The 71577-nt window shown below is 41.2% G+C and overlaps 1 protein-coding gene across 1 annotated transcript; it reads left to right on the top strand.

Moving 5' to 3' along the window:
* Positions 1 to 13613: 13613 nt before the first annotated feature.
* LOC124114478 (zinc metalloproteinase dpy-31-like) lies at positions 13614 to 25396 on the top strand. The gene is made up of 14 exons (XM_046475056.2): positions 13614 to 14203; positions 15669 to 15779; positions 16226 to 16454; positions 17376 to 17496; positions 18346 to 18412; positions 18552 to 18755; positions 19850 to 19973; positions 20342 to 20476; positions 21789 to 21901; positions 22101 to 22222; positions 22328 to 22446; positions 22975 to 23101; positions 24169 to 24263; positions 25225 to 25396. Exons 1-14 carry the CDS (start codon positions 13712 to 13714, stop codon positions 25254 to 25256), a joined length of 2091 nt encoding a protein of 696 aa, XP_046331012.2. The 5' UTR covers positions 13614 to 13711; the 3' UTR covers positions 25257 to 25396.
* The last annotated feature ends 46181 nt before the right edge of the window (positions 25397 to 71577 follow it).

The following is a 71577-nucleotide window of genomic DNA, read 5'->3' as shown; positions in this document are numbered from 1 at the left end:
AAGGTTTTATCGTGGATGAATTCTGTACATTTCGTCCTGAGAATCTTAGCTGCTTAAAGAGTTATGGTATTTTTAGGGAGATCAACCACATTTCCGTTTTCATAAAACATGACAATCCATTGAAGTTCTAATGTTCCGGATATCCTATGCTAGAATGAGCGTTTGACTGTTGAGGACATTGCACTCATTGTTAGATACGTCGTCTCCTGGCAGACTATAACAAGGGTGCGTCCGTGCAGTCCGTTGCCCGTTAAGGGCCGTGGCTAGCTGATGGGGCTCTTCGGGAGTGTTTCTGTCTTCTCTTACTAGTACATATAGGATTACCTTAGTACATGTCATATGTGGGTCTGTCAGTAGAGGATACTCCGAGTCCAACGTTAGGGTGGAAGTATTTCTTCATTAACCTTGACATTAGCGTCTTGGTAGATGAATCGGTCGTGTTCAGAATTTGTTCTAGTTTGGAATCGACATGGCAAATGAGATAATATATTTTCAATTTCCTAATTAAAAATAGTAATTGTTAGTGAACTGTTAGACGTTAAAGATTCTGGGTTAAGATTGGTTTTCAGCAACCCACGTCTGTCGAAAGAGGAGACTTGGTTGATGGATATCATCATATCCCAATTGCATAGAACAATTCTCATAATGTCTGGTTCTTACTCGATTATGTATAGATTGACAACAATCAAACATATTCCTAGCGATTTGAATAAGGTAGTGTGTGATGATTCTGACAAACTTGATTAAGGATTGTATTTGTTGACGTTCATCAGCTGATAAAGAAAGTGCTTCACGTGAGCAAATTCCATGATGCGCGTTTGGATTTCATGAAGCAATACACGGGAGTGTGGAGCTCAGTGATTTCATTTGGTAAGTCGAGCATTCTCTGTTATAGCTTCGATTGGACGCTTCATTGGACGCTTTTGTTGGAATACGCACAATCTAAAATTGTCATACGATGATGACGTTCCAATTTGAAATTTTTTGACATTGAGAAATTACCCCAAAAGTAGTTCTATATGTCTCCGCACGATTGACAACGTAATCACGTGACATATTGACGTTGATCGTGAAATGAACGACAGTCAGCTTGGTAGTGTTCACCTATGCGAGGTCACCCGCTACTGTCAATATCGGTGTACATTTTGCGCGCCATACTTCCAGTAAGAGGGGCGACAATTCACTTGCACTTACACTGACACTGATCGGGGTGAAATTATACAATGTCACTGCACCATTTCTGAGATATTATGTTGGTAAAGGAACATAGTTATTTTTTTATATTGTTTGTGTCACTCATTCACTCCACACAGACAAAGAGTATTCAGTCAGCAATCACTACGTGACTCACCTATGAGTAGCGTCAGTTTGTTTAAGTATCTTGCATGAAAACAAAGGTCACTGTACTTTCTCTGTCGCTGTATATCACATGTTTTCCATGTACACCCATCGCTGTTCGCATGTGGCTACAAAAAGGGAAGACCACTTCATGTTTCCATAGTAATGCTGAATATGTATATGGATATTTCAAAGACGCACAAGTTAGAGGAACACCACACACAGCAGCACACATAGTCATTGATAGGGTTTGCAGTGCAGTTTATATGCCTGTACCTTCAGTAAGGCGGTAGTTCAAATGTTCAGATATGGTCGGCTTCGATAAGTCAGATAACACAGTTACACCTCCAGGACGTGTGTCGATTCAGTGGAGGCTGATCTGATCATAACGGATTGATGCCATGCATGCACATGGTGTTCTATCTACCTTGCACAAGTCATTGACGAGTAGTATGACATGCATACATCAGAAAGTAGTATCGCTTACTTACAGAACCGCCTACGTGGTCTAGTTTATAGACCTTGGAAGATGGTACTTGGTGTTACCCTGCCTGGCGATTGACATCACGGCTCGGACTCAGTATAATGTGCCTGAATGTTGTATTCATGTTAAACTGCGGCATAGTATCTCACTCGGCTAGCATTCAAATCGGCATTAGTCCGGACTAGTACTAGCAAACACACAAACACACAAACACACACGCACAAACACACACGCACAGTCACACACACACACACACACACACACACACACACAGACAGTCTGTGCACTTGCAACATGGCAAACATACAGTTAGGAGAGAAGTTTATCCCATCTCATCGCGGCGAACGTATCCCATGTTTTTCAAGGATGCAAGTTCAAATCAACCAAACAGAGCCTGAATTAGGTTAAACACCGCCTTAAACAGTGTTCCAGTTATATCACGGCTTGTCAGTATGAAGAAGGGTGAAAGCCCGAAGTGATGCAGGTCTTAGACGTTTACCACTTTGGTAAAACCCAAACGCACGGGTGCTGACACATCTAGAAACATAATCAAGGCGAACCGGATTCGAAACAATAATCATGGATTTGCCCCAGGGACGCAACTCTGCACAGCGACTTACGTCGCCTTAGACGACCAATCAAAAAGGGTCATTCTGTCATGTGTGTGTTTCTAGAAGACGTGTCCTGCATTAGTGTCCACAACGAATAACATCTCTCATGTAGATAAAATAATTAAAAAAATAACATGGCAATTTAATGTTTTAGGTGCAGGTTACCATGGAAATCATAAAGAATTGGGCCGCAGCAACAACCACGTCTTTGTCATCCCTTTACCGAGAAGAGGTCAAACAATTTGCGAGATGGAAGGTGGACCGAGGGGACTAGAGCCATAGTATCGGCCATCATATCACTGACTACAGATCCAAAAAGAAAGTTTTTTCACAATGATCCACTACTAGATGACTCAGAACTGCAGACCAGATAGTGAGGATAAAACAGAGGATAGTGGTGATTTTCTGCTGATAAACGACGGTGGCAACGACCAAATAAAAGGATTCGCTGCAGACAACAACATTCGTCATCACTGCGACGCTAAGGTAATTCATAGCGATGGAACAGCAGGGGTGCCAATTATAATGTTCCTTCAAGTGTTCATCATTCACACATTTGTGGACAGAGAGATGTTCCGTCACGTATCTTCCCTCCTTCCCAACAAGAAGCATACTACGTACGACAGGATATTCCATTTACTTCCAGATGCTGTTACTGTGAGAGGATAACAGCTTTCGCTTCAAACCTTCCACGTATGAATCCAATTAAACCTGATATGCGCTTATTCATTTGGTAGTAAAAATATGTTAATATTGCAAATTGATAAACGTACTTTTTAATTAAGTATTGATGTTTTTATTTGCAGAAGGACTTTGAAGACGATGCCCAAAATGTTGCCATGACCATATTGCCGTGTGAGTGGGCGGGCTGCTTCTTCCACTTCACGCAGGGAATATGGAGAAGAGTGAGTGAGTGAGTATGGTTTTACGCCGCTTTTAGCAATATTCCAGCAATATCACGGCGGGGGACACCACAAATGGGCTTCACACATTGTACCCATGTCGGGAATCGAACGCGGGTCTTCGGCGTGACGAGCGAACGTTTTAACCACTAGGCTACCCGACCGCCCCTATGAAGAAGAGACGATGCCAGACGAACCCCGGCCGATGCAGAGCACTCGCGACTATGTGACCACAAATGGATTGTAGGGCGTCTGCAACTACATCAGTGGAAGCAAGTTGTATTTACTATTCAAGACTCCTGTCCAAAGTACATGTCACAATATATTTTATTGTTGATTTACAATGTATAAACTCTGATGTATACACACACAAAAACATTCTGTTGTGGACAACACTTTAGTCATGCTTGATGTATAATGAACATAAAATATACGGCAAATAAATATTTGTTATTTATAAATGTGTTTATGTTTATGAATCCATACGACCCCAAGCTAAAACAACTTCCGACTTTAATGCACGGAACGAAGCCGTGTCCATGAGTATGCATGCATTTCTTGTGTCTTGTGGGTGGAGCTACTAGATTCTACGTTGATATTAATCACTGATATTGCGTTCTGCAGCGCTCCAAAAGAGTTGAAGCTACTAGATTTTATGAACGTTACGACTAATTTTGTAATTTATTGCAGCGTTAAAAGTTCTCAAATACATGCTATTTATCTCAGAGAGGAGTTTATGTAGAATGAAACTTGAACTTTGTAATTTTAATAATATACTTGTGATCTCGTACTTGAGTTTCTAGCCTTGGTTTCATTAATACATATAAAGTGTACAGAATATAGTTGTGTTACTCTTGTGTAAAGTTCTAAACTATGGAATACTGTAAGGGACATTCTCGCGATCTCGACCTTTGGAAACGTGGTAAATATGCCCAAAACACGAGAATGTGAGATCGCGAGAACGCGAGTTTTGGTCAAACTCTCGCGTTCTCGTGTTTTGGGCATATTTACCACGTTTTCAAAGGTCGAGATCGCGAGATTGCGAGAATGTCCCTTACAGTATTCCATACCAAATCTTTATTTTATCTGGTGCCAGAAGACCACCTCCGTGTTCTAGTAGTAGAGCATCCGCCCGGAGAGCGGAAGGTCCGAGGTTCGATCCCCGGCCGCGTCATACGTTAAAAGATGGTACTTGTTGTTACCCTGTCAGGCGCTCGGCATTTAGGGACTAAAACAAGGACTGGTCGGCTCGGGGTCAGTATACTGTGTCTGAGTTGGATGTTACACACACACACACACACACACACACACACACACACACACACACACATGAGCATGCTCGTCGCTATATAAGTGCAATAATCTTGGACGCGACGTCACCTCATACAGTTAAAAATCACTGATCATCGACATAGAAGTCACTAACGTTCTCACTGATACGGCTGTATCCCTTTTGTATAACGCCTACACGGGCTTAGGTACGTAGTTTGTGTTAGCTTACACGTGTGTGTTATTCCCTCACATAATGAGACATGAAATACCGCAGCGTTCCCACATGCTTGTTTAGCTACTTCACCCTAAGACTATTGTTTGTGACCCGTGAAGATCCGGGTTAAAATAAGTCTTCAGCAAAACATGCTTGTCGTAAGAGGCGACTCATGGGATCAGGTACACAGGCTCGGTGACCAGGTTGAGGCATGTCACTGTATCTCATTTGCGCAGATCGATGAAATGAAATCCCCGAAAAATCCCCATGTACCGAAACGATAATGACTCATAACCGTTTAGAGTTTGTTGCTGTTTTACATGTTAAACAAACAAGCATTTGTATATGGCTCGTAACTGTACCGCTTGAATGCATTCTTATGGCATTTTTCACATTTCTTGAATGAAAAAGAGACAAGTCGCTGTTTATTGACAAATTGAATACAGAGCAGTTTCGTGAGATCATTTAGTTTTTATTAATATTGCTATATGTTAGAAATGTTACTAAATTTTGTAGATCACCTAACACTTTGTCTGGTTTTATGAAAACTGGAGTATTTTTTATGCTTTTTCGTTTCATTCAAAGTTTCAGGTCTTGCTTTACAGCTCAACTCGCCTAAAACTGACAATATAATTGTACATTTCATTCAAATCTTTCCAACAATCCCACGGGACGCTGCGCAACTTTATTTCATTGGTTGTTGACCTACAGTCTGGTTTTAGTGTTTATTAATTGTAATTTAAACAAAATTATTTTTGCTTGTCTATTTTCAGCCTTTAATTTAATGTGAGTGAGTTGGGTTTAACGCCGCTTTTAACAGTATTCCAGTTATATCACGGCGTGTCAGCTTAATGTGGGAGGAAAACCCGAAGTGATGCAGGTCTCAGGCGTTTACCACTTCGTTGAAACCCACGAGTACGGGTATGGTGCTGACAAACCTAGAAACATAATCGGGGCAAACCAGGATTAGAACCCCTTAATCATAGATTTCTTGCGTGTCCAAGGGACGCAACTCTGTACAGCGAATCGCGGCGCCTTAGACGACTAATGTAACGAGTTAGACGAACTTTACAGGTACCGTATCAATAGACCCTATATATCAGGTTGGGACAGTCCTGTATTTAGTGATGATTTAAAGAATAGATTTAATAGCAAGGGAGCATCCATTTGATTTGTAAGGGGGATGCCTTTTGAGTTAATCTATTTTTACCACAGTTTTTCCAACAAAATACTTATTTTCTTAACTCCATTAAACAATCTATTCTTTTTTATTAAGAACACGAAAATGTTGACGTGTGGGTATTTCCGATTATTGTACTTACATTTTGACCACAAGAAAATACAGTTATTAAAAATTAAATTTGATTTTGTGCCACCACTGTGAACAAACTATTTATTTTGGGCACAATTAATTTCTGAACAAACAATTTCATCACACACACACACTCTAGAAGTCAAATGGATGCTCCCTAAGTGAACAATAAATACATTCAATGAACGCGTGATTATTTCTCAGGGCACCAGTTTTGTAAGATTGAATCTCCCCAGATTATCAATGACAAATCCAGCAAATTGTTAAACCTCCAAAAATCCCGTGCGTTATGTTCCAAAGTCCTGTTTTGAAACATCTCAAACGATTATTTATTTTATGGGATAAGTTGGGGTCATTTGCAGTCCTCGCGTCAAACTTCCATATGTTAGTTGCAATCAGGCGAGAATTTCGTGCATAACGACATGAATATATTTAATGAAACATAACACATTATGTCACTGAGCTAACTGACGGTAGACGCGTCATGTATTTGACTTGCCAAGGTGACACATCTGAACATAAATATATATTATGTCAGTACAATATAAGGGTAACGCTATTTTTTCAGGGCATGATGATTTGTAGAGGCCTGCGGTCGTCCATTAACTGTCCAATGAAGGAGGGCAGTTGCAAAGGCCGAGGGCTTCTGCAAATATATAATGCCCTGAAAAATAGCGTTACCATTATTATAGCTAAAATAGAATTTGTTATCAAATAAAAAAAAACAACAACACCGGTTTTGAAACATTTAGTGCAATCAACACGAATTACACTTACCCACTTTTACATGTATGGAAACGTCATATAACAAACCAGATGACGTCACTATTGAACGTGACGTCACTATCCCTATCCCTATGACGTCACTTAGTTTTACACCGGCCTGGTCATTTCTGATAACATGCGGGCGGTTTAATGATAAATCTATCCACTTTAGCTATAATGTTACATATTGCATCAATGTGTTGACATTGTATGCACATTAACACATGTCATCATACATTCATTCATACATGCTTAGTTAGGCCAGAACACTAATTAGTATTGATATATTGATTTATCATATAATGGGTAGGTTTCTCGGCAGGATAAAGCCAACGGATAAAAACGATATCCGTTGGGGTCGTATGCGGATAGAGATGCAAATATCAAAGGTCAAGTAGGGACTACTTTCACTGTTTATAAACAAACATGGCGTCGCCCTTGTCATTCGGCGATCGAGTCAGAATTAACCATCGGGAATCTGGATAAACTGCAGAGATAATTTCTATCATTATCAAAAGAACAGTCTAATATACTAAAAATCGGTGTCTAACTGTGACGTAGCGAAGGCATTTTATAAGTTTTGGCAACTTTGGAGAAACAATTTTGCGAGGGCACGAGGCCTAGCCACGCGGGATCAGTAGCCATATCTGTGCTGGTAGACCTCTGCGGCTTGAAACCTTCTCCAAAAATTAAAATAGTTGGATTTGGCGGAAATATGTTTGAATTGTTACCTTGTTTCGTTTTGTCGCTGTGTGTACATCTGACTACACTGCTTAACGTTAAGACAGGACAGACCGACTGTCAACAACGTCTGACTGTGGCCGTGACGTCTCGTAGACTAGGTTTAGAGTAGCTTCCCTTTGACAAAGGGCAGTTACTCTAGCGGACAGACCGATGGATTGCCGCGAAAGGCAATTAATAACAATTGTTGTTTTGCGTATATGTTGCTTCGCCACTGTATAAGAAACAGATTTTAGTTGGAACTATATTGGCTACTGTCACTGTCCGACTGACACATCACTTACCCTGTGAGGTAATAATATTAATGCGCGCATTCCAGGAAAACTCGCAATGTTTCGGTAATGTTTATAAGAGAGGGAAAGCGATTTTGAAGCAAAGAATTAAAGAATGACATTATATGATAAAGAGGTTATCACGCTTGTGTGTTTGGGGATGGTAAATATCCTATTATAGGAATAAACACTATGTATTTAGCTCGCCAAGGCTCTCTAAATACAATTTTTATTCCTAACCCCGGACCTTCCGCTCTCCGGGCGGACCTTCCGCTCTCCGGGCGGACGCTCTACCATTAGACCACGGAGGCGGTCATGTAGAATGCAGACTATAGATGGTAGCATACATGGACCTCTGGTTTCACCTCCTATTCTAGCATATGTAGATTACAGACTACAGATGGTAGCACACATCGACCTCTGGTTTCACCTCCTATTCTAGCCTATGTAGATTACAGACAACAGATGGTAGCATACATGGACCTCTGGTTTCACCTCCTATTCTAGCATATGTAGATTACAGACAACAGATCGTAGCATACATGGACCTCTGGTTTCACCTCCTATTCTAGCATATGTAGATTACAGATTACAGATGGTAGCACACATCGACCTCTGGTTTCACCCCCTAATCTAGCCTATGTAGATTACAGACTACAGATGGTAGCATACATGGACCTCTGGTTTCACCTCCTATTCTAGCCTATGTAGATTACAGACAACAGATGGTAGCATACATGGACCTCTGGTTTCACCCCCTATTCTAGCCTATGTAGATTACAGACTACAGATGGTAGCATACACGGACCTCTGGTTTCGCAACCTATTCTAGCCTATGTAGATTACAGACTACAGATGGTAGCACACATCGACCTCTGGTTTCACCTCATATTCTAGCATATGTAGATTACAGACTACAGATGGTAGCATACATGGACCTCTGGTTTCACCTCCTATTCTAGCATATGTAGATTACAGATTACAGATGGTAGCACACATCGACCTCTGGTTTCACCCCCTATTCTAGCCTATGTAGATTACAGACTACCGATGGTAGCATACATGGACCTCTGGTTTCACCTCCTATTCTAGCCTATGTAGATTACAGACAACAGATGGTAGCATACATGGACCTCTGGTTTCACCCCCTATTCTAGCCTATTTAGATTACAGACTACAGATGGTAGCATACACGGACCTCTGGTTTCACCTCCTATTCTAGCCTATGTAGATTACAGACAACAGATGGTAGCATACATGGACCTCTGGTAGATTACATATCAAATTACCTGCCCCGTGAAGTACCGTATCCTTGGTAACATCGTTCTTTCTCTACTGTCACACAAGATGGCGCATCCACATCAATTATTGATCGGTGAAATTGTTTCTTTAAACTCATCGAATAATTGAATGTTATTACCTGAGAAAAAATATAACAATGTGATTTCAACCATCTCTCACGCAGAGAGTTTTTCCCAAAACATAATACAACCACTGTATCCATGCAACAGCAGCCACAAAGCTATCCGAGGGGTCTCTGTGCATCTGTGGAATGTTTCGAGTCACGTGATTAAACTGAAGCATATTATTATAAAACTTTAAATAAAAGTCCTTGTTACTGCTGCATTGGGTTTGGATAATCACACACGGAACAGGATAATTAAATGTGCCTTAGTCAAACCATAAACTACCAATATCTGTCGTGTTTTACGATGTTCAAAACGAACTTTGTCGCTTATCGTCAGAGTACAGGCAATAAGGTGGAACAGCCCATCTGGTAGCCCTGTTCGAGGATTTTCAATTTAGGCACCGCTTATTAAGGTTCCTCTTTAAACAAATCTATAATAAAACACAAGGTTGGTCTTAAATTCGGCGTGTTATACAAGTAATGAACATTGCTCTACCCTCGTGTGTACTGTATGTAGTGAAGAATATTTTTGCACTGAACTATTATAACACATAATGTCATATTCATCTCTATTTTTAACCTACGTTTGTAAGTATACATCATGACCTTCGTGTGAACGTTATGTGGCATGTTTCTGGTGGATAATGTCAAAAGGCGTCTTCATGCATATTTGAGGCCAACTAGTCTCTTAATACTGATCATAGTAACTATGTGATTATATAAGATTCTGATATTTGTTTGTGAGTTATAATTGTTATGGGGCGGTCGGGTAGCCTTGTGGTTAAAGAGTTCGCTCGTCACACCGAAGACCCGGGTTCGATTCCCGACGTGGTTCTCTATTGCTAAAAGCGGCGTAAAACCATACTCACTCACTCACTATAATTGTTATGATTTATTTGTATGTGAATGTTGCATACATTACCTCTGTGTATTCGACCGCCTCTAGTGGTAGAGCGTACGCCCGGAGAGCGGAAGGCCCGGGGTTCGATCCCCGGCCGCGTCATACCAAAAGACGTTAAAAAATGGCACTCAACAATATTCCAGCTATATGACGGCGGTCTGTAAAATGATTTGCATCATGAGCATCGATCAACGCAATTGGGATCGATGACATGTATCAACCAAGTCAGCGAGCCTAACACCCGATCCCGTTAGTCGCCTTTTACGACAAGCATAGTCCCTTTTACGGCAAGTATGGGTTGCTGAAGACCTATTCCACCCCGGAATCTTCACGGGTCTTATCCCATTTTGTCTTGATCTTTGAAGTGAGTTTGATTTAACGCTGCTTCGAACAGTGTTTGAGTTATATCACGATGTTGATCTTTTGGAAGAACTTAATCTGAATATCATTTCATTACGTTCATATCGGTACAGAAATTCGCAACAGATTAAACTTTGCTCCCCAACATATTCCCAGGAAAATTGCGCATGTGGAACGACGAATTCTTTCCACCCTGTGTCTCATAATAGGGTTCTGGGAAAGACACACGACTTGAGGGCAGTCACATGCCCTTAAAAGCTTGAGATCCTTTGTGTCTACCAAATGCTTTGACATAAATATTAAATTGTATCCGTCGTAAATGAGGGGCACACAGACATGTCTTTGTTTGCCTCCCCTATTCATGGTTTCTTGAGGAGAGCTATTGTTGTTTGCTACACATTGACATTTGAGCACAATCTTACTTCCTGTTTGAAATCTTTAATATCAGTGAGTAAGAAGTCCGTTTGTGACAACATTTGAGTAACGTCACGATTTATGAGAATGCAAGAGATGGAATGCCGAAGGTAAATCAGACGGAGTGGAACAGCTTTTCACTAAAGAAAATGATCAGATCAAATCCGGGAATAGAACCATCTACCAACGGATCCTTGCACCACAAAGGGACGCCTCTCTTCTTAGCATATTGCGGTGCCTTAGATCACATTGAGGAAGCACCAGGGATAATATATCTCCTTCCCAAGCTTGATGACGACATATCGCTTTGCAATTTCATCCGATTATGGGAAATTGGTGTTGGTGTTTCCCTTCCAGACAAACAATACTCAACCTCAGATGAAACATAAAACTGCTCTCTGGCCATACTACATTTATATATTTCCTCCATCTTCTTCCAATATTTAATTCATGTGATGAACATCTGAATCTAGAAAATGCAGTTCTATATTTGTACAAGAGTGGCTTCAAAAGATATGCTGCAGTTATAAAATGTGTTTTAAAAAATAAACTGAAGTACTGACATTTTGACAATAAGGCTAACAAAACAATATGTATAATGTTATCAGCACAATATCATAATAATATTGTTCATGGGAACAGAATAGTTTCAGTCGTTATTTGGTCATAGCATTCCCTTCCAGACAAACAATACTCAACCTCAGATGAAACATAAAACTTCTCTCTGGCCATACTACATTTATATATTTCCTCCATCTTCCAATATTTAATTCATGTGATGAACATCTGAATCTAGAAAATGCAGTTCTATATTTGTACAAGAGTGGTTTCAAAAGATACGCTGCAGTTATATAATGTGTTTTAAAAAATAAACCGAAGTACTGACATTTTGACAATAAAGCTGTAACAATATGTGTAATGTTATCAGCACAATATCATAGTAGTATTGTTCATGGGAACGCAATAGTTTCAGTCGTTATTTGGTCATAGCATTGAATGCTTAAGACGTGCATCTTGGAGAACAGGAGTCCTCTGTATGAGAAGTGTTTCATCATTACAAAGTGTTAGTGTTGTCCAATTTTGTTCGATTCTGATTGGCTGACGTCGAATCAAACTTGAATGTTGTTTTCTCGATGACAAAGGAAAAAGGAAAAAAATGTACCAAAACAGTCAAAAAATAGTCTGGGAACTCCCATGAATCGGACGCCCATAAATTACGAGAGACTCTGTCAATACTATCAATACATCAAATGAACAAAGGCCGTGTCTGTGGTCTAGTGGTAGCGCGTCCGCCCGGAGAGCGAAAGGTCGGGGATTTGATCCCGTCGGTGCCATACCAAAAGACGTTAAGAGATGGTACCCCTTATTATTATTCTTATATATATATATATATATATATATATATATATATATATATATATATATATATGGCGTCTTAGTGATGCACGGGGAATGACGTAATGAATGAATGAGTTGGGCATTCATTGTCGTGTTGTTCATTGCCTGCATGTATCACATACACAACGGAACATTTCGATCTAATTCTGAATGTTGTACAAATTGCAGTACCATCTGACTTTCATTATATGGGAATGATGTCCAATACCGTTTGGTGTCCATTTGTGTGAACTGTACACACTGTTCTTTGTTTCATATGGCGTCTTTTCTTTGCTACCTATATCATTGGTATAAATTTTATTTTGTATTTTAATTTCGTGACTCATATGCAAATAAGTATTTATTAGTATCATTTGTCTAATATTGCGTGTTGATGCCCTTTTTGCAGCGGATGTATCATGTTTTGACCTAAAGGCCTCCCGTAGAATACTGTGGTAATGTACTAGGATATAGGGATATATATCAGTGTACATACATGTATATGATTTAAAGCATAGTATACAGTTTTAATCCCCGGGAATAAGACTAGTATTCTTCTAAATTCAAGATACCCCAAATGTTTACTTCACAAGGTGTAACTGAAACATGGGTAGGTAACGTCACGACAAACCTCAATGTGACACATGTACCTATTAATAGGACCCGTGAAAATCCGGGTAGAATAGGTCTTCAGCAACCCATGCTCGCAGTAAAAGGCGAGTATAGACTATACACTTGTCGTAAAAGGCGACTAACGGGATCGGGTGGTCTGCCTCGCTGACTTGGTTGATACATGTCATCGTATCCCAATTGCGTAGATCGATGCTCGTGGTGTCAATCACTGGATTATCTGGTCCAGACTCGACTATTTACAGACCGCTGTAATATAGCTGGAATATGGTTGAGTGCGGCGTTAAACAACAAACAAAACAAAACCTATCAATAGAAAACAGGGAAGAACCCCGACCAGGAAGTACCGCATAACTCCCTTGTCATTCAAAATCATTTGAATGAATAATTCACCTGCTTACACCAAACATTCAGGTTTACGGCTCGCATACAAAATACTAAAGAAACCAATCCTAGTTAGTCATGTCACGAGTATTTATCGTGTCGTCTTTCATGGTTGGTGTCATGTTGCTCCGTATATATGGACAATTGGCTACCCATGAGAGTGTTTCATTACCACGCCTCTTTTGCAGTCGAGCGATCACTCTCCACCATTCAGATTAGTGAACATAAAACAGATGACCAAACCTTGTGGTGGTCTGATAGTATATAACTAATCATAAGGCATCTGATGTACAGATAGTGCCCCAGACGCATCTAGATCTGTAGCAATGGACGTGGCTCCTCTCAAACTCCTCTTCTTAGTTCTCCTTACTTATGTCCTCGCTAATGAAGAATCCAGGAGTTATGTACACAACAATGGTAGCAGCCATGCCCCTACAGGTGCCATAACAAACATGTCATCAATAGAAAGAACAGATTCTGACAATGAGACAGCTACCAATCCATCAGCAGTGAAACCTGCTTCTGAAGATGAGACGGACGCCAAGCTTCCAACAGAGAAACCTGCTTCTGAAGATGAGACGGACGCCAAGCTTCCAGCAGAGAAACCTGCTAGTGAAGATGAGGCAACAGTTATGCCGACAACGAGAACAAATGATGGAGCTCCGTTCGAGTCATCGACAATGAGTTCTGATGTGAGCAAACTACTCGGGAAAACTTTCAACTTCTCGACTCTTTTGGAAGCCACTGACAACGTTCAACTGACACTTGCCAACCAGACAATCAACCTGTCTGCATTCACTGTGGATGAAAAAAACGTGGTGAGTTTCAGTACTTGTAGAGAACAAGTGACGGTTTCGTCACTATGTGCAATCAATGTATCATCTTACAGCTATTGTAAAAATTACATAATGTGGAATAATGTCCACGTTGTCAATACAATAACTACTTTTGCATCTCATTTGAAATCAAAGGATCAAGGGGCGGTCGGGTAGCCAAGTCACGCCGAAGACCAGGGTTCGATTCCCGACATGGGTACAATATGTGAAGCCCATTTCTTGTGTCCTCCGCCGTGATATTGCTGGAATATTGCTTAAAGCGGCGTAAAGCCATACTCACTCACTCTCTCACTCAAAGGATCATACCCGTGAAGATTCCGGGATAGAATAGGTCTTCAGCAACCCATGCTTACCGTAAAAGGTGACGATGCTTGTCGTAAAAGGCGACTAACGGTAAAGGGTGGTCAGGCTTGCTGACTTTGTTGATGCATGTCATCGATCCCAATTGCGTGATATTAATAACTGGATTGTCTGGTCCAGACTCGACTATTTACAGACCGCTGTAATATAGCTGGAATATGGTTGAGTGCGGCGTTAAACAACAAACAAAACAAAACCTATCAATAGAAAACAGGGAAGAACCCCGACCAGGAAGTACCGCATAACTCCCTTGTCATTCAAAATCATTTGAATGAATAATTCACCTGCTTACACTTTACAGACCGCCGTCATATAGCTGGAATATTGCTGAGTGCGGCGTTACACAACAAACCAACAAACCAACTCTAAGGATCAAGGTAAGCTGTTGTTTTGGCGTCCACTGACATCGCGGCATGTGATCAGTGTGGGATGAAAACCGAGGTGATACAGACTATATGATCACAACATCTGACATCACGAGCATGTTGCGCTAACATGCCTGTGATTATCATCGGAGTGAGTTTCTTATTTGAACTCATGGCCCGCTGATAAAACAGAGGGAGCAACCCGTGCAGCTTGGTTAAGGATGTTCAGACAAATGTGGGGGCACGGGTTGCCCAGTCGTCTAAGACGCCGCGATCCGCTAGGCAGAGTTGTTTCCCTTGGGCACGCCAGAAACCTATGATTGTGGGTTCGAATCCCGGTTCGCCGCGATAATGTTTCTAGGTTTGTCAGCACCATACCCGTGCTCGTGGGTTTCATCGAAGTGGTAAACGTCTGAGACCTACATCTCTTCGGGCTTTCCTCCCACATTAAGCTGACATGCCGCGATATAAATGGAATACTGTTAAAAGCGGCGTTAACCCCAACTCACTGACTCAGACAAATGTCACCCAAAGCTCTATGACATTCAATGACTGCATGTGGAGCATAGACGTCCTACTTGTGCATCACAGAGCGATATGTTTAATTATATTTTTTATGATAGCTATCATACATAACCAAGTCTAGAGTGGGCACCAAACCCTATTAGTACAGCATCTAACCAAACAAATGGTGATTGTATATCATGTTGCAAATGTTTCAGATGTCACTTCAAAGCATATCGGGGGATGAAAGTCTGTCGGACACGATGTACGTTGCAGCTAAATTGGCAGGCATCGAAAAGCGGATTGCGGACAAACTCAATAAAACATTAGTAAGACAATACCTCCGCCTCCACTGCCTCATTTTACCATGAACACTTTTTCGAAGCTTTTTGTTTTGTTTTAATTAATATGCATCATACATGTCCGCATCCATATATAAGCAGCATCCTCTACATAGTTTAACATAGTTGACATCAAATGAAAAATACCATTTAATCATGTGCAGTATAGTTATGTCACATCGTCTACGACGTGAGATGATCGTATGAAGCTTTTTGCTGTAGTTTGCGGTGTTTCAGCTCCATGCAGAAAGTGTAAATGATGCAGAATATTAAAGCTATGCTGACAGATCAATTGACATGACTCTTGGCCACGATCAGAGGTTCATGACTACTATATGGATATATATATACTTCTGAATTCTCTCAAAGTATGGCAATTTGGAACGTAAAAGAATAATTCCAAACAATATTTTCACTTTCTTTTCCGTTTTAAGACAACTTTAGCCTTGGAGGACATCTTTGACGCTGAAGACGACATGGTACTTACTAGAGAGGATGTGGACGAAATGGTCAGGGAAATAAATCAAGATACGAGCACTCTTGACCTTTCACAAAGACATGACGAAAGCGAGTTCGACAGTACAAGACGCAAGCGGAAGGCCATGGAACACAGACAGTGGTCCACAAACATTCCCTACATAATCAGCGCAGATTTCAATACATGTAAATACTTCACCTCAATGAAAATATGACTACATGCGTCAATGTATTGGTCTTTGCTTTTTGTGAAATTATGAGTGTTAATAACAGTACAAAAGGTTCGACATAACCTTCAGCTAATGGTATTCAGTACTAATGTTAGATATTACTTTTTATCATTGGACCCGTGAGTGAGTGAGTTGGGTTTAACGCCGCTTTTAACAGTATTCCAGTTATATCACGGCGTGTCAGCTTAATGTGGGAGGAAAGCCCGAAGTGATGCAGGACTTAGACGTTTACCACTTCCGTGAAACCCACGAGCACGGGTATGGTGCTGACAAACCTAGAAACATAATCGGGGCGAACCGGGATTCGAACCCACAATCATAGGTTTCTGGCGTGCCCAAGGGACGCAACTCTGCACAGCGAATCGCGCCGCCTTAGACGACTGGGCCACCCGTGCCCCCTCATTGGACCCGTGAAGATCCGGGGTAGAATAGGTCTTCAGCAACCCATGCTTGCCCTAAAAGGTGACTATGCTTGTCGTAAGAGGCTATTAACGGGATCAAGTGGTCAGGCTCGCTGACTTTGTTGATGCATGTCATCGTGAACAAATTGCATGGATCGATGCTCATGACATCAATCACTGGATTGTCTGGTACAGATTATTTACAGACCGCGGTCATATAGCTGGAATAATGCTAAGTGCGGCGTTTAACTAGAAACAAACATACCAAATAAGCATACCATTGCTTTTGAGTTAGTTTTCACGCCGATTTTAGCAATATTCCAGTAATATCACGGCGGGGGACGCCAGAAATGGGCTTCACACATTGTTCCCACGTGCGGCATCGAAGCCGGTCCTTCACCTTTACCCACAAGGCCACCCCGTCCGTCATTGGTTTTGAGACGCACACCACACGAAATGCATAATTATATTTTCAGATGCATCTGGAAAGAAGGCCATTGAAGACGCCATTAGACACTGGGAGGAAGAGACGTGTTTAAATTTTGTGAAATTCAGCAGATATTATGGCCCTCATCTGATATTCAAGAAAAACAAAGGGTATGTTATGCGATGGGTTCCAAGCACCACCACAGCAATGTGGTGAGGGTTTTGTGTTTATAGTGACGTGTGTGTGTGTGTGTGTGTGTGTGTGTGTGTGTGTGTGCGAGCGCTTGTACTGATCCGGAATTATGCCGCATATATACCCCACTCAATTTATCCTGACTCTGAGTCGACCAATGCTTGTTTTATCCCTAGCGCCGGACATGGTAACATCTTTTAACGTATTTTGTATGACGCGGCATGGGATCAAACCACCTTCCTTCGCCCACGGCCAAATGCTCTTTCGACTAGACCACGGAGGCGGTTTCGCCACGGTTTCACGAGTACGGTTTCCATAGCAGTTGTTAATTGGGAACATCTTCTAAAAGGCATGGGGCGATCAGGTGGCCTAGTGGTTAAAGCGTTCCCCAGTCACGCCGAAGACCCAAGTTCGATTCCCGACATGGGTACAATGTGTGAAGCCCATTTCTGGTGTCCCCCGCCGTGATGTTGCTGGAATATTGCTAAACGCGGCGTAAAATCATACTCACTGACTCACTCTAAAAGGCAGCTCTCCCAGTAAACAATAGATTTTTAAATATATTTTATTTAACACTGTCTCTTTTTCATGCAGTCTCCGGATTTTACATTCCAAGATAGTAAATTTAATATTCTTGCATCTTTATAATTGTATTGTCAGAGGAAAGCCTAGTGCAGCGTAACCGCAAGTCTTGCACAATGTTCACGTTTCAGAACATATACTGTATTTGTAAATGTGCGTCAGCAGAATAACTCGGCACCCAGGGGGTTAATTAACTCTTTTACATACTTGCTGTACGTTCATCTAAAGAAATATTACCGTTTCAGTTGCAGTTCCTATATTGGCAAACGAGGAAGTGGTCAGACAATATCAATTGGAACTGGGTGCGACACAGTAGGTTTCGCGTCATCATAAATACTTTGTCGACTTCAAACATTTGTCATTCAATAATATTAAATGATGATCACGAATGTTTGCAATATAGCTGCCGTACTAGCTGATGTCAAAATATAACTATTTTCCCTTCAAACAGAAAGGTATTGCCGCCCACGAGATTGGTCACGCGTTGGGGTTCTGGCACGAGCAGGGGCGACCAGACCGAGATACGTATGTCAGAGTATACTATGATAACATCAAGTCAGGGAAAAGTCACAATTTCCGCAGAGAATCCTGGCGAAATGCTCGATCGATGGGAATACCATACGACTATTCGTCTGTTATGCACTATGGAACGAAGGTATGCATGTCCACGACGGATATATGTTGCATAATTATCCTGTGATATCTATGATCGCGTTGGCATCATACAGTATGGGAATGGTTGATTTAAAATTTTATCAGTATCCGATACTGTAGATGTCTCTTCTTAGTAAATGGATTTGTTTTTGTTTGTTTGTTTGTTGTTTAACGCTGCACTCAGCAATATTCCAGCTATATGACAGCTGTTTGTAAATAATCGAGTCTGGACCAGACAATCCCATGATTGACATCATGAGCATCGATCTAAGCTTTTGGGATACGATGACATGCATTAACCAAGTCAGCGAGTCTGACCATCCGATCCCGTTAGTTGCCTTTTACGACAAGCATCTGTAAAGTAAGAGTGACGTGGGGTGAAGTGAGTGAGGTTGAACATTGTTCAAATAGTCAATACCAATAGAATACTGCAGGTATTTCATGCTTGCCATGCTAGGCGCTCTCAAATCGGGATTCAAACCCTCAACTATTGGATTGTGGCAAGTGTACGCTGTGATTTGGGGTGCATTAACGACAGCCACCCTGATCCCCTAACTCAGTAAAATGTGTTTTTAAGCAATATGGAATAAATTTGCTGATGTGTGGCATTGTTTTCGTGAACACCTGGTGTCATCACTGATTTTCTGTGATCCGTTCATGTAATTGTCACTGCTTGCCTTTTGCGCCCAATGGAATCTGTCTAAATCAAGATCGATATTGGTTATTCCCTGACGTCGAAGTTGTTTGTTATAGTTGTAAGAACTTTATGCTTGAAACGACACGGAATCTGTCAGGTTACATTGAGATAACTCACTTCCTCAAAATAATCTGTTACCGAAAAAGCTGAAAAAAATCATTTGGTCTAAGGATTTATGCACAAAACAACACTGTTGGCTGGAAAAATAATCTGTTGTTGGAAAAAACATTCTTGGCGCCTCCCTTCAAAGAAAAAATTGTTTGTGTTGACAAGCATACGGAATAAATATTCTGTCTCGAACCATAATCACATTGACTATATAGAGGCCTGTTTTGTTTTGTTGGAAAACTAAAGACTTTAATTTACCAATTGCAATTTTTCATTATGTATTTATCTAGGCATTCAGCAAGAATGAGAGACCAACAATCACAGCCAAAGAAAGTGATATGGAAACGACTTTGGGTACCAGGAGCGGTCTATCTTTCTACGATGTCAAAATTGCGAATCTGATTTATTGCTCATGTATGTCCAACCGTCTTCGCACTCTACATTCGCCTTTGTTGAAACTATATTCTTTGCAGTTTCCCGAGTTTTTTTTGTTGCAGTGCAAGATTAAGAGTAAATATTGAATGTGACAAATGTCATTGTTCACTTTATTCGTGGACGCCCGGGTTAGAACAGATCCTGTATTAAATGATGGCGTTTGATGGTTTCATACGATCGGTAAGCGTGGGAGTTGAAACTAAAAATGATGGATATGGAATCTGTTTAAAAGCGTGGTAAATTGTGCATACACTGGCAAGGTGACATACCCTTGCGTTGTCGTATGTTATGCCTTCAAAATGTAATATAACACATATTTCGTATAAAGCCTGCCTTTACTTGAACAGCGGCTTGTCCAGGGGGTTTGTCATGGTCGGCGTGCAGACATGAAGGCTACAGAGATCCTAAGAACTGCAACCGATGCAAATGCCCGGATGGACTTAGTGGGACATGCTGCACATCTGTGAAACCAGGAAAGAGAGGTAACTCTTTACTATTCAGTTACAAACGTCTACATAACTGTTGTTGGTCTTTGAAATAAACTTTTGGAAATTAGGTCTCGCAAGCAAAATATAACCATACATCTTACTTTAAGATCGTGACATTCTTTAACAAAAATTTGCCTTTATAGTATATGTCAATGAAACCAAGCTTCGTGGGCCTTGTTAGAGCAAACTAAAACATGTCATGCATATATGCCTCATCACTTGGTTGTTGTCACTCCAGCTTGATAACGGTGTACATGCTTGCCGTAAAAGGCGACTGTGCATGTCGTAAGAAGCGACCAATGGTTTCGAGTGGCCAGGCTCGTTGACTTGGTTGATGCATGACATCGTATCCCAATTACGTGGATTGATCATGATGTCAATCACTGGATTGTCTGGTCCAGACTCGATTATTTACAGAACGCCGTCAAAAAGCTGGAATATTGCTGAGTGCGGCGTTAAACAGCAAACAAACAAAGAAATGATAAAGGTGTAAGAAACATCCCAATATGCAATATACAAGTTGTTCTCCATAAAGTTGTACGTTTTTCTTACTTATTTTGCCAATCAAACAGTTGAAATGTATTTAAGACTGTGACTTGGCTGATTTCATGTGATCGTTTCCCGGTGGCGAGGATCGTTCTGCATGGTTTCAGTCACTGGTGTGTCTGGTCTGGTCCATCTTCCAGAGGCAAGGGAGTTAATTGACTTTAAAAATCCAGTTTCCACCCTTGCCAAACTAAGCTAGATTTCCTGGGCTCGATCGTAGCGCGACCAGTGGTTATGTCCCTTTTATGCATCTCATATGGACCAATCAGATTCCACCTCTCGTATCACTTGCATTGCTTCTAACAAAATGGCAGGGCCCAGTCAAGACGATCTGATCGATAATTTAATATGCATATTGTGATAAAACGGGTCTTGCATCGCGAAGTGCATCCAATCACGTGAGCACCTTGAATAAAAACTTGAAAAGATTTGGAAAATATCTGTTGACAACGAGTCAACTGCAATCGACCAAAATCTGCGTGACAGTTTACGAACCGGATTTCGATTTCGTTGCATGACTGTGATTGGACTATGTATAGACTCGTTAGTCCAGCCAAAATCTAACTCCATAATACCAGCCTAGTTCGGCAAGGGTGGAAACTGGACTTTTATAGTCAGTTTACTTACTTGCCTCGGGTCGATAGGTCCGGTCTAGATGAGACAACATTCATTCGCTCACTAATAAATTCCGGGAACGCAATGTTTAAAATTATGACCTTTACATAAGGTCATACAATCATACAATACATTTCTGTTTCAGCTTCGTGTGGGAATAGAGATCGTTATGCATCTTCAGTATGGCAGACACTTAACTCTCCAAACTATGGAGTGTCAACGTATCCTGCTAATTCCGAATGCACGTGGCGAATAAAAGTAGGTGATATTTGTGAAGTATTATCATCATGTACTCATAAATGATTTGGAGCCGTGAAGATTCGGGTTCGAATAGGTCGTCAGCAACCCATGCTTGCCGTAAAAGGCGACTATGCATGTCGTAAAAGACGACTAACGGGATCGGATGGTCAGGTTCGCTGACTTGGTTGATGCCAATAACGATTTCATTCTATTTCAGGTATCGGGAAGTTCAAAGAGAATCATGATGAGGTTCAAGGGAAAGTTCTCCTTCTCCTGTGACAGCACCTGTAAGGAGTATGTGGAAGTGCGGCACACTGATGTGGCCAAAACAGGACCAAGGTTAGCGATTTCTACAAGGATGAATATACATAGACCCTATGAATGCTTTCCTTATGATATTCTGAAGAACGTTGCGATGAAATTTCACTTTTTGTTTCTTTACAGGTTCTGTTGTTACACAAGACCAACGCGGTATTTCCGGTCCCACGGAAGTGAAATGTTGATACTGATGCGGGCTGATACAGGATACAGGGGTGATGGCTTCGCTCTGGAATACAAGATTGGTATACTCATTCTACCTTTTGGATTCCCCCCCCCCCCCCCCCCCCCCCCCCCAGGACATAAAGTTATATAAACTGACGTCCAAAAGAAACTTTACCAGAGTTTGAAATCACTCTTGCTCAAAAACAACAAAACATACATGCATGAATTAAAGTGTATTGAGAAGATCAATAAAACAACATAATCAACATGACAATCATACCGCTACCGAGAATGAGGTCAGAGCCCCCCTCCACCCCCCACCCCCCCCCCATCCACCCCCCATCCCCCACCCCTTACGGGATCGGGTGGTCAGGCTCGCTGACTTGGTTCATACATGCGCTCGATCCCAATTGCGTGGATCGATGCTCATGATGTCAATCAGTGGATTGTCTGGTCCAGACTCGATTATCTTCAGACCGCCGTCATACAGCTGGAATATTGCTGAGTGCGGCGTTAAGCAACAAACAAACAAAACTCTCTCCTCTCTCTCCCCCTCTACCTATTTTCTTTCTGCCTTTATTTGGCCAATCAACGACTCTCTCTTTCAGAACCATGTGGCGGCTGTTCATCCTCCACAAGCACAACCGGTCCTGCATGTTTGGACTCACAGACATACACTTGTAGAGGCACCTACTCTACCAGCTGTGGATTCTGGGGATGGGGACGATGCACTCGGTAATTCACACCTTAAGCACATAGTTCACACCTTAAACACATAATTCACACCTTAAGCACATAGTTCACACCTTAAGCACATAGTTCAAATAGTAAGTAGAATCAGGGATGTGATCGAACGCATGCTGGCACCGATTAAACACGCACAACTGCTCAGCGAATCATGGCGTCTCAGATCAGTGATCCCTAGAACTTCAGATGATAGCAACATTACACCTCACTCATCCAACATAACTTCATTATCTTCTGTATCTTCACTCACGTCATCCTATTGTTGTCCATTGGGATGTTGTAATATTCCCGGGTTTTTTATTAATACAGTTATGACTGTAACATATGAATGTTTCTTGCTAGAAATTGATTTGTATTTCAACAAAATGTAAAGAAATGTTATGACAAATGTTTTCTGTATATTCCCAATGATCGAACACGTAACCTTCGTATCTGTAGCCTAGTGAGTGTACCACAAGCCTACAGAGGCGCTGATGAAACACAATGCTTTTAAGAATGTCTTTTTGAAGTTCCGTACGCCAGCAACATATATTTTACGCCCGTTCCTTAAGGTTCGTGGAAAGTGTTTTTGATAAATTAATGTTGTTTTAAGTTGTTTTTTCCGGTTTATAAGTTAGATAAAACACTTCTCCTGGTTTTTTTTAATATTTAAAACCCTTATCCGCGGATGCGGGTTTTCAATATCATAAAAAACCCTTGGACATGCTTTATCAAACACTGCGTAAATATTTGATAGAGCCGTGAAGATCCGGGATAGAATAGGTCTTCAGCAACCCATTCTTGCCGTAAAAGGCAACTACATGTATGCTTGTCGTAAAAGGCGACTAATGGGATCGGGTGGTCAGGCTCGCTGACTTGGTTGATGCAGGTCATCCATCCAACATTGCGAGGATCGATGCTCATGATATCAATCACTGGATTATTTGGACCAGACTCGATTATTTACAGACCGCCGTCATACAGCTGGAATCATGCTGAGTGGGGCGTTATACAACAAACTACAACTACAACAACATAATATATTCTCTTACGAAAACATATCCCTTGTGTTCCAGGTATAGACTGAATACATGCTACAGGCAGGTGAAAACATGTTGTTATGGATTCAGACTGAGCGGCAGCTGGTGTTACCGTAAGAATGCTAATGAGGGTATGTACAAGCATGACATAACAAGTGAACGCCGTTAATACGGGGTCACAACCTTCCGAACGATTACACATTACGTCATAAAAATGTTCCTTAATCTGGATTTGTCACTTGCGATGGTACTTTCCTGACTTGAGAGATCTCTCTGAGTCTAAATTCATTACGACCCATGAAGGTCCGGGATAGAATAGGTCTTCAGCAACCCATGCTTGCCATAAAAGGCGACTATGCTTGTCGTAAGAGGCGGCTAACGGGATCGGGTGGTCAGGCTCGCTGACTTGGTTGATGCATGTCATCGATCCCAACTACGTGGATCGGTGCTCATGATATTAATCACTGGATTGAGTGCGGAGTTAAAAAATAAACAAACCAAACCAATCAAAAAGCAAATTAAAGACTTTTCACACAGATCTTTAAATGCCCAAATTTTTGCATGATAAGTTTGTGTCTTGGCTTCTGGATCGATGTTCATGATATCAATCACTGGGTTGATTGATCCAGACTCGATTATTTACAGATCGCCGTCATATTGCTGGAATATTGCTAAGTGTGGCGTTAAACAACAACAAACAAACAAAACTAAATCCATTACTCTGTAAGTGAACCATAACATACCCAATATGAGTTGAATAAATGAGTTGAGTTTAACATGAATGAGTTGGGTTAAACGCCGCTTTGGCGAGTATTCCAGTTATATCATGGCGCCTTAGCTCAATGTGGGAGGAAGGTCCCAAGTGATGCAGGTCTCGAACGGTTGCCCCTTCTGTGAAGCCCACAAGCACGCATTGGTGCTGAAAAACCAACAAATTAGGACAGGTTTCTGGCGTGCAGGCCGAATTGCTGCGCCTCAGACTACTTGGTCACCCGTGTCCTCTCCTTAATTGTAGAAAAGGCTTCATGCCACCTTACTTTATAACTGTGGATTTGAACGGACATAATGTACTTATTTTTGTGTCTTTTTCAGGCCGATTGTTGACGTCTGACATCCTGAAGTGAAAAATGTATGACAAGGACAACCGAATATATCGAAACCGGTCATTTGTGTAATAAATTATTCAGGAACTGCCGACATTTACCATTATGTATAAGTTGGGAAAAATGCTGCAAAATTTGTAATAAATTGATTATCTGTAACATTTTACCGTTAACATTGTTCTTATTCTCGTATGAAGTTAGTATCCATGTCAAGTAATAATACAGAGTCAAGTCGCTCTAACAGGGTCCTGTCGGGATCTGTTGGTCCGGACTTCGAACCCCAGCGGGGTCACCCACTGTCCCGACCCATAATCCATCTGATACACCCAATGTTCCGACCCCTCCTCCATCTGATACACCCACTGTCCCGACCCCTCCTCCATCTGATACACCCAATGTTCCGACCCATCCTCCATCTGATACACCCACTGTCCCGACCCATACTCCATCTGATACACCCAATGTTCCGACCCATCCTCCGTCTGATACACCCACTGTCCCGACCCCTCCTCCATCCGATACACCCAATGTCCCGACCCCTCCTCCATCTGATACACCCACTGTCCCGACCCCTCCTCCATCTGATACACCCAATGTCCCGACCCCTACTCCATCTGATACACCCAATGTCCCGACCCCTCCTCCATCTGATACATCCACTGTCCCGACCCCTCCTCCATCTGATACACCCACTGTCCCGACCCCTCCTCCATCTGATACACCGAGTGTCCCGACCCCTCCTCTATCTGATACACCCTATGTCCCGACCCCTACTCCATCTGATACAGTCAATGTCCCGACCCCTCCTCCATCTGATACATCCACTGTCCCGACCCATACTCCATCTGATACACCCACTGTCCCGACCCCTCCTCCATCTGATACACCGAGTGTCCCGACCCCTCCTCCAGCTGATACACCCAATGTCCCGACCCCTCCTCCATCTGATACACAAACTGTCCCGACCCCTCCTCCATCTGATACACCCAATGTCCCGACCCCTCCTCCATCTGATACACCCACTGTCCCGACCCCTCCTCCATCTGATACACCCAATGTCCCGACTCCTCCTCCATCTGATACACCCAAAGTCCCGACCCCTCCTCCATCTGATACACCCAAAGTACCGAACCCTTCTCCATCTGATACATCCACTATACCGACCCCTCCTCCATCTGATACACCCAATGTCCCGACTCTCCTCCGTCTGATACACCCACTGTCCCGACTCTCCTCCATATGATACACCCGCTGTCCCGACCCTTCCTCCATCTGATACACCCAATGTCCCGACCCTTCCTCCATCTGATACACCCACTGTCCAGACCCTTCCTCCATTTGATACACCCACTGTCCCGACCCATACTCCATCTGATACACCCGCTGTCCCGACCCCTCCTCCATCTGATACACCCAATGTCCCGACCCCTCCTCCATCTGATACACCAATTGTCCCGACCCCTCCTCCATCTGATACACCGAGTGTCCCGACCCCTCCTCCATCTGATACACCCAATGTCCCGACCCCTCCTCCATCTGATACAACCACTGTCCCGACCCCTCCTCCATATGATACACCCACTGTCCCGACCCCTTCTCCATCTGATACACCCAATGTCCCGACCCCTCCTCTATCTGATACACCCAATGTCCCGACCCATCATCCATCTGGTACACCCAATGTCCCGACTCCTCCTCCATCTGATACACCCAATGTCCCGACCCCTCCTCTATCTGATACACCAACTGTCCCGACCCCTCCTACATCTGATACACCCACTGTCCCGACTCCTCCTCCATCTGATACACCCAATGTCCCGACTCCTCCTCCATCTGATACACCCAAAGTCCCGACCCCTCCTCCATCTGATACACCCGCTGTCCCGACCCCTCCTCCATCTGATACACCCACTGTCCCGACCCCTCCTCCATCTGATACATCCACTATCCCGACTCTCCTCCATCTGATACACCCAATGTCCCGACCCCTCCTCCATCTGATACACCCGCTGTCCCGACCCCTTCTCCATCTGATACATCCACTATCCCGACCCATACTCCATCTGATACACCCAATGTCCCGACTCCTCCTCCATCTGATACACCCAAAGTCCCGACCCCTCCTCCATCTCATACACCCGCTGTCCCGAACCCTTCTCCATCTGATACATCCACTATCCCGACCCCTCCTCCATCTGATACACCCAATGTCCCGACTCTCCTCCGTCTGATACACCCACTGTCCAGACCCTTCCTCCATTTGATACACCCAATGTCCCGACCCCTCCTCCATCTGATATACCCACTGTCTCGACCGGTACCCTCCTCCATCTGATACACCAACTGTCCCGACCCCTCCTCCATCTGATACACCCACTGTCCCGACCCCTCCTCCATATGATACACCAACTGTTCCGACCCCTCCTCCATCTGATACACCAAATGTCCCGACCCCTCCTCCATCTGATACACCCAATGTCCCGACCCCTCCTCCATCTGATACACAAACTGTCCCGACCCCTCCTCCATCTGATACATCCAATGTCCCGATCCCTCTTCCATCTAATACACCCACTGTCCCGACCCCTCCTCCATCTGATACACCCGCTTTCCCGACCCCTTCTCCATCTGATACACCCACTGTCCCGATTCCTCCTCCATCTGATACACCCACTGTCCCGACTCCTCCTCCATCTGATACACCCAATGTCCCGACCCATCCTCCATCTGATACACAAACTGTCCCGACCCCTCCTCCATCTGATACACCCAATGTCCCGACCCCTCCTCCATCTGATACACAAACTGTCCCGACCCCTCCTCCATCTGATACACCCGCTTTCCCGACCCCTCCTCCATCTGATACACCCACTGTCCCGACTCCTCCTCCATCTGATACACCCGCTGTCCCGACCCCTCCTCCATCTGATACACCCACTGTCCCGATCCCTCCTCCATCTGATACACCCAATGTCCCGACCCCTTCCCATCTGATACACCCACTGTCCCGACCCCTTCTCCATCTGATACACCCAATGTCCCGAACCCTACTCCATCTGATACACCCACTGTCCCGACCCCTCCTCCATCTTATACACCCACTGTCCCGACCCCTTCTCCATCTGATACACCCAATGTCCCGGCCAATCCGCCATCTGATACACCCACTGTCCCGACTCTCCTCCATCTGATACACTCAATGTCCCGACCCCTCCTCCTTCTGATACACCAACTGTCCCGACCCCTCCTACATCTGATACACCCAATGTCCCGACCCCTCCTCCTTCTCATACACCCACTGTCCCGACCCATCCTCCATCTGATACACACAATATCCCGACCCCTCCTCCATCTGATACACTCAATGTCCCGACCCCTCCTCCATCTGATACACGCACTGTCCCGACCCATCCTCCATATGATACACCCACTGTCCCGACCCATCCTCCATCTGATACACCCAATGTCCCGACTCCTCCTCCATGTGATACATCTTTACATCACATCAGCAATGTTGCAGCCATATAGTCATGACAATAATAATAAACACATTCACAAACATTTTCGACAAAGGACAGCAAAACAACAAGATTATCACATTGTTCTATTTAAAACAAGTATGTAAGCATGAAGTGATAAGATGACACAACAATGCAATATTAAAAAGGCCAGCATTGTTGGGGTGACCTTTTGTGAAAGCAGGAAAACAATGTATCATTCACCTGAGTGGAATACTCTGGGGGTTTTGATCTGAAAAGAATTTGAACCCTCAGTTTTTTCGGTTGAGTATTTACTCCGTTACATTGCTGAATGCTACATAAATACACCAACTGATTTGGAATCTCTCACTTAATCACCGCACCTTATCACTGTGACAAGTCTGTATCTGACTAGAAAAGCGGTTAGAAAACACCGATAAGAAACTGTCGAAGCTTAATGAAATAGAGAATGTTTCGACTATTAAAATGAATATTTCTGCTTCAGAAATTAAAGTTCAACCTTTGGAAGTTGTTGTTTTTTGTTTACCCCGCACTCAGCAATATTCCAGCTATATGACGGCGGTCTGTAACTAATCGAGTCTGGACCAGACAATCCAGTGATTGACACTATGAGCATCGATCCACGCAATTGGGATACGATAACATGCACCAGCCAAATCAGCGAGCCTGACCACGCGATCACGTAAGTCGCCTCTAATGGCAAGCATGGGTTGCAATTTTAAAAGCTCTGGTCAACATGTCATATGCTTTTCATGTAATTGTGAAAATGATCTATATGCAAAACAAATGTAAAGGAACAGAAAAAAATGATATATATGATCCCTTTAAAGAAATTACTCGTGTTATGTTCAATGATTTAAAAGATAGTAAGTCACTTAAACAAGATATAAGGGGAAATATTAGTAAGAGAATAAAGTTTTCTGTGGTTTAAACATGTCGGTGGTCGTAATTACTACCTGATATCGCGGGCAGTGAACAGAAGCTAAGCCAACAGGGACACGTAAGTGGCTTCTCTTAACGCGTGTATCCCCCAATAGTTTTTTTGCACAGGCAGAGGTGTTTTTTGGCTGCAATATCCATCTTTCTAATTAAACGATTCCATAATAAATTTACAAGCACACTCAATATGCATTTAAGGTAAGAGACTTCTTCAATATCACTATTATTTTAGCACGAATGTTGTGCTTGTATAAGACCGTTTTGGTTGCAAGCGATACATGCAAAAATAACCTCAAGACGGAGGACATACTCCTACCCGTTACTATGAACAACCGAATATTTCAGTGTGTTTATGTACATCATCATTATTTAACAGGCTTGTATACACTGTATTCCTACATTATTTGTGACTACATAAGGCCGCTGTGTGAAGTAGCGACGAGGCGTGTCTATTTTCATTCAGCAAACGCATTGAGACCGTGTATAAATCACGGAAGTCAAATCTCTTTGGACACCAAGCCTGTTTTTAGACGCAGTTTCTTTGGTAGTACGCCCACGTGGGATCAACACCCTGAGCCGTAGATTCAACGGAGAGGTAGGTGGCGTGTTGATCTCCGCTCCGACTAATTTGAAATTTGTTTGTGAGTGATTACCTAAAATCATCATCGTCGACAAGAATTGTGATTTTAAATCGACGATACAGGTCAGATATATACTGTGATCGTTGTGTTTGGTGTAAAAGTGGACTTTTATGGATATCACACAATCACAGGAGTTCATGGACTCGGTCATAGGTGAACAGAAGTAACGAGGCCAGGAAAAGACACATCACAACAGAGGGTAGTGAGGTATACGGAGACACAACATGTAAAAAGCAGAAAGGTGAGACGAGTAATTTTCCCGTGCCCGATCGTATTGCAACTGAAAACTTGAACTGTTCGCCATCGTGTTCGAAATCAATCAATGATGTGTTGGAGGCAATACAAACACTAAAGCTACGTGTTGATGAACGTTTTAATTCTATGGAGGGTAGGATAACTGCCAAACTGAAAACTAGTTTCGAGGAAGAGATCTCAAAGGTGAGAAAAGATTTTGAATCAGACATTGATGATGTGAATAGACATTTGACCCAGTTACGTGATGATCAGGCCGTGGAGAACGAGAAAGTTGAGAAAAGTATAGACAACCTGCGTAGCGCAGAGGCTTATGCAGACGCGGCGAGATCAGAAGCAATACATCTGAACATTGTTATTAAGAATCTTCCCGAATCTAGTAACGAAAATGTGGTGAATAAAGTTAACAGTCTCATTAAGGAAGGGCTGAGCCTTCGTAACATAAGCATTGTTAGTGCGGAGAGGAAACAGTCAACTAACCGAAGGTATGCAGTAATGATCATTGCTAGATGTCGTAGTTTGGATGATAAAAAGCAAATACTGAGTGACAAAATGAAACTGAAGGACAGTAGAAATTACAGGGACGTGTTTATTGCGAGTGATAAACCCCTACATCAGAGAATCCAAGAATCAAATCTGAAAAAACTGGTGGATGCAGTGGGAGGAAACCTGAAGATGAACGGAGGAAGGATCCAGGTAATACACAACTGGGAGAACTCTAGTCAGGACTCGAGGCCGAGGCGAGGAGACAATTATTCCCGGGGTAGGAGGGACAACTACGACAACAACCGGACACACAACGGAACCGGTGATCTCAACGGTGAAAGGCGACAAACCGACGTAAACAACACTACCGGGCATTGGGAGTACAACCGCACACGTGGCTTTGTTGACAAACAGCAACCACGTGGACCGCCAGCCAATCGGGATGGAGAACGCCATCGGGACAAAGGTGAAAGGTCGGGTCGTGACACCTACACCCACCGTAACTCCGTGACAGGCAATAACAACTAGGTTGTATGCGGGTTTTGGAATGTGGCCGGCTGGACAACTGATGTTTTAAGTGATAATTTTATTGTACGTGAATCTTTTATAAACTTTCTAGATGTATATATTATTGGTGTGGCCGAATCCAATCTCATTAGTAGCCCTGAATTGCATGTCGATAACTATACATGGTTTGGGCACAACAGAGTACTACTTCACAGAAGTGCCAAATGTGGTTCTGGAGGGGTTGGTTTTTTTAGTTAAAAATACTGTTTGTGATTTATATGATGTCAAGTTATTAGACAATACGTATGAAGGTATCCTGTGGTTGCAGTTGAATCATAAAGCTATCCCAGACTGTCAGTCAACTTTCTCTGTGTGTTACTTGCCGCTTGAGAACTCCACTCGACATGTTGATGCGTCGAGGTTTTTAGATACCTTACTGTCTCAGGTTAACCTATATCAGACTCAGAATATTAGGTATATATGCGGAGACTTCAACAGCAGGTGTGCGGTTCTACGCGACCACGTGGAAGGTGTCGACTTGCTGCCTGAAAGAGACTGTATTGATAACACACTGAATAACCATGGGCGTTTGTTTTGTTACTTCTTTTATTTGTAATGCTAATATGTGTATTGTGAATGGACGGAAAGGAGTGAATGATTTTACGTTTGTAACCCCGAGAGGTAACTCTGATGTTGATTTTTGTATATGTAACTATGAATGTTAAGAGAGCATTACTGATTTCCGTGTTGTGCGACCTAGTGTGTTGGTTGAGGAAGCAGGGCTTGTTGGTGTGTTAGACGCTGAGGCAGTGAGTAAACTTGACCACTCTGTGTTAGTGTGGACTATGAACTTGGACTCCTATGTATATAATACCCCTGTAGCGAAGGAGGATAATGGATCAGGTTTTACACTCAAGTGTGATTCTACCAATATACCCGACAATTTCCTAAGGTATCGAACTGGCGTTACCAGATATTCAAACTCTCTATTTCTTTAGTGTTTATATGCCACCTGCAAACCGTTCAAATGACCTCTTTAAGCACTACCTGAAACAACTTGATGATATCTACTCTGCATTCTCACAAACTGGGTCTGTGATAATTCTTGGAGACTTGAATGCCAAACTAAAAGGTCCAAGATATCATATTCAGACGGATCATAGGAGCTCTCTGATGGAGCTCTTCACGACGCAACACTCGTTAACTTCAGTAAATATGCAGGATTATTGTACAGGCCCAGTCTTCACTTTTCAAGCATACGATGGAGGCCCAGGAACTCCAATAGACCACATCCTCGTACCAGTTGAATTACTGGAGCTGGTCATCAGTACAGAGGTAAGGGGGGACAACCCTTTCAATACATCTGATCACCACCCTGTGTTTTGCTGCTTGAAGATCAACACGGCCTCCAAACAGACACATGCGTCACTTTTTTCGAGACCTTCGTGGGATAAAGCGGTGTTCAATGGCAGTGTAAGGGACTACACATATGCAGTATCTCACACTTTTTGGGGAAAAGTCATACCTCCAACTCAATGTTCTAACGAAGTTATTGAAACTATGTATAAAGCTATCACTGAAACACTTACAGAGGCAGCGAAAGATTGGATTCCAGTTAGTCAGTATAGATCATCATTAAACCTTATTGGAAAAACGAGGTAAAAAGATTCCATGACTCAATGTTAAAGGCAAGAAGAAAATGGATAACAGATGGGAAACCTAGAGGAATGCAGCACGCTTCATACAAAGCATACAAGGAAATTAAAGACCAATTCAGGAATGCAATGAGAAAAGCTGCAACAGACTTTGAAAACGGTTACTTCAGTAGCCTTGACAAACTCTATGATGTTGATCAGAAAGCCTTCTGGGCAGTGTTACAGACCTCTAACAGGAAGAGACAAATTTCATCAATCCGTACAGGTGATAAACTGACAATGGACCAGAAGGAGATCTGCAATGTTATGGCAGACCATATGGGTTTAGTCTTCAGCAATATCCAAGAAGAGCACTTTGATAATGCTTTTAGGGAAGCAATAGAAACTAAAGTCGACCAACTCGAACAGGAACTTGGCTCCCATGATCACGATGTGCACGACCTTCTTACATCCGTTAAAGAGATTGAAACCTTGTGCAAATCACTGAATAACAGTAAGGCTGCAGGAATTGATGGCTTGTGTTATGAACACTTGAAGTATGGCGGGTCCTATCTGTACTACTACGTGTCAGAACTGTTCAATCGAATATTGACCACTGGCTATATTCCTAAGCAATGGAAAGAAGGTCTAATCGTTCCAATATACAAAGGGAACAACAAAGACAAAGCCTCAGCAGACTCATACAGAGGTGTGACTCTTCTACCTGTCATCTCAAAGGTATTTGAAATGGTACTGTGCAGAAGAATTCCTGAATTTAGTAACTGCAAATCCTTCCCGGACCCTCACCAATGCGGGTTTCAGAAAGGCCTCTCATCTCTCCATACTTCATTTATACTCCAAGAAACAGTTCAACACTACTTAGAGAGGGGGGACACACCGAAGGTGTTTTTCCTAGACAGCAGCAAAGCATTTGATACCGTCTGGCACTCTGGTCTTCTTTGGAAACTTAAAGAACTGAACATACCTACTGCAATATGGAGGATATTAAGCAACACTTACTCTGAAATGAAAAGCTATGTCATGGTGAACAACATCCAGTCTGATTGGTTCAACCTTGAGAGAGGCGTGAGACAAGGAAGTGTGCTCTCTGCCAAACTGTATTTGGTTTACATTAACGATCTTCTCGGGACTCTGTCAACTGCAAAGAAAGGTTCCATGGTTCTTGATCTTCATATCTCAGCACCAACTCAAGCAGATGACATCTCTCTTATCAGTCCGATAACATCCTTTCTCCAATTGATGGTAAAAACATGTGAGAATTACAGCTCCAAGTGGCGGTTCACTTTTTCCCCTTCCAAGAGCTGTGTGATGACATTTCATAAGTCAAAACACGTCCAATGTCACATACAATTTTATGGAAAGGAGTTGCCCATGGCGAAAAGCACAAAACACGGAGGTGTTGAGCTAAACTTCAACTTCAATTCGTGGGAGAGAACAATAAATGCTTGCTCAAAAGTGAAATCCTCAACGATGATCCTTATTAAGTCTGGCTGTCACGCTAAAGGTCTTAATCCACTCACGAGTGCAAATTTGGTTCGTTCTGTCAGCCTTCCCCGGGCACTCTTTGGCTGTGAACTTTGGAACAACTTATCCAAAGGTGAACCAATCACACTATAAAGATCGCAACGCTTCTGTCTCAAGTTGTGCCAAGGTCTGCCTAGAACAACAAGGACTGACATCTGTAATACACTAATAGGTTGGCATTCTTTGGAATCCCATATCAACACAAGGAAATTGTTCTTTCTTGGAAACCTGTGCAACAGCCCGAACCATTTTCTAGCCAGGCAGTTCTTCTTAACTCGTCTCTTCGCTTTTAAGAACAACTGTTGTATGAATGCACATGGCTTCATCCCGGATTTATGGAACATTCTGGAGAAGTATCTTCTTCTTTAACCTTCCTACATGCTTTCATGGTCAGTGGTACATTTCCCGTGCAAAGCTCCTGGAAGAAAATTGTAAAGAAATCCATTCATGACCATGAAGAGAAGGAATGGAATACCCGAATATCTCTAGATCAAGGCCTTAAACATTTCAGGAAAATCCATTCCACCAGAAAGCCCCACCCTGGTTCATAGCAAAAGCCAACCCAAACATTAAGAAACAGTGTGCGTTTATTGTTCATTTATGTTCCCTGGAGACCTGGCGTTGTTCAAGGAAGCTGCTTTCTCTGTGGTCTACACTACGACGACCTTCTAACACACGCCTTGTGTCATTGTGAAACTTTAAGCATGTATCGAGACATGCTGTGGTGTGACATCATCAACATTGGTCCGGTGGAACTCAGTGTCCATCTCCAAGATAGATCCGACACTGATCTTGTCTGCAGTCTCCCGTCCTGCCAGCCTCCTGTTTCCCTGTCCGATGAGGATCAAGAACTGTTCCAAATATCTGTGATAACCAGACTCTATGATATGTGCAACTTCTCAAGTGACTCTTAATCCATGTAAAATCTCTGCTTTTCACTGTTAACTTATAACATGTTTTGTACTCTCCTATGGAGGAATAAAAGCATATATATGTATATAATACCCCTGTAGCGAAGGAGGATAATGGATCAGGTTTTACACTCAAGTGTGATTCTACCAATATACCCGACAATTTCCTAAAATCTGGAGAGGTTCGTGATCGGATAGACAGTATCATATCAGTGCTAGAATCATCTAATCAAGAACAGTGTGACATAGACAATGCTTTTAACCTATTTCAAGAAACTGTTTTAAGTGAAATGTACAATGTACTTCCAACGAAGCGTGTTTTATCTTCCTATGTAAACTCTAAACAGAAAAAACCGAAGAAGGCGTGGTGGACAGAGACTCTGGCTGAGCTATGGAACGATATGTGTAGTGCGGAACGCACTTGGTGTAAATCCCGTGGTCCAAGACGTGTTAGTCTGAAAGCCATATACGTGCAGAAACGTTCAGTGTTTGATAAAGCGGTTAAACGTGCTAAACGTGAATACAGAAACAAGACTATTAGAGAGATAGAGGACATGCGTGATTCGGGGACAAGAGAGTTTTGGAAAAAGATTGGAAGAGTTGGGGTTGGGAATGAAAGAAGAAAACAGATTCCTATGGAAGTAGTTACAGAGGATGGAAGGGTTGTAAGAGACAGAGAGGCTGTGTTAAACACATGGACACAAGCGTATTGCACACTTCTCAACACTAACTCTAACAGCACCGAGGAGGAAGTTGTGCACCATAGTGACGTCACTGACATTAACCCCCCATCTTAATGAAGAAATAACGCTACAGGAGATACACCATGTAATGATGCAAGCAAAGAAAGGTAAAGCTCCGGGATATGATGGTATACCTGTGGACGTTTTGAAAAATGAAGAAAGTCTTAAGTTTTTATACAGAACTTTTAACTTGTGTTTTCTTACTGGTAAAGTTCCAACTGACTGGTCAAAAGGAATCATTAACCCCATACCAAAGTCAGCAACAGATGACCCACGTGATCCACTCTCATATAGAGGCATAACGCTTGCCAACTCATCTTAAAAATTGTATTGTGGAGTTTTAAGCAATAGATTGACAGAACATGTGGAAGGGGCTAATATTTTATGTGTAGAACAAAACGGCTTTAGAAGAGGACGATCAACTACAGAGCACATTTCTACTGTGACATCCATAATAGAGACTCGTAAGAGTATGGGGAAACAAACTTTTGCTGCTTTCGTGGACTTCAAGAAAGCTTACGACTGTATTGATCGAGGTATTCTATTTAGTAAATTGAGTGACATCGGGATCCAGGGGAATATGTTCAATGCTATTGTCTCACTGTATCGGAATGTTCAGGCTTGTATGCGGATAAACGGGGCGTTTACGTCTTGGTTTAACGTCAAGAGTGGTCTACGCCAGGGATGCCTACTTTCTCCACTGTTATTCAACCTGTACATCAATGACCTCATAACTATGCTGAATGCCTTAGAAGTTGGTGTAACTGTTGACGATGAATGCATTTGTGTTCTGGCTTACGCTGACGACATCATTCTTCTGGCTGAGAGTGAACAGGACTTAAATATACTTCTTAACGGGCTTGGGCAGTGGTGTACGACAAACAAGATGTCAATTAATCCCAACAAATCGAAGATTGTGCATTTCCGGAGCCAGGCAGTGACAAGAACGGATAGTTTATTCCAGTGTAGCGGCATTAATTTGGAAATAGTGGAGAGTTACTGTTACCTCGGTTTGTTACTTACAGAACATCTGGACTACACTCGGATGGGGAATGCTGTGGCAAGTGCTGCAAGTCGTGCTCTGGGACTTCTTATATCAAAGAGCAAGATTCTAGGAGGGATGGAGTACAAAACATTTACCAAGCTGTATGACTCCATGGTGTGGGCAACAATAGACTATGGAGCTGCGATATGGGGAGCTTTGGTCATGGATGTTTTTTAATGTTTAGGCTAAATAAGAGAAAACGTGACGGCGTTGCCATCTGACAGTGCACCACTGAAGATGGTTGAGATAAAGCGACAAATGTAACTGCTCTTGTATCCAGCACCGGCTTAATTAGTGTTCGCTGATGGTTATCGTGTATGAAAAATGTCAGATTTAATGTTAGATTTTGTTAAATCGTGTTGTTCGGAACGTTTTATATATAAGCAGGAAATCGAAACCTATATTACATATTTGGAACTTCGTGGATGTGTCGTGCTAGGTTATGAGCTAAGACACAAAGTTATCATGCAAATATTTGGGCATTTAAAGGTCAGTGTGAAACGTTTTTATTTTGCTTTTTGATTTGTTTGGTTTGTTTGTTGTTTATTTAACGCCGCACTCAGCAATATTCCAGCTTTATGACGGCGGTCTGTAAATAATCGTCTCTCGACCAGACAATCCAGTGATTAATATCATGAGCACCGATCCACGCAATTGGGATCGATGGCATGCATCAACCAAGTCAGCGAGCCTGACCACCCGATCCCGTTAGTCTCCTTTTACGTCAAGCATAGTCACGTTTTACGGCAAGCATGGGTTGCTGAAGACCTATTCTACCCCGGAATCTTCTAGGGTCTTTTGCTTTTTGACATGTTCGACATGGACTTGTTGTCGAGAAAAAAACATTTTCGATAACATTGCGTGAAATAGTAAGTATATAAAATATGATAAATTGAACTGAAATACGTATTTCAGACATTGGGAAATGTGATAGATTTAATGAATGAATGATATGACAGGTAGGCTAATAAAATGGTATATTATTTTGTCGTGGCTACGGCTTTGCGGTGTGCCGGCCTGCGGTGTCGGGGGACTAATTATAATCATACGGGTGTCCGAAAATGGTTGCTGACATAGAAAAAAAAGATTACATACTAGTACCCAAAGTTCATGGACTTCGTTTCACATGACGACTTCATTGGATACAATAAACTAAATTTGATTATCTCGATATTATCCCTAGATTTTGTGTTTTTATGAAATATTGAAAGTTGAAACTCTAAATACTCCCCCAAGAACAACCTGAACTCTTTGAACGTGAAGTAACTGTTACGTGCTGTGTGTGTTGTACACATGTCTGGATAGTCATAGACAACTCAGATTAAAACTTCAGCGTTTATTACAACTTGCATGGCAGACATATGCCAAGGGAAGCAACTCTTATGCCAAGACTGCATACCGCGTAACAGTAACTGATACGATATGCATATTTGGTGACTTTAATGCTCGAACAAGGACACTGTAAGCCAATGTAATGTGTGAGGACCCAAGCTACTTGACATTGATAAGACCTGGAACTCTTCATGAACGAGCCCCTTGTTCTGCATCAGAACGGACTATCTCTTACCTGAGCTAACACAGATCAAACAGTGAATACTCATCGGCTACAGTCACTAAAGATTGCCCCGCCAACAATATTTTTAATGTGAACTGCAGATTTGGACCAGATCTAAAGATCTCACGTTCAAACTGGCATACCAAAGAAAACCACTCACATGTGTTCAAAACACAGAAACGTTTAAGCTTTTTGTCTATTTTGCAACCGTCCCATGGCAGGAGTAATACAATGCGGTGGCAGGCAACAAACAGTGTTTTTTATGAAAATTACAATTGTGTGAGTGGCGGGTGCTACCGCGAGGGCAGGGCGTGATTCCCCTTTTTGCGGACACCTGATTACATCACTCATTTTCAGTGATCTATGCACATTATTTCAATGTTATTTGCCTTTTACGCCAATTGGAATCTGTCTTGGCGGATAATCGAGGCTGGTTGTTCTATGTGGTTGACGTTTTATATATACTATGCTGAAAAAGTAGGGGATAGAGGGAATCATCAAGACATGATATCTTCTGGGGAGTAGAGAATCAGATCTAATGGGTTGTAATGGTTGGTGTGATAGGATGTGGCGCACTAGATCATGAAAGAAGTCGGGGTCAAAATTGAAATGTGCATCGTGCAGTCAACGTCACTGATATCGGGTAAAATCACCTCTTGTGTCTAGAAATGCACGAATTCTTCGAGGCATCCTTCTCATGAGTCGATCAATGTCAGGTTGACTCATGTTGTTCCACTCAACACCGAGTCCATTGAGAGTGGTTATGGGTTTTGACGTTGACGTACACATCTGCCAACGACGTCACAGACGTCATCAATGGGGGAAAGATCAGGACTGAGTGTTTACCATTACATGAAACGGATGTTTGCTGTTGGAGCAATTAGGTCACAATACTGGCACGATGAGCACCGTGCATTATCATTTTGTGTTTGTGACAGGTTGTGAAAATGACAGTATTGACCTGTGACTCTGCAACTGACAATAGGGATCGCAGATTAGCCAGTCATTGTGTTACTATTATCGACCCACCTCCAAAACGACCATGCTGTACGACTTTAACGTCCAGATGCTCATTGGGACGTCACCAAACTCGATTCTGTCGGTCATGAAAGTTGAGAGTGAACCTTGATTTCGTCATAAAACGACATTAGCCCAACGTCGATTAGCCCAGTTCACTAAACCATTGACGCCCTTGATTCAAATGGCGTGCAGTAAGTTGTGGGATGCCACGTGGACGTCTTTCACTCAAATGTGATATGTGCACACGATTTTGCACCAACTGACCATTGCAACCGGTCCCTTGTCTATTTTATTAATGACATCGTTCTGGGCTGGCGTTGTTGCCCTTGGGCGTCCAGAGCGGGGAGGATAATCCTCGAGATCATGTATTTGTTGTTGTTTTTTGGACATTTTCCCCCTATTATCTGATGTGCCCTCTGTCAAGGTCGTTCAGTTTTAGGCTGCCGCCACAACCCGAAGCCACCACCCTACCATATATAAACCAAGACGATGGCAGCCTGACTGAGGGGATATTCTTCGTGAATCTCGACAGACATGATATATCATCGGAGGAATCTGTCAATCTGAATTATGACCCTTCCGGACAAAATGTGAGTGAGTTAAAATTTAACGTCACATGGGTATTATTTCAGCCATATGGTGACGAGAAAAAGTATTTTATTCTAAATAGATATATTTAGACTGTATAAAAACCTGTCGTCGAAGGACAGTAAAATAACTAGATTTATCATAGATTTTATGGCGACTTACAGTACTTTTGCTACCTGCATTGACCCCAGCCGGAGTTACATCATCCCTTCAGCTATTGGCAATTATTAACAAAGTTAGCAAACATTAAAACAACACATCTGCTACGATTTAAAACGTGGTAGAAATAAATATACTTTGAAAGACGTGGTCTTACATACCCTCTCAGGGGGACAAGAATTTTACACTACTTTAACGCCCTTCGAGCCACTTACAATCTCAGTTACTGATATATTTTACCAATTGTAAAAAGTAATTAATTTATTTACATAACATAATATTCAAAATTGATGAAACAATTCTATCTCTTTTTTAAAAAAAACAAGAATAAAACGAGTAATTACCTGCGTGAAAAGTTCCTTCATAGCTGAAACTTTGAAATACTTATCCCTTGTGATGGGAAAACCAATACAGTCAAGCAGGACATGTTTGACCGTGATTCTTTCATCACAGGGGATGCAGAATGGAGGATCCTCACCTTTTAGTAAATATTCATGAGTATATCAAGAATGGCCAATATGACATCGTCTTAATACGACCTCTTCAAATCTGGACTGACAACCCAAGTAGGTATAACGGATATTTGCTTTTATTGCATGTAATTTATTTATCCCCACTTGGGTGTCCCACTTCTTCTGCATTAGATCTCTGATGTAACATCTAATGGCAGGTTTATAATCACTGTAGGGTAGAAGAAGTGGTGTCACAGATTTGTTGAGTGCTGCTTCAGCAGCAGCAGCAGCCAATGTGTTACCAACGATCCCAACATGGCTGGGTAACCAACAAAAGATGATGTCGTATTGGCCAGTTGTAAGATTATTTTGTAATTCAATTATTTCATGTAAAATTGGATGCTGACACGACATATATTTTTCATTGCTTGAAGACAGGACAACGAGTCTGAAAAAATAATAAATTACTTATGTTTAGACTGACTATTTATATACTATTTAAACGGCCTTTGATTCTGCTGTAAAATTTCATCTGGTAATCTAGTTGATATAGTTCTGGATCCAATGATGGTGGCGCTGGCAACAGCACCTCCGTCCTTTGATCCATCTGTAAATATTGATTTGTAAGTGTTATATTTGCTTCTTAACTGATTATATTCTTGTTGATATTGTAGTTGATTAGTGTCAGATTTCTTTAGTTTAGATAATGTAAGATCCACCTGTGGCCTAACCAGCTGCTAATTATAAGGAGGGGAAGAAAGCAGGCGGAAAGGAGATATATTTTCGAATTCAATTTTTGCAGCAGAAATGAAAGGGTTTAATTATGATTCCTAGTGGTGGAATAAGGGATGAGTTTTTATTGAAAAGTTCCTCATAAAGAGGATTAAAAACGCAGTTGTAAGCTGGATGAGACTTATTTGAATATAATTTAGTTATGTACTGTAAAGATAGTTTTATACGGCGCTGTTAAAGAGAAGGTTCATTAGCCTAAATGTACAAACTCTTAATATGAGAAGTTCTGAAAGATCCAAGACAGAGTCTTAGACCTTGATGGTGGATTGAATCTAAAAGTTTAAGGTTTTCTTTACAGGCTCCACCATAGATGATGGAGCCATAGTCGAGTTTAGAACAGACAAGTGATCTATATAAGTGAAGGAGGGTCGTCTGATCTCCTCCCCACTTGGAATTAGAAACGACCTTTAATAAATCTAAATATTTATTTAATGTGGTAAGAGAGGGGTGATGATCAAAAATTATTCCTAAAAGTTTGGCTTCTTTTACGACTTTAATTGGAGTTCCAGCTAGATGTATTTCTAGGTCCCTATGTGGTTTATATTTTCGACAAAAATGAATACAATTAGTTTTAGATTGAGAAAACTTTAAGCCGTTCTGCTCTGCCCAAACATTGATTATATTTAGACAAAGTTGCAACTGTCTCTCGACCGTGTGCATATTTTTACCTCGACATGATATATTATAATCATTCACAACCTTAGCTAAACTATTAATCTTTATACTAAACAACGTTACTGATAAGATGCTACCTTGGGGTACACCTTGATCTTGATCGTAAAAATCTGACAAGGTGGATCCCACACGTACCTTGAAATGCCTATCTGTTAAAAACTGTTATATATAATTAGGCAAACAACCTCTCATCCCCCTCTCATTAAGATCCTTTAAAATTCCATGTGTCCAGGTCGTATTGATGATAGCATTTTTAGCAAATGATTCTAATCTAACCAAATGATCAATAGTACTTCTATTTTTCCTAAAACTGCATTAAATATTTGTTATGAGATTATTTGTTTCTAGGTACCAAATTAATCTTTTATTGACCATTCTTTCCATGGTCTTACAAACACAGCTAGTAAGCGATATTGGCCTATAAATTGAATGAGTGAGTGAGTAAGTTGGGTTTAACGCCGCTTTTAACAGTATTCCAGCTTACCTAGCTGGTTTACAATCGGTGTTAAACCACGGTTAACATATATGTTGATTTGTAGAGGACTTTGGTATACATTCGTCTGCAATTTCATGTAAAACGTCAGAAAACACTTGAATAGGATCACCAACAGCACTGAAAACCTCAGGTTTTAGTTTATGTGAAAAATTCCATCTCGTTGAAGGTGGAATATCAGATGGATTTATTGCTGGAATAATAGTAGGGAAATGGTCACTTCCACAAAGGTCATTGTGGACTGACCATTCAAATCCGTTGTGTAGGTTAGAATCGGTTAGAGATAAATCTAGAGAAGAATACGTTCCAGTTGCTGGATGGAGATAAGTGTTGGAGTCATCATTAAAAATGCATAGATCATTATTGGAGATGAAATCCTCAAGTATTTTACCTTTAGTGTTAGTGTTTGTGCCACCCCATAGTGGGTTGTGGCCATTTAGATCTCCAACGATTACACAGGGTTTAGGTAGTTCATCATAGAGAGCTTGAAGATATGACAGCCTTAGAGCTGATGAAGGCGGTGTGTACAGTGAACACATAGTAAATGCAACGTGCAAAGTAATTCAAACTGCAACGGCCTGGAGATGAGTTTTAAGAGTAACAGGGCTGTGGATAACATTATGTCTCACAAGGATTGAAGAACCTCCAGTGGCCCTATCACCCGGAGGAGGAAAGTAAAAATTAAAGTTAAAATGATCTGCCTGTTTTAGATAGGTCTCCTGCAGACAAAAGGCTGTTGGTTTCACATCTTGCACTAAAAGCTGCAGTTCATTAAACATTGCCATAAGTCCTCTTCAATTCCATTGTATAATACTATCAGAAGAAACTATTTCTTCGGTGGTTTGACTGAGGATCTACCCCTCACCTTCCTAGAGGGCGACAAGCTATGTGTCCGATGATGGCTGTTTTCAGACACATCGATGTCCTCCAGGGATCCAAACTTGTTAAAAAGTTTGACTGGATTTTCAGACCCTTTGGGGGCTCTGCCACTTTGATAAGATTCTGCTCTAGATTTGATCTTGGTTTTCACGATTTGTTTGACATGTTTTCAGACTGGGTTATTGGAGCTGTTTGAGTTCGTAGTTGCTTCTGGTCACAAGATGATTCTGACTGACTTCGAGAGGTGCTCGAGTGGATCTCCAACTTGCAGCACCAACGATACCCGGATGATATACTTAAGTAGAAAAATTAAAAGCTTAACTTTTCCACCAGATTGGCCCATGAGCCACCGCTTTCTGGGCATAAGACTCTAGGCAAATTTCATATTTGAAAGTATACATTTCATATTCAACTCACATAACAGTTAGCCAAGACAAAAAACAAATCATAACAACATTTGGACAAGCATTTTAAATGGTTTAACAAAATGGTGCAACATGATATTGATTGACAGGGCTTGGCATGACCAGCCGATTGATAGAACCGGGCCCATTCTACCACCGTCTAGGCAAAGTAAGGGTCAAAGTGGTGTGTTGGGCTAAGGAACACGGTTGTCGGCTCCGGCGCCCTCAATCACCAGACTACCTTTTCTGCCGACACAGGGGTGCAACCCACGGCAAACAGGTTGCCAAATTCGGTCGCCTTTTACGACCAGCAATGGGGTGCTGAGGACACATTCTACCCCGGGTCCACACGGGGGAAGAGCTATTAGCGTTGCCCAGTTCTTACTACGGGGTAGTTGCTCTTCACGACTGCCCGGACAAAATATGAAAGACAAATTGTCTGAAATACTATACGATTCTGCTGTTAAGAGAGAAACGTCACTTTCACAAAACAGTAAAAATCCGTATGGTTTGGTAAAAAATGTAACTCGGCCCTTGCTTGGGAGAATACACAACCAGCACAAAAACGATAATAATAAAGCACGTATGCTAAATGTGGCTAAAGAATATAGAAAAACGCTGACATTTTTCAAAAGTTAGTCAAAGACTTTTTGTGAGTGTCTGACACACATGAAATCCAAACAACCAAAAGCGTTTTGGAAATTTCTATATTACTCAAGAAACATAAAGTTATTTGCCTACTTTAAGGATGTCAAACGAGGCCCCTGATGAGAATATCGACGTTGACGGCGTCTCAACTGAAGCCCATAATGAAACCATCAATGCTCCTGTCTTGGAAGAAGAAATCGCGAAGGTGATCGATGGACTCAAAACAAGGCCATGGTGTCGACGATGTGTTTAACGAGTACATAAAATCATCAAAAAACTTTACTTTTACTTTTTTTTAAACTAAAACTTAACTGACGTCCAAATGAAAGTACACGAAGAAGGTTTTTTTGTCCAATTACTTTATTAAGTGAAACACAGAAATGGAATCGTGGTGAAATACATCACACAAATGCAACCAAATGTATTCAATTGAAAACAACGTGAGAAAGTGTAAATTTGGACTTCATCTCCGAAACCGCTTCCTCCCCGCGACAGCAACGGCATCGACGGCACTTAGACGTCGTGTCAGTCGGAAGACTGTGTAACGGCGATTTAGGGAACATGGAATTCGAGCACGTCGACCCTCCCGTGGAAAGATTTTGACGCCACAACATCAATATAACAGGCTGATCTTGTCAAACTTCAAACAATAAATTACCAATTGAACATGCCGCTGAGAAAATTATCCCCATATTCCAACAATATGGAATCTCTAACACAGATTGTACTGACACTGTACAATGACGACAGCCGGACTTTGTCGAGTGGTGCCGGAAACTAAGCCGGGGGCAGAACGGTCACTAGACCTTGGCATTGGTAGATTCGAAATAGGGTGACAATAGTAAGTAACATTTCTAGTATCATAAGTAATATTTGGTTTCACTGTAAATTTAGTCCACTTTGTATTATGGACTGAACAGCCTTCAATTCAGCCTGCAAGTAAGGCAACGTTTGTCACCGCGCTTAGAAACCTGGGGAGTAACGACAACAGAATCAAAACAATTCTAAAACTGTCTGGTTATATTTTATATATACAGTAGATTGAACAGAATGATTGAACACAACGTCTCATTACTCACACTGCACAAACACAACAGTAGTCAGAACAGACCCAGTTTAAATCCTTCATATTCACGGTATGGTTTCCCATAATATATTTAATCATCTCGGCGGAACATCACTGACAGTAAGGATGAACGGTTCTCAACAGGTAAACCCCACTTGAGTATTCTGTAAGTAAAAAATACAACCTCATTATATAGACCTTCACTCTAACTAGTTGTATTATACAGTTGGTACGAAAAACATCCCTGTCATGTGAAGACAGGGACCCTTTCTACATACACACATGATACACATTAAAAAATACTTTCAACAGACAATACTTATTGTGCACCAGTACTTCTACCCAGCTGTATTTCAATACGTTTTTGCTGGAGGGCCGCCATTGAATGCTTGTCGCAAAAGGCGACCAACGGAATCAGTTGGTCAGGCTCGCTGACTTGGTTGATGCATGTCACCGATCCAAATTGCGTGGATCGATGCTCATAATATGAATAACTGGATTGTCTAATTATTTACAGACCGCCGTCATATAGCTGGAATATTGCTGAGAGCGGGGTTAAACAACAAACCGACCAACCAACTTGGATGCTCTTGAAAGTTTAATCTTACGGTAAATATCATTGTGATATAGTCTATATAGTTATAATACCTTGAAGAGGAACATGTTCCCGTAACTTATTGATTAAATAATCTTCATGTTTGTATCGTGTCGCCATGCAGACATACCAATATATCAGCTTGAAGCCAAAGACCTGGACTTCACAAAACTGGAGAAGATCATCCCTGGCGTTTTTTTTCTTTCCACTAAGCCTCAGGTAATGGCCAGTCACTTGTGAAATACACTGCATGGCAACTGTCTTGCCAGGGTCTGTGACGGCTCCATTGTACATGTAACACAGTTGTGGACTGGCACTAGGGTGGACAAGAGGGTCGCCTTGATACACGTCCACAGCAAAGTCGTGAAGCCGTTCAGCTGAAACACCAACCTCATGTCAAATTTGCACTTTTCTAAATATTTTTGCACCTTATTTTTGCTGTTGAATACAGAATGTAAATGGGAGTGAAACATCAGTCTCGATTATCTGCCGAAACAGATTCCATTGGGCGAAAAAGGCAAAAAAGTCGTGAAAATTATATGAATGGATCACTTGAAAAAAAGTGGCACCAGGTGAAAATGGTAAGCATGTCCTGTACTATTAGTAGCGCCCGCCACTCACCGCGTTAGATCCGGATTAGAAGATTCGTGTTAGAATAGGTCTTCAGCAATCCATGCTTGCCGCAAAAGGCGACTATGTTTCTACTATGTTGAATAAAGCTCCCCACAGACAATATGACAACAGCGTGCTCCAACATGTTTGACCAGCTTGATGTGCTTGGCGATTATGCTTGTCGTAAGAGGCGACTAACGGGATCGAGTGGTGAGGCTGGCTGACTTGGTTGATGCATGTCATCGTATCCCAATTACGTAGATACGTAGATAGTATGTGTTTTTTGCATGCAGTACAGCAGTAATACTGTCAAGCATCGATGGCATGTAAACGAACCGGACATGATCAAAAAGTGTATTTCCCTGCACTATTTTTTTTATGTTTATAGTGTTCGCAGTTAATAATAGTAAAGTAAAGGGAGATAACTGTGTATTGTTTCCTGATCAAAAGCAGTTGATCTTTGGTTTCAGATATATCATGTACAAGGATCAGTCAAACGTCCAGAGCAAAGCCGTGAAGAGGATTTTCGTATCATGAAATGCAACTGTGATATTAACTGTATGAAACAGACAATGTATAACTGGGCCTTTGCAACTTCACTCAATACACAAGAGATGAATATTAATATAGATATTTTTTAGTGTCATTTATATTTAAAGTAGGTTGTTGTCTTTTATTTTAACTCACCAAAAGAAGTAAGTAAGTCTTTGGTCTTAGTGACTCATAGATATGAAATCTTCAACTTTAAGGTTTCTGTAATATTGAATTTGAAAAAATATCACAAGGTTGACTGCTGTCGACAAGTCAAAGGCATTGTTATCAACTTTCCTAATCATGGGACCTAACAAATCTGAATTAAATGCTGAAATTTCTGAAATTCAGAACATGCTCGCTGATATCCCAAAGAGGTCAGAAAAGAAACTCTGGATAACCTCGGCGGTAGACACGACACCCTTACAGCGAGTTTAAAGGAAGAAACTAAAGATGAAATTCTGGCAGAATTTGAGGTTGACCAAATGAAGAGTGACATTATGGAAAATTGAAACCAAAAACTTAAGTCTTTAGAAGAAAAGCAAGTTCAAATTGATAAACGTAAAAGCAAGCTTGAAGACGTCACTAAGCGAACAAACATTTCTCTTCAACAGCAACCGTGAAGATCCGGGATAGAATTGGTCTTCAACAACCCATGCTTGCCGTAAAAAGTGACTATGCTTGTCGTAAAAGGCGACTAACGGGATCGGGTGGTCAGGCTCGCTGACTTGGTTGATGCATGTCATCGTATCCAAATTGCGTGGATCGATGCTCATGGTGTCACTCACTGGATTGTCAGGTTTAAAAAAAATTATTTACAGACCGCCGTCGTATAGCTGGAATATTGTTGAGTGCGGCGTTAAACAACAAACAAACAAAAAAAACAAATCAACTGAGTAATCAAAATGAGCAGTGTTCCAGAAAGAATAACATTAAACTTTTATATTTAACCTGCCGGAATCAGACGGTCGGGGTCTGCGTCGTAAATTCTCGGACCTTTTGAAAAAGAATTCTTATCATATTGTTAGCCAAGTTTGTGTCATCGGTGGCAAAGGCGCGGATGATTAAACTTAGAAACTTTGTCCTCGCGTGAAACTGATGATGAGACAACGCTCAATGTTACACTTATAAATGGTCTGAAAAACCATGAATGCATACAGAACGCTTTGTATTTCAAAGGCCGTGTCTATGGTGTCACGGAACAGGGTAAACGGTCCAAATGTCACGCGTATGATAACATTGACTCAGTGATCAATGACATGTAAACGGTTCAATGACAATACAGTTTCCAGTGTTCTGCTTGTCTTATCAGGGCGTTAGACCTCTCTTTGTCCATGATTGTGACAAGTTTATTTTAGTTTATAGTTCTTGGGAAAACACTCCATTAACCGAAAGCAGCTTATTTCCGGTTATTGTGTATCCTCATATCATTTTCTGCCTTTAACCGTATGTTGAATAAATGATCGATAAATATGTGACGGACATGAAATACTTTGACATATAACTATACTCAGTGACACAGGAAATCATCTGGAATAATACTCCGTGATATTTTCTTCTGGTTATCTTTGTCTCCTTCCTGTCATATATTCTCTTGTTCTATTATTGTTTGTTTTTTCTTTCGACATGCATACAGAACTGTAGTGTCAGTTGGGTGGACTTTGACCCAAATTGTTGAGAATATTTTAGGAATCTTCTGTCACCTTTGATATATTTAACAGGTGAAGCGCAGATATAAGCCTGTCCATGACATACAAATTAGGGCTTCATCCCAATGGGTAGATGTCCTCTACCTTTTACATTTTTATTCTCTTCTTTCCTACTAAATACTTCTTAACCTACACCATATTTCTTCTCCCAATTCTCTATTTTTCTCTCTTCTTTACTTTTCTCCCAAATATACCCATATAAATGTATTGTGCAAACATATAGACTCTATAGTATAAAGGACGAATCTTAGTGATTTTATCCATGAATACCAGGGATCTCCAATTAGATCATGTAAAACGTGAGATATTTTTCAGTTTCTAAGACAAAGAAAATCGTATATCATGTTTCTGCTCCTTTGGTCATAGACATTAGATCCTTTATGCGTGTAGACCCCACAGATAGTACTTTGGTACTTCCTTTTAATAAAACAATACATATATAATTCAAAATATAATTTTACTGACTTGCATACATGTATGACACATCTTACAAATATGGCACTATTTTAATTTTGAAATATTTTTGGACATATTTGGAGAATACAGCACGAAATTCAACAGTAAACGGGAATGTTTCACATTATACTCCTCTCTACCTATCCACTTTCCACTCAACTCTTCTCTTTTTCCTCCCTCCTTTCACAGTTCTTTCTTAATAACTTGTTAATCTACCACGACAATTTAAATAAAAAAATCACCAAACGAAGCTGAAATTAAAGCAAACATATTCTCAAATTTTCAAATAATAAGGAAAACGTTTGTCTTACGACAACAGTCTTCTCTACTGGTGACACGAACTTCAACAACGGTGTAGGTGTCCACAAGGTCCACCTGCCACCAGGGTGAAATATCACCGAAGTCAACAGAAAAACAGGATCCAGATGACCACGTCGCTGTAACATCTCCGTCCACCGCAGCACCAGCCAGCAACGTCAAACCAGCATACTCTGAACTTGCAATTGTTGGCTTATCTTTCGCAATATTAAGTAGAAATTCCTCTGTTGTAAGAAAGAAAACGCAATACTAGAAACGCATTTGGGAAATGTCCAGATTAAAGGACAATAACATGCTACGGATTTCTTTTGTACATTTCTGTTTTAATTACGATGTAAACATATTGTGTATTCGATTTACAATGAGTGAGTGAGTTAAAGCTGTACATCGCATTGGAAATATTGCAGCCATATCACGACAAGTTAATTGTTAATTGTTATGAAATACCTTTCAACAAAAGACAATAAAACAGTAAGATAAGCATCACAGTAACAACCCCAATTTAAATGAAATATATTCGATTTTCAGTAGGTGAGTCAGTGTTATTCTGATAAAACCAGGCCATCGATCACTAACGAGCACACAAACCTTAAGACGTTTCGAACGTTATATCAATATCAATATCGATTGAAGAGTAACACAGTTCAAACAATCATTATAGGTCGGTGATATTTTAAAGTGCAGCATGTCGATGTGACAAAGTTGGATCGAATTAAACCCGTAGGCGCAGTACCAATTAGAACTGGCATTTGGCAGTTCTTGGCAATATGAGGTAGATTTCCCGTGTAACGAGCTGTAACATGCAACAAGCTCACACGTCATTTTGGAAGTAATAAATTCAGTATGTTTGTACTTTTGTACATATTTTGCTCTCTTTAAATAGTGTTTTGTGATTGCACCTCGAGAGTTAAAATAGGGGAAAAAGTATAAGCATAAAGACACGCTTAAGTAAAGTGTAAACTGTATAGGATCCAATCTTCAAAATCAAAACCACAATAGTATTTTTAAATGAAGATAGTGGATATGCATTTTACATGTCTTTGGGTAGTAAGGTGCTAGATGTGTAGTTTGAGGCGTTTGCAATGAAGCATATCAGAAGTTCGAAAGCAGTATGCCATTCATCGTTAAAAAGTGGTACATACCACACTGCACAATGTCATTTCTCTGGGTTCTGCATCTCTGCGTGTATCCACATAGGGTGGTCTGACAAGGACCAAGTGCTGTCTGTGTCATTCAATGTATAAATGAGGATTAGTTACATTGGTACATACAACAACATGTATAGGTAAGCTATAATGTCAAGTAATTTGAAATTGCACACAAAAAATGACACATGGCATTTTCAGGTTCTCGTGTGAATCACTTACATGATTTTCCCTGGATACATGTTGATTCACAAAAAGCAGGAAGCATATACCGTCCTGATCAAATCTAGCTATATCCCGGAGAATACATGAACTCGATTAGGAATCTAGTTATAACCTTTGTTTTGAAATCCTTAATACAAAACTTCAGAACTTGACCTGTATGGTGTGAGACACTACTTTTGCACATAATGTCGTGAAAATGCATTACGATTTGTTTTGAGGAACCATCAAAATCAAAAACTTGGAGGAGCAGAATTAACTTAAGATGTTACATCACTGTGTAAGGTCTGCTCGTTCACGTCCAGCTGAGCTTATGTCATAAAATCGACAAGCGGTTCCAGTGTAATCTTACCTTAAGGAAGCGAATTTATGGATGTCAACTCCTTTATTATGAGGAACACAACGTTTCGCAGTATATGCTTACTCCTTCATCAGGCGAATGACCTGATGAAGGAGTAAGTATATATTCCGAAACGGTGTGCTCCTCATAATAAAGACATCCAGTAATTCTCTTCCTGATGTGTATCACTTCTAAATGCCTTTCCAAGACTTAATCTTACCTTGTTCCAACTCATAATTGAACTGTAAATGAAATCCTTCTCTTGTCCTCGACTTTCCAGATATTGGAGATCATCAAATACATTTAGTTGACAAGCTCCAGTCCCAAATTCAAAATTGAAGGATTTGCATATTCCATATGAAACACATTCAGCGGCACAGGAGAATAGAGATAATTTCTCGATAATCTTAAACGTTGATCTCACTAAATGTTTTCCATCATGTAGATCCGGCATACATGTATTTGTCAATTGTACCATACTCGAAAGAATTTGACAACAAATGTACATTTTTTCCAATTTCCCAAAGCAAAGGAAGAATATGCACGACATGATATTGATATCAATAAGATGACACTGCTGTTTTCCAAAATGTGGCTGAAGGAATTCACATGGAAATGTTAAACAGACGGCGTTTCTTCTTTCCGTCGTGGTTGGAGACGCAGCCGGATGTATTATAGGCCATGTCCTTTAGATTGACGATGACTGGGCTTATGTCAATAAAGTGGATCAATTCAATCCTCAGTCACGCCCACGAAGAATATTCAAAAGACATGCCATGAATCCAAGCATTATTACTGTTCAGAACTAAACAGGTAAATGAAGTACAACAAATATCTCATAAGGAAGAGAATTTATGGATGTCAACTTCTTAATTATGAGGAACATAACCATCTTTGATTTTTCTTCCTTATGTGTATCACTTCTAAATGCCATCCAAAGACTAAAAAGGCGACTAACGGGATCGGGTGGTCAGGCTCGCTGACTTGGTTGGTGCATGTCATCGATCCCAATTGCGTGGACCGATGCTCATGATATTAATCACTTGATTGTCTGGTCCAGACTCGATTATTCACAGACCGCCGTCATATAGCTATAATATTTCTGAGTGCGGCGTTAAACAACCAACCAACCAACAACCAAAGACTTAAATATGTCATAAGTTCAAAGCTTTAATCAACAAAATTACCTGTTGACATCATGACTGTTACTTAGTAAGAAGAAATAATTCTTTTATTGCTCCAGAAACCACGTTCCGACAGGACATGACACTAACTAATATATATTTCATTTTACAAGTCACATGTGAAGTGATAAGTATTACTTATGCATGAAACAACATACATTTAATATCGGGTAGCTGGACACCTGGAGTTCATTAGATATTTAAAAATACAGCCCAAGTATGCTTCACAAATACTGGTGTGAACATGGCTTTTCCTCAAACAATAAAAATACACACAAACAGGGATTCAGACCAGTTTCTTTTGTTGGATACTGAATGATTGTCATCCATTATGTACTAAAGTTGTTCTAAAATTTGGTAAAGTCATATCAAAAGATTAAAACCCCACTTGAAAATGTTCTAAAGCCAGCAAAATCACTGTGAAGTAGATATGAAGCTCATTATCAACATAATCATAACCGAAACTTGAACAATAGGTAATTAACCAACATCCTTAATAAATACTAGCTCTTGCTCAATTACCAAATATTGACAATCTTCTCAAATCAAGGTAAAGAATTTCATTTTGTGTTAAATACATTTCAATATTCACAGTTATATATGACATGTATTAAGAATTATATAATTCATTCTGTATCAGAATTGATCAGGCACTCTGGATAATGCCTGATTAGGGTGTGACAAACAGATACTGCCTTTGTTTTTTTACATATGCTTTGTCTCTTGAAATAAGTATCATGTGTTATGATACTGACAATCACTGTCAACACTTTCTTTTTCAAAATATATTATTTAAAAAGAATTCTTTTAATAATATTATGTCCTATAGAAAGAGCCAACAAGCTAAGTTTTATACCAGGTGGATGTTGTACCATCAAACATTTAGTGTTTGTTAGTTAGTGCAAATAAATCATATTAATCTTACTTTTATACGGCATCAATTGAATAACTGGTTGGAATAATTATCAATTACTTAAATAGATTATGATTTATATCATTACTTGACCATGTTACTCAAAGTTCATAAAAAAACTTGTTATTATTTCCAGTAAAGTAATTAAAATGACTTGACACTTATAATCGTTTTTAACAGTTATATTGTTTCACTAAAATTTATATCAGTTAGCTTCCACTACCAGTGAATAACTTATTTTGCAAACAATTCTACACCAATAATTTTCTTATATGAACTAAGATTTGTTTATTTCAATCTGTCAAAATATTTCAGTAATTCACTTCCCTTCTCACGAAATTGTCCTCTTCTTTCTAACCTTGAAGGGATGATTCCATTTCACAAGAATAGGATCAGGTAATTCGTTACTGTATGGGTCCTGTCTCTTCATAGAAATGCTGAAATAGTCAAATCATGATTTAATGGGAACTTATATGAGTAGAATTGAAATATTTTGTGGAACGAAAATCATTGACAATGATTATATTTCTATGTTTAAAGAATTATTACTGCTGGAGTAATTTGCAATATTATGCTATATTGTGATTTTTGTGATTTTGAAACTAAATAATATCTAAAATTCTGTAACAAAATAAATCATATCTAAGAGAGAGGAATACAATTTCCACTAGATTGTACATCAATGTAAATGATAGTAGATTTCGTTCTGCGCTAACCGAAATCAGATCACTGTCATATTTGTTTACAGTGCCCCGGACGTCTCGCGTGTCATATTTCAGCAATATGACCTGCTAACTCAATGCCCGATGTTGCCAAAATACATAATTCGAAAATGATTTTTTCTTGTAGTTACAAGCATTATCCTTGTTTATAACGTGCGTAAAATCATAACTTGCAAGTGGTTGTCATTTACCCGTATTGAATATGCATATGTGCAAAAGTGCAAAAAATCGTGCAAATTCTCACCCTCGAGCAGACGTGGTTCCCGTTAAAGATGGAGGCGACATTTAACTGATGGTGAGGCCTACCGCACAAATTGATCAGCCTCAAACATTTTTCTCCCGACCCTGTGGGTTTGGGTAAAGGTATACATCTAATCCCAGCGATACGTAATGAATATCGCCAAAATACATAATTCGAAAATGATTTTTTTGGAGTTACAAGCATTATCCTTGTTTACAACATGCGTAAAATCATAACTTGCTGCCTATTGTCATTAACCCGTATTGAGTATGCATATGTGCAAAAGTGCGAAAACTCGTGCAAATTCTCACTTTCGAGCAGACGTGGTTCCCGTTTAAGATGGAGGCGACATTTAACTGATGGTGAGGCCTACCGCACATCTTGATCAGCCTCAAAACGTTTTTCGCCCGACCCTGTGGATTTGGGTAAAGGTATACATCTAATCCAAGCGATACGTAATGAATATCGCGAGTAAAAATAGCACAAACCGTAGCCACGTCGCTTGTCGGGTGTCGTTTGACCCCGGAGTGAGTGAGTATGGTTTTACGCCGCTTTTAGCAATATTCCAGCAATATCACGGCGGGGGACACCAGAAATGGGCTTCACACATTATACCCATGTCGGGAATCAAACCCGGGTCTTCGGCATGACGAGCGAACGCTTAAAACCACTAGGCTACCCGACCGCCCCGTTTGACCCCGAAAGTAAGTCTGACAAATCCGCAAAGCGCGCCCGGCCTTCTGATTGGCTCAAACTGACGCATGCGCCAAATTTGATTGACAGACTGGATCGGTCTATTGCTTGAACACTGTTGCGGTTGCTGCAAAGGAGGAGGACGGACACGATGTACACCTATACATACAATTTGTCATTTAGACAAAACATGCACCTATATGTGTGGTAATGGGAAATGGGGTTTAACGTCGCGTTCAAAATTCTTGCACTTGTATAGTGATGTGCATGCGCGTGTGCGTGACTGCTTGTACCTGTAGGACTTATACTGGTTTTAGAGTGCTATCCCATTGAGATTCCATGCCACAGTGATACCCCACTCACACGCAGTATACTGACTCCAAGCTGACCAATACTTGTTGTTATATCCCCTTGAAGCCGTGTGCCATGCAGGGTGACAACAAGTACCATCTTTAAACGTATTTTGGTATGAGGCGGCCTGGATCGAACCGCAGACTTATGCTCCCTAGGCAGACACTCTAAGCACTAGAACATTGAGGGGCGCACTTATAGGTAGACTGTTCACAGGTCTGAGGTGAATTGTATGAAGGAATGTTTTCAGGCTTTGCTTTGCTTTGCTGGTGTCGGTGGCGGACGGGATTCTGGTGGTTGAGGGCACTGGAGCCAGGAACAGGTGTTCCTTTTTCCCAACACACGGACAAACTGAATAATGTTACTGTTGAAACTATTCCTAAGTCCTATGTTAAACCACACATTCGTAAACCATGGTTTACTAATGATTGCAAACAGGCCAGGAAGATAGGCAAAGGCTGAAAAATACTTTCGCCGTCTTCCTAAAGTTCACTTTCAATTATGTAAAGATAAATAGTGCCAAGGCTCGACCTATGTTTAAACACGATCGGTGACAGTCTTGGAAAAACTTTTTATCAAAGATTAATTCCCGTATGCCAAAGGTGTGGAACATGATACAAAAAATCAAAGGGGAAGGTTCAAATTCATCATCCTAAAAATTACCATGGTCTACTAACTGACAAAGCTGACATTGCAAACAAGTTGGGTGAAACGTTAGCTAAACATTCCTCATCATCCGATCATAATCCTAAATTTCAGAAGCATAAAAATCAATAATAAAAGAAAACTATTAACTTTAATTCGGATAATGGTGAAGACTACAATGAAGTATTTTCATTACATGAGCCAAGCACTGCCCTAGTGCCAGCCCATGATACCGCAACAGGAGCTGATAATATCCATTATCAGCTCCTCAAACATTTACCCAATTCATGTCTCGAAACGCCTCTAAATCGTTTTGATAATATTCGGACAACAGGACACTTTTCTCCTTCGTGGCACAATGCCATTGTTATCCCTATACAAAACCCGATCTATCTAACTATCGACCTATTTCGTAATTAGCGAGCTGCGTTTGTAAAACCATGGAACGCATGGTCAATAATCGACTAGTATGTTTTAAGGAAACCAATTGTCTTATTAAATATATTCAATGTGGTTTCAGCGTAAATAGAAGTACCATTGACCATCTGTTCCGGTTCGAAAAAATAACTTCAAGTGTAAATAACCAGCATGCTGTATCGATCTTTTTTTGCTGGGGAACCATGTAGGTAGCAGAAGTACCTTGGTCGCTAGTATGGTGATTGTAACCTTGTTGCTGGCGATCTATAGCCCCCATTTTTATATCGTGTCGTACCCCAATAATCTACACACCCATCAAATTGAAAAGTCGTGATCGAATTCGAACTGGAATAGTGAACGTTATCCGGTGGTGATGTCAAATTATTCACTCCCTACAGATCACGCCTGTGTTTAGGGATTGAGTCGATACTTCATCGACTTGTGAACGTGTTCAGTTACTTATTATATTATTTATGATGAGTTTGACTAAGGGTAGGGTTTGTAAGGCATCGTGTAATCGGATTTGGGAAAATCTATATTTGGCGAATGTACAAACATGCTGTTTGAAAGGTAAATATCCACATGCATGTGTCATTAACTCTATTAATCCAGACGGAGTCGTTGTATTTGCATTTCTGACTAATTCCCATTGTCACATTGGAAAACATGGTAAACAAATAATAGTACGCAGATTGTCAGAATGTTTCTGATTACTTACGTGACACATTTATGTATATACGATCCCTGAATCAACGAAAATCCTCCTCTGGAAATCCCGCATACTGTTGTCAGTGAACACGCCATTTTGTAAAATTCGGTCACCGGTAGTGATGTCATTGTCATCAACATTGTTGTACGTATTTGGTAATTTCTTTGAGGTGTAAACTTTTTACTCGGCACCCAGAGCGTTCTTTGTTTTTGTCTAGTTTGCATTACCATCGCCTTGATAATCTTCAGATATGGCGGAAACCTTTTTGTGTAGGGTCACATTATTTATGAGCAGTAAGCAGTACATAGGATGACGTCACTTATGACAGTGGTGTTATGTATTAATGCGCTACTGCAATCATGAGAATAGACAAAATGCATCAGTTCGATGCTAAAAAGGTGCGATTTTAGGGTGTGTAAGAAACAGATTACTGCACTCGTGTCTGTCAGATACCATTGATCTTACAAGTCGTTGTGAGATCAATGGTATCTGACAGACACCCGTGTAGTAATCTCTATGTCCTATAGAAAGAGCCAACAAGCTAAGCTAAGTTGTATGCCAGGTGGATGTTGTACCATCAAACATTTAGTGTTTGTTAGTTAGAGCAAATAAATCATATTAATGTTACTTTTATATGGCATCAATTAAATAACTGGTTGGAATAATTATTAATTACTTGATAAGATTATAATTTATATCATTACTTGACCATGTTACTCAGAGTTCATAAAAAAACCTTATTATTTCCAGTAAATTAATTAAAATGACTTGACACTTATAATCGTTTTTAACAGTTATATTTTTTCACTAAAATTTATATCAGTAAGCTTCCACTTCCAGTGAATAACTTATTTTGCAAACAATTCTAAACCAATAATTTTCTTATATCAACTAAATATTTCAGTAACTCACTTCCTTCTCACGAAATTGTCCTCTTCTTTCTAACCTTGAAGGGATGACTCCATTTCACAAGAATAGGATCAGGTTATTCATTACTGCATGGGTCCTGTCTCTTCATAGAAATGCTGAAATAGTCAAAGCATGATTTAATGGGAGCTCATATGAGTAAAATTGAAATATTTTGTGGAACGAAAACCATTGACAATGATTATATTTCTATGTTTTAAAGAATTATTACTGCCGAAGAATTTTGCAATATTATGCTCGAGTAATTTGCAATATTAATAGATAATTTGCAATATTAACAGATAAGCTATATTGTGATTTTTGTGATTTTGAAACTAAATAATATCTAAAAATCTGGAACAAAATAAATCATATCTAAGAGAGAGGAATACAATTTCCACTAGATTGTACTTCAATGTAAATGATAGTAGATTTCGTTCTGCGCTAACCGAAATCAGATCACTTTCATATTTGTTTACAGTGTGTCACGGCCGTCTCGCGTGTCACATTTCAGCAATATGACCTGCTAACTCAATGCCCGATGTTGCCAAAATATATAATTCGAAAATGATTTTTTCTTGTAGTTACAAGCATTATCCTTGTTTATAACATGCGTAAAATCATAACTTGCTACTTGTTGTCATTTACCCGTATTGAATATGCATATGTGCAAAAGTGCAAAAAATCGTGCAAATTCTCACCCTCGAGCAGACGTGGTTCCCGTTAAAGATGGAGGCGACATTTAACTGATGGTGAGGCCTACCGCACAAATTGATCAGCCTCAAACATTTTTCTCCCGACCCTGTGGGTTTGGGTAAAGGTATACATCTAATCCCAGCGATACGTAATGAATATCGCGAGTGAAAATAGCACAAACCGTAGCCACGTCGCTTGTCGGGTGTCGTTTGACCCCGAAGTGAGTGAGTATGGTTTTACGCCGCTTTTAGCAATATTCCAGCAATATCACGGCGGGGGACACCAGAAATGGGCTTCACACATTGTACCCATGTCGGGAATCAAACCCGGGTCTTCGGCATGACGAGCGAACGCTTTAAACTACTTGGCCACCCGACTGCCCTGTTTGACCCCGGAAGTAAGTCTGACAAATCCGCATGCGCCAAATTTGATTGACAGACTGGATCGGTCTATTGCTTGAACACTGTTGCGGTTGCTGCAAAGGAGGAGGACAGACACGATGTACACCTATACATACAATTTGTCATTTAGACAAAGCATGCACCTATATGTGCGGTAATGGGAAATGGGGTTTAACGTCGCGTTCAAAATTCTTGCACTTGTATAGTGATGTGCATGCGCGTGTGCGTGACTGCTTGTACCTGTAGGACTTATACTGGTTTTAGAGTGCTATCCCATTGAAATTCCATGCCACAGTGATACCCCACTCACACGCAGTATACTCACTCAAAGCTGACCAATACTTGTTGTTATATCCCCTTGAAGCCGTGTGCCATGCAGGGTGACAACAAGTACCATCTTTAAACGTATTTTGGTATGAGGCGGCCTGGATCGAACCGCAGACTTACGCTCCCTAGGCAGACACTCTAAGCACTAGAACGTGGAGGGGCGCACTTACAGGCAGAAAAGAATTCATAAGAAAACAAAAGTAAAGGGTTATGAATAGAGCTAAATGTATAGCGTGCTGCCCTGAATAGACAGACCGTACCCGTCAGCCCAGTTTGAATTGAGCCCGCTTGACAACTCACGTGACCACGTCGTTTAACCCGCGCTCGCTAGAGCGTGCGACCTGGTTTGATGAATGCAGGGTGTGTGTTGAAAGTACGACCATACCGCAATAGAGACGGGTTGTGTCAACATGATATACGCCGGGTAATGTAAGGGGAAAAAAAATGTACGTCTAGCTGGATCAAATTCATCTTGTACGGTCTACACGTTATACACCATGAACGTTAGACAACCTGTATAGAAAAAAATATAGACAAAATAGATAAGACTACACAATCAGCAAGCTAGCAGTCTAGTTTAGGTTTAGCGCGCAACAACGAGGTAGTCACGTCACCCTGCATTGACTATAACGCTGAAGGCAGCCGGATTTCGAATCACCACACGCTGCTACTATTGTGAACCATTTGTAAAGAATTATTCAGGTCTGTCCCGACTTGCATAGTTGATGTTACAATGCTAGCTTTTCCATTTAACGCGATGATAAATAAACTGTGCGGTTTGAGTTTTAACCGTGTAACATGATGTGCACAGTTTTACTTCAGAACGTGCTATTTTGAAAATAGATAGAAAACTGATAAGTACATGTACCAGTGTGACGGCACGAAGCTAGGTTTGTTGGGAAAGTGATGGAAGCAATCTATAGGACATTTTCATGTTTACAATACTCGCCCTTAATTCGAAGAGAGAACAGAGTTTATCATGGAAAATTGTTTGACGAGGAAAATGTTTTATTGGAAATATATGTCGAAGCAAGTTTATTCATAGCTAATGTATAGCAGAGAGACTAAGCGACCGACCGCCCATAACAATGTCAACATACCCCGGCCTTACAATTAATGTTAACATACCAGCCTCGCCTGAAGCTTCCCATTCATAAATTGTGTGACCAGTGTCCCGTATTTATGATATATTAGGGAAGATGTGTTGTACATTTGTTATTTTAAAAGGGAGTTATTTCAGAGAGGATATATATGGGTATTCCCCCTCATTAAACTTTTCTTGAGAAAATCACAACAGAGAAAGAAACCACAAGCAGCCAAGAAGTCGACGCTGAAGACAAAGAAGAGACAGGTAACACCTAAAATGAAAACGATGACAACAAAACAGGTATCGAAGACAACACCCCAACCCGTTAAAATACAACATGTGTCGGAGGTGAAGGCTGTGGTTGAACGGGCACTTGCTGCCTTGAAGCATCAACAGAGTCAAGGGTATAAAAGAAAGCTTCATACCCTCTAATCGCACACCGTATTGGATCACCATGGGGGTTGCCACCTGTCCGGACTGTGAAAAAAAATTTTCAAGGAGAGATGTCATGTTATTTTAAAAGGGAGTTATTTCAGAGAGGATATATATGGGTATTCCCCCTCATTAAACCTTTCTTTCGTTGGTGTCTATTAAACGTATCCGGTATTTAATACATTTGAATGATGTAGGAAAGTATGTGCGTGTAGATGTTGTACCTTTATCCGAACACGAATGTATGACACCTTTCGATAGATCAATTACGGTTCTAACCACGACACGCAACATGACTATGAGCGTGGTTAGCAGTTCATATTTATAAACACATCGTAAATGACAGATTTCTGATGAATGAACTCGCCCGCACACATGTCTATAGGGGTATGTATATACGTCTTTGGTTCGCCCGAACTGTAAACAGTGACACATTTGATAACAGGAAGGGTGTGTGGAATGCACTCGTCCTTGTAGGGGTAAAGTACGCGTTTAAACTCACCATTTAAATGGTGACATTACTTTTTTAGATGTATTGGTATCAGTGAGTGAGTATATTAGTTGTACGCCACACTCGGCATTATTCCAGCTCTAGGACGGTGTTCTGTCAATAAACGAGCTTGGACCAGACAATCCAGTGATCAACAGCATGAACAGCGATCTGTGCAACTAGGAACCGATGGCACGTGTCATCCGAGTCGGCGAGACTGACCAACCAATCTCCGCAGTCAGTCGCCGATAAGCATGGGTTACTGAAGGTCGATTCTATAACCCGGACCTTCACGGGTGTAGTATGACGAAGACTATATACTAATATGCAAAAACTGAGAAAAAAACAAACAACAATTCATTCGTATCATTTATTGATTCGAGTCAATCGGTTCCATACAAAGCCGTGATATACGAATGGACAATATTATTCACTCTGGAACATTATTTAGTCACTCATATACACATGCTGCTGCTGCTCGAAGGCCCTATTGTTTAAACAGCGAGTCCATGTTTTGAAACACATTTCGCACTGTTGAATGTTTCCTTTCCTACGCTGTTTTAAGGTTAAATTTGTTGTCTATAGTCTATGCTTTATCCATTGCTTGTAACGATTTCCGTCCAGGAGGTCCCAGTTTCACAATTCCTCTCACGTAGAGGGAAATTCGGCGTTTCTTATCGTTCAAACGCCTCAGTTTACGAGGTGTTTTCAAAATATGAATCAAACTAGACGCGTGGCGTTGACTCGGCATTCTCTTCTGACTGTTAGACTGATATAGTAGTGATGAGTATTTATGCCTAATCGTTCTGCTCACGATCATCATACTCCTCCTCGTCATCACCGTCGTTATCCTCTGCAACGCTATCAGATTCAGTCTCACTTTCTATTTCCGGCATATCCATCAAAGACAGGATCTCTTTCATCTTGGGTTTTAGGAGGAGTTTGATTTGATTTTTGAGAACGGATTGTTCCGTGGAAGGATTCATGTCTCCCAGGTTGTATAGCATGTTTTGAAACAGAGGTGCCTCTTTAAAGTACGTAGTATATTCCATCGCATAGTTGAGAGTAATACGCACTAGATCCTCCCATCTCAGTTTCAATCTTCTTTCAATCCATTCTTGCGTTCGTCCCTGTCGCTTGTACTGTTTTTTCTGCAGTTTCATCATGAAACGTATCGTACACCTGCTTCCAGATGCGTTGTAAGCCTACATTTTGCCACTCCTCGGCTTCCATATTAGTGAATGTTGACTTCCCACGTGGAGGTTTGACGGCAAGACCACTGCCTTTCTGGGAAGTGGCTAGGTCGTGTGCTGTTGTTCTCCTGTTTTCCTCATTTATGAGGTTAACATGCAGTCGATCCTTATCTTTGGTGGTAGGTTTTAGATCGATGGTGAGTTGTCCATAGGGTGTTTCAGCAACCTTTTCATACATAGCCATAAAGTGATCCATATGTTCGGGGAAAATTCTACGAGCGAAGAGTTTGATTTGCTGTTTATCTATGGGGGAATGAAACAAGGTGACATAATGCGCGTTCAAAGCAATGTCTCTCGATTCCTGACCTCTCGGAAACAGATTTTGTATCAAGAGAAAGATCAATACATTCTTGTGATGTGAGGTTTGAGTAAACAGCCGCGAAATACGCTTGTCGTGCTTTGCTTCGACCAGGAAATCATCCAGGACCAACACGTTCTGTTGACGAGCATCAAAGTAATCCTTGTCCAAGATATCATAGGGAATTCCTTTCACAAAGGTCAGCTGAGGCAGCTGCTCAGCGAGGTCCTGATATAATGGCTGCCATTGAGTATAACACCAAACGATGCGGGTAGGTTGGGGTTGGATCAGGCCATGCCGGAGTACATGAGAGGTAACCACAGACTTTCCACAACCACTGGGTCCCACAACGAGCGCATTTGAGGGAATCAGGAACTTGAATTGTTCTCGGAGATCAGATATACATGGTAAATGAGGCAGCCACGAGTGTACTTCTTGCGATGGCGACGGCGGCGGCGGATGTGCTTGTAACGGCGGGTTGGCTTGACGCAGCGGCGGCGGCGGTAGCGGATGGGCTTGCGGCGGCGGCGTTAGCGGGTGGGCTTGTAATGGCGAGTGGACTTGCGGCGGCGGGTGGGCTTGTAACGGCGGCGGTATGCTATGTTTATTTCTCCTGTGTCATAACATGACATCTCTCCTTGAAAACATTTTTTCACAGTCCAGACAGGTGGCAACCCCCATGGTGATCCAATACGGTGTGCGATTAGAGGGTATGAAGCTTTCTTTTATACCCTTGACTCTGTTGATGCTTCAAGGCAGCAAGTGCCCGTTCAACCACAGCCTTCACCTCCGACACATGTTGTATTTTCACGGGTTGGGGTGTTGTCTTCGATACCTGTTTTGTTGTCATCGTTTTCATTTTAGGTGTTACCTGTCTCTTCTTTGTCTTCAGCGTCGACTTCTTGGCTGCTTGTGGTTTCTTTCTCTGTTGTGATTTTCTCAAGAAAAGTTTAATGAGGGGGAATACCCATATATATCCTCTCTGAAATAACTCCCTTTTAAAATAACAAATGTACAACACATCTTCCCTAATATATCATAAATACGGGACACTGGTCACACAATTTATGAATGGGAAGCTCCAGGCGAGGCTGTTATGTTAACATTAATTGTAAGGCCAGGGTAGTGTATGTTGACATTGTTATGGGCGGCCTGTCGCTTAGTCTCTCTGCTATACATTAGCTCGTTCTTGCACGCTAAATGTAAACTGCTAGCTTGCTGATTGCGTAGTCTTATCTATTTTGTCTATATTTTTTTCTATACAGGTTGTCTAACGTTCATGGTGTACAACGTGTAGACCGTATAAGATGAATTTGATCCAGCTAGACGTACATTTTTTTTTTCCCTTACATTACCCGGCGTATATCATGTTGACACAACCCGTCTCTATTGCGGTATGGTCGTACTTTCAACACACACCCTGCATTCATCAAACCAGGTCGCACGCTCTCGCGAGCGCGGTCAATTTGAAACGACAACGTGAGTTGTACACTAATTGTAATTTCTACTAATGCCTGAAATTAACGAAACCATTATGACCAATAAACAATTTGAAACGACGTGGTCACGTGAGTTGTCAAGCGGGCTCAATTCAAACTGGGCTGCTTGTCTATTCAAGGCAACACGCCACACACATAGCTCTATTGAATACCCTTTACTTTTGTTTACTTACGAATTCTTTTCTGCCTTATAAACACACACACCTTTCATTCCCCCACACCTGTGACGTGCTGTCCCGGTAGGCTGGGGACCCTTTCAAGCTCCCTCCACTTTTCCCTCCACCAAAACCAGCGTCTGCGCCCTCACTATATACTACTGTTTTCAGCCTTTGCTTTGCTGGTGTCGGTGGAGGACGGGATTCTGGTGGTTGAGGGCACTGGAGCCAGGAACAGGTGTTCCTTTTTCCCAACACACGGACAAACTGAATAATGTTACTGTTGAAACTATTCCTAAGTCCTCTGTTAAACCACACATTCGTAAACCATGGTTTACTAATGTTTGCAAACAGGCCAGGAAGATATATAGGAGAAGGCTGAAAAATACTTTCGCCGTCATCCTACAGTTCGCTTTCAATTATGTAAAGATAAATAGTGCCAAGGTTCGACCTATGTTTAAACAAGATCGGTGACAGTCATGGAAAAACTTTTTATCAAAGATTAATTCCCGTATGCCAAAGGTGTGGAACATGATACAAAAAATCAAAGGGGAAGGTTCAAATTCATCATCTTAAAGATTACAATGGTCTACTAACTGACAAAGCTGACATTGCAAATAAGTCTGGTGAAACGTTAGCTCAACATTCCTCATCATCCAATCATAATCCCCAATTTCAGAAGCATAAAAATCAACAATAAAAAAAACTATTAACTTTAATTTGGATAATGGTGAAGACTACAATGAAGTATTTTCATTACATGAGCCAAGTACTGCCTTAGTGCCAGCCCATGATACCGCAACAGGAGCTGATAATATCCATTATCAGCTCCTCAAACATTTACCCAATTCATGTCTCGAAACGCTTCTAAATCGTTTTGATAATATTCGGACAACAGGACACTTTTCTCCTTCGTGGCACAATGCAATTTGTTATCCCTATACAAAACTTGCCTGGATCATCCCGATCTATCTAACTATCGACCTATTTCGTTAGCGAGCTGCGTTTGAAAAAAAACCACGGAACGCATGGTCAATAATGGACTAGTATGTTTTTAGGAAACCAATTGTCTTATTAAAAATATTCAATATGGTTTCAGCGTAAATAGAAGTACCATTGACCATCTGTTCCGGTTCGTATAAAAACTTCAAGTGTAAATAACCAGCATGCTGTATCGATCTTTTTTTGCTGGGGAACCATGCAGGTAGCAGAAGTACCTTGGTCGCTAGTATGGTGATTGTAACCTTGTTGCTGGCGATCTATAGCCCCCTTTTTTACATCGTGTCATACCCCAATAATCGATGTTCTACATACCCATCAAATTGAAAAGTCGTGATCGAATTCGAACTGGAATAGTGAACGTTATCCGGTGGTTATGTCAAATTATACACTCCCTACAGATCACGCCTGTGCTTAGGGATTGAGTCGATACTTCATCGACTTGTGAACATGTTCAGTTACTTATTATATTATTTATGGTGAGTTTGGTTAAGGGTAGGGTTTGTAAGGCATCGTGTAATCGGATTTGGGAAAATCTATATTTGGCGAATGTACAAACATGCTGTTTGAAAGGTAAATATCCACATGCGTGTGTCATTAACTCTATAAAACCAGACGGAGTCGATGTAACTGATATGAGAGAAACGATTTTCCTGGTAAACAAACCAGGACAGTGATAGTAGTAGCAGTGATGGTGGTGGTAGCAGCAGTAGCAGTAGAAGTAAAAGTGGCAGTAGTCGTTGCATTCGTGGTTAGTAGGGGTGGCAGTAGCAGTTGTAGCGTTGCTATTGTTATGATGTTAAAATACATCTCAAATACATTCACATTAAAGTCACAAAATCAATAGAGAGATGAGCAAACTGGCACGTCGGCTTCGGTAATTTTCCGATTACGACACACATGAGTCCATGGTGAGATCTAACTTTTAACGAATCAAAATGAGGTATTGTGACATGTATATAAACTGACGTCCAAAAGAAACTTTACCAACTGAAAATATAAATTTCAGACAAAGTATACATTTTTTTTCGATGAAGTCTACCTAAAACACATAACCTAAATACAACAATAGTGTATGCAGAAAATGTTAATCGTCTGTTACATGTTTGCGAGATAACACGCGAAAAAGTGAAAAACACGTGCACCTCGAACAACTGCAAATGCACGTGCGGGTAAGGATATAAAACGATTGCAACGGCAAGTCAGACATCCACAGTGATAAAAAACACACAAAAGAAATGCCACGACTCACAGTCGAACAGCGTGAACGAGCCTTGGGTATGGTACAGATGGGAGCCACCCACGCCCATATTGCACGAACCTTCGGTTTGCTACCGTGTTGCCGTTACCAACTTGATGCAACGTTACAGACAGACAGGGCGACCGCTGACAGGCCAAGAACAGGCAGACCCAGTGTGACCACGCCCCATGATGAACGGTACTTGCGTACCTTGCACCTCCGAAATCGCTTCCTGACAGTGACGTCATCGGCGACAAATGCCTTAGGTCACAGGGTTAGTCGACAGACAGTGGCCAGGAGACGCAGGGCTCATGGAATCAGGGCTTTTAGATCATACAGAGGACAGCTTTTGACAGCGCAACATCGTCGTCTGCGATTGAGATGGGCCCGGACTGTACGATGTTGGCAACGACGTGACTGGCAGAGGGTTGTCTTCACTGACAAACGTCGATTCTGTATGTTTAGGGCTGATGGAAGACAACTTGTTTACCGCCGAAGGGGTGAACGAACGGCGGCGTGTTGCGTGCAGGAGGTCGTACCATATGGTGGAGCGAGTGTCATGGTGTGGGGAGGGATCTGTTGGCAGGAGAGGACACCGCTGGTCATCGTTGACGGAAACTTGACAGCTCAGCGTTACATGGATAACATTCTTCGTCCAGTTGTCCTACTATTTCTCCAACAGCAGTCACGTGGTGTCATTTATCAGCATGACAACGCTAGAGCCCATACAGCCAGAATTGTCACTAACTTCCTCGCAGCCAACAACGTCAACGTCATGCCGTTGTCTGCGCGCTCACCCGACATGTCCCCTATAGAACACCTCTGGGACTTGATGGATCGTCATGTTCGACAACGACCACACTCTCCAGCCAACCGGCAAGAACTGATATTGGCCTTCCAAGAAGAATGGCGTCAAATCCAACGTGACCTCATCAGACGACTGACTTTTTCTGTGTATTGAGGCATTTGGTGGTCACACACGCTACTAATGACTTGTTATTGAACGTGAGCGATTGTTTATGTACTCTATCTATTGTCCTTATTCTGAAAGCTCGAGTTTTGTACCACACCCAACTTTGGGGGGCTCTGACGTCATTCTCGGTCGCGGTATGATTGTCATTTTCAGTGTTGATTATGTTGATATATTGATCTTCTCAATACACTTTACTTCATGCATGTATGTTTTGTTGTTTTTTGAGCAAGAGTGATTTCAAACTCTGGTAAAGTTTCTTTTGGACGTCAGTTTACATGAACACTATAAAATGATACCTTCGACATTTGGAGAGGAGAGCGCGGTTTGCAATCGATCGAGTCGAATCCCGATCGTTCTAAGTTTTCCCCATTTAGTGACGAGTCTGGCCGGTCTGATCCTGTCCTTTATTGATAGATGGACTGAGAGTAAGTAAAACTATGTGAGTGTAAAGCTGGTGTTGCGTTTCTTTATTATGCGAGTATGAACGCTGATAGAAACAACTTGGAGTAAGCGTCGTTAGGCCAATCACTCCTTGACGGAAAGTCATGGCGTAATTGCCCATGATGACCAGGAACGGCAATACTTTTAGTAACTGTAGTAGGGTCGCACTTGACGCCCGAAAGCAGTTACGACACTATTCCTTCTGTGGTATGATTCGTTGTGCGTCCTCCATGCGTGGCAAATACCAGTTCAATTTTTGATTCGCCCTGATTATGTTTCTAGGTATTCAGAACAATCCCTGTGCTCGTGCATCACTTCCTCCAATATCTAGCTGACACACATGACACTATTCCTTCTACGCTTTCAAAAACAATCTGTGCTTGCTGACATAAGTTCGAAACGTTCGGGGGGACACGGGTGGCCCAGTCGTCTAAGGCGCCGCGATTCGCTGTACAGAGTTGCGTCCCTTGAGCACACCAGAAACCTATGATTGTGGGTTCGAATCCCGGTTCGCCTCGATTATGTTTCTAGGTTTGTCAGCACCATACCCGTGCTCGTGGGTTTCCCCGAAGTGGTAAACGTCTGAGACCTGCATCACTTCGGGCTTTCCTCCCACATTAAGCTGACACGCCGCGATATAACTGTAATACTGTTAAAAGCGGAGTTAAACCCAACTGACTCACTCGAAACGTTCGACGAAGTTTGACCTAAAACGTGAAGAAAAAACAATGTGTGCACAACAACTCTTGCGCTCCTACCTTCACCAGACACCCAAGTGGAAGGGAAATTTAAAATGACATCAAATTATATGTCCGTGACGTTGTCAAAAGAAAAATATTATATCCATAAGAAATGCAACACCATCTTTTATAAAATTAACCCTTTTTCTCACAGGTTGGCATAGTCGTTTTAATAAAATAATCAGGAAACTACAACTGAGAGAGTGAGTTGGCTTTAATGCCGCTTTTAACAGTACTATATCGCGGCGTGTCAGCTTAATGTTGGAGAAAAACCCGAAGTGATGCAGGTCTCAGACGTTTACCACTTCGGTGAAACCAACGAGCACGGGTATGGTGTCCGTGCCCCCGAACTGCAACTGAAGCTGTACAAGATCACTTCCCCTCTACACAGTGGAGTTGTTTGTTCTCCGGAGTTTCATCCTCGACGAGAAGATACTTCCCATTAGGGATATGTCATTTCACGAGATACAGTTCTTCCAAGAAGATACTTCCCAAAAAGGATATGTCACTCGGCGAGGTAAATCTCTTCAAAGTAGATACTTCCCATTAGGGATATGTCACTCGGCGAGGTTAATCTCTTCAAAGAAGATACTTCCCATTAGGGATATGTCATTCACGAGAGAAATGTCTTCAAAGAAGATACTTCCAAGTAGGGATATGTCATTTCACGAGAGAAATGTTTTCAAAGAAGATATTTCCAATTAGGGATATGTCATTCGACGAGATAAATCTCTTCAAAGAAGTACTTTCAATTAGGGATATGTCATTTCACGGGAGAAATGTCTTCAAAGAAGATATTTCCAATTTGGGATATGTCATTTCACGAGAGAAATCTCTTCAAAGAGAAACACAATGCGAACTCCTAATGAGATGTAGTTGAGTGTATGGATCAGTCATCTGAATTAAAGCAAAACTAAATCAAATTTGACAGTTTCAAGAATAATGTAAATATGACATGACATATATGCATGACATTTACATTAGTATCAGCAAGTTTATGTAGTCTAGAATGTTATAATGAAGAAATTGTTGGACTAAATAAAGAGAGAAAAATATATACATGTATATCATGACTCGGTGAACGGAATGATATTCTGATTTTAACCCTCGTCTCCCTACACCTACAAATTTATTCCATAACAATAACTGTATTTGCGAACTATAACATTTTCGTTCTAAATAATAGTTGGTTTCTCAAAGCCAAAAATTAATCCGATTGAACACAATATGTTCATTTCTAATGCGGTTTAGTATAGAATAGCTTCTTATAATTAATTAGGTAGGTATGTGTACCCTGTTCAAAAGCACATATTGTAATTGACGAAGTGGATCAAGTAACATACTTATGAACATTAACGGCGCGTAATTGAGGAAAGTGTTCAGTAAGTTGGTCTGGTCTCAAGATATGTTTATTTTGTTATTTCAGACGGATTGTGTTGCTTGAGATCTATGGAGTTGAAATTTGAGACATTTAATATGCTGGTCTCAAAGATGGAAACATGTGATCTCTTCGTCGTTGATAAATTGAGAGGGATAAAAACATGCCAAATCACAACCGTTCAGCGACAATTCTTACTCATTGTCACAGGTTATCTCGTTTCAATTCAATGCTGAAAATGATATTTCACGAAAAGAAAGAATGGACTTGCCAAAAATCGATTTGGATTT

Source organism: Haliotis rufescens, unplaced genomic scaffold (genome assembly GCF_023055435.1).
Source record: "Haliotis rufescens isolate VD_foot unplaced genomic scaffold, xgHalRufe1.0.p SCAF_2, whole genome shotgun sequence".
Classification (NCBI taxonomy): domain Eukaryota; kingdom Metazoa; phylum Mollusca; class Gastropoda; order Lepetellida; family Haliotidae; genus Haliotis; species Haliotis rufescens.
Note: the sequence above shows the minus strand (reverse complement) of the source record. Positions and strands in the feature narration are given on the sequence as shown.

What these genes read in the sequence shown, in the direction of transcription:
- LOC124114478 (XM_046475056.2), top strand. Translation starts at nt 13,712, where the DNA reads ATGGACGTGGCTCCTCTCAAACTCCTCTTCTTAGTTCTCCTTACTTAT. An exon ending in CAGCGCAGATTTCAATACAT is followed by an intron (nt 16,455 to 17,375) that starts GTAAATACTTCA and finishes TTATATTTTCAG; the next exon opens with ATGCATCTGGAAAGAAGGCC. An exon ending in AATGCACGTGGCGAATAAAA is followed by an intron (nt 21,902 to 22,100) that starts GTAGGTGATATT and finishes ATTCTATTTCAG; the next exon opens with GTATCGGGAAGTTCAAAGAG.